At 44.7% G+C, this 72,089-nt stretch overlaps 2 protein-coding genes across 6 annotated transcripts in view; both read left to right on the top strand.

The window, feature by feature from the left end:
- LOC144132909 (32 kDa beta-galactoside-binding lectin-like) overlaps positions 1-7,267 on the top strand; it is a 10,511-nt gene extending 3,244 nt beyond the window's left edge. Inside the window, exons 1-4 of one of the 5 annotated variants that reach the window (XM_077665643.1) lie at positions 1-160; positions 225-394; positions 456-648; positions 5,188-7,267. The exon at positions 1-160 is cut by the window's left edge and continues 11 nt beyond it. In XM_077665643.1, the coding sequence (XP_077521769.1) occupies positions 2-160; positions 225-394; positions 456-648; positions 5,188-5,304 (639 nt within the window). In that variant the 5' untranslated portion in view covers position 1 and the 3' untranslated portion in view covers positions 5,305-7,267. Of the gene's footprint in view, positions 161-198; positions 395-455; positions 649-5,187 lie in introns of all 5 variants that reach the window. The other 4 variants (XM_077665644.1, XM_077665645.1, XM_077665647.1 and 1 more) reach the window with 4 other exon arrangements.
- A 17,951-nt stretch (positions 7,268-25,218) lies between these two features.
- Positions 25,219-64,417, top strand: Cwc25 (CWC25 spliceosome associated protein homolog). The gene is made up of 9 exons (XM_077665651.1): positions 25,219-25,429; positions 25,530-25,702; positions 25,795-25,937; positions 26,001-26,094; positions 31,845-31,914; positions 46,057-46,455; positions 52,626-52,729; positions 58,656-58,814; positions 64,267-64,417. Exons 1-9 carry the CDS (start codon positions 25,412-25,414, stop codon positions 64,379-64,381), a joined length of 1,275 nt encoding a protein of 424 aa, XP_077521777.1. The 5' UTR covers positions 25,219-25,411; the 3' UTR covers positions 64,382-64,417.
- Positions 64,418-72,089: the final 7,672 nt, after the last annotated feature.

Here is a 72,089-nt window from a genome sequence, read left to right as displayed (position 1 = left end):
TATGACGCGCATAGCCTCACGATTGATAGCTTCAAAGGAGTCCCACTGTCTGATGGTACCCGGTAAACATGGACGCATTGAAACAAAGGCGACACCCGTGACCTATTGTGTACTGTATCACATCCGCTTTCAATCTGCGTCGTGTGGTGTGTCACTCAAGGTATGTCGTAATCATTGGGGCTCCTCTGCTATCGGCAGGTTGTACAGATGAGGCGTAATTTCAGACTGCGCCTAACCCTGCCGTTATATCTGAACCGATGAGGATTGCTGAAAGCACGTTCCAGACCTCCGGGGCTCTTGTCTTGGTGCAGTCAGCGCTGGACGTCACCCTGGAGACGCTCTGCTCGGGCACGACCATCGACCTGGCGGGCCGAGTCGGGGGAAGCACCAATAGGTGAGTGGGCCTGCAGGCCACCGCTGCAGTACGTTTATGCCCCATCACTGCTTCTGCGCAGGTTCTGCATCAACCTGGTGGCTGAGACGGGTGACATAGCCATCCACATAAATCCGCTCTTCGATGAGGGGTGTGTGGTCTTCAACTCTTACCGCGGCGGCTATTGGGAGCACGAGGAGCGCGTAGTCCGAATGCCTGTGCAGCGGGGGAGACACTTCGAGACCAGGATACGCGTCGATGACGCAGGTTACCAGGTATACGTGCGCTGCTCTGGTACTGAACTCTGGAAAGCGTGCACTGCGACGTTGATTGCAGTGTTTTAATTGGTTCGGGCCTGTTTATCTCGATCTAACATGCGCGTTCAGGACAAAGCAGAATAGTTGATAGTATCATATTGTCCTGTTGATTGACAGAGCAGCCCAGCAACTTTTGCTTGTGACAACATTTCTAATCCCCATTGTTCCTTACTTTACGAATGAGCCGGTTGAACCAGCTACCTTGGACACCCAAGGCATACCTAATCAAGTTTGCTTATTTCAGTATTTCAGAAGGCATTTCTCGAGCTGCTACGCTCTAGCAGTGCATCCTTCTGAGGGTTAGCGCGTAGCCAGAGGTAAAGACACCAAACTTAGTACGTCTTTCAAACATATCTGCATTGGGCGCATAAGTTTTACCGCAATAGGCTGCCGTTCTGCAGGAACACGGGCATTCTCGTCGCCAGCTTTGTCAGAGGAAAAGCAGGAGGATTATATTACAAACCACGTAGGTCATGTGATCTTGTGACATCATCACAACCACTACCAGAACTTTTGGGCAAGCGCTTCAACTTCCCTTGGCAGCGAGCACGTGGTGCATGACTTTGGGCAATCAAAAATAGCGCCCTGACCTCATCCGTGACGTAAGAAACAATTACCGAGTGGCTCAAACTAAAACGCTCTAGGGCGCTAGGCTTAGTGGCTGTGGCTGCGCTGTGCCCCGACTTTCTGGCAATGCTGCCTCAGCGTGGCAGTGGTAGTTAAATTAATGATGGGGCGCGAGAGATTGTTCGGGAAGTGCAACCTGCAGGTCTCACAAGCCCCACTGGTGGCTGTGTTAGAAACAGCCACCTGTCGTGGCAGTGGAGCATCGCGTAACCGCTATACACGGCTGCTCCAGGAGTGTTATATACGAGGGCTTCCCAGCGATCTATGAGTGTAAAGTCGATAATGAACAATTCCCCATGTATGGGCATGCAGGCAGAACATAGGCGACATAGGAGGAGTACTTTCACGGGAAGGATCTGTAATTCTATCGCATTGCAAGAGGAGGTTGAGCGTTATGTGATGGTGAAAGAAAGAAGAGTGTCCGTGTCTGCAAAGTGGTACGTAAGGAGGACCCTAGGCGCAGGTGAAGGACCCGTTAAAGGGACACTGAGGAGAAATTGAAGTTGGCTTGATCGATAGAATACCAGCTCCTGATCACAAAACGCCACTCTTACTGAAAACAAAGCTCTTGTAAGGTAGAGAAAAGCAAGAACTAAAATACAGGTATCTCGCAAGATGATGATGATAACAACTTTAATATTCCACCAGATAAGGAGGCCCCCTACTCCCCGACCCCGGCACGCAGGCCTAGAGGACGGGGGCGGGAACCTCCGCGATCACAAGCAGGCAAAGAGGCCTTGACTCTTCGCGGCTTCTGTCGCCAGGCGGATGGCTTGTTGCTGTTGAGCAGAGACCTCGCTCCGCAGCAGGGCTTCCCAGGCTTCTCTACAATTTATGTTTGCTTTAGCCTCTGAGGAGCTAGCGCATTCCCAGATTATGTGGTCGAGGGTCCCTCTCTCCCCACAGTGCTTGCACTTATCGTTTTTTCTATCACTATAGTCTGAATATGATAAGCCCAGACCGGGTTTACGAAGTTCCCAGCTTGAAGGCGCCGCCATGCGACTGCTTCCCTATTGTTTAGATTTTTGTCCGGTGGTGGCACCAGTCTCCTGCATAACCTATAATTTTCAACAATCTCCGTGTAATTTTGCAGACGCTCGTCCATATTCCGGCAGTCGGGCGGCTCCACAGCCACCCGGAAGTAGAGAGCTCGGGCTAACTCGTGGGCCACCTCTTTGCCAGGAACGGAGGCGTGTGCGGTGGTCCAAATTAGACTGATTTTTCTGTTGAGGCGTTGAGGCGTTCTTCTGTTGAGATTGGGACCTCGTCCTGCTAGAGGGATTAGAAGGACGAGGTCTAAATCTCGCAAGTACAAGCGTGGTGACATCATAGGACAAGAGACGCCACCTTGGAGGAATTTTCGTTACTCCTTTGGGTCACGAATCTGTGAGGCTGACAAAGGAAGGTTGCGCGGTTCAATATTGAAGTAAGATTTGTTTTAAAACCAATAGTGCACTTTTATCACACAAGGAAGACAGACAAAATACAATCTGAATGTTGGAAGCAAAGAAAACCGATGCTTGGCGGCGGCCAGGAGAGTTTCGATTTGTTATGGCGCTTCGCGTCTGTGAGCTTTGCGTGTCGCGTGGTTTTGTTTTTGACGCGCCTCGATTTACAAGCGCCGAACAGCAGAGGAACTCCAAATGCCGCTTCAAGTGCTAGTTAACCTTTGAAGGAGCCTGTTAAGGCTGGTCACGATCGATGAAAAGCTATGATGGCACGATGGTCGGTGATCGTACAAGGCAGTACTTGTGTCTTCGCACGCTCGCCCGGCGAAACATTCCCGGCTGGGCCAGTCGACTTCAAACTACTTAACGGAGATCGTTTATTAGGAACGGGAGACAAGGTACAAGGCAGTTAAGAAAAATTGCTGATGATCTAGCTTTGTTAGGCCAGGATATACGTAGCGAAAGCGCGGAGGCTTCTGCATCAGAAGAGTGCATTCAGTAGATGTGCCTTTATTCATCGTTTACTTTTGGGCCGTCATGGCGGAGTGGCAGCGTCTCCGCCTCATACGCGAAAGGCCCGGGTTCGATTCCGAGCCTCGGCACAGGTTTTTTTTTTATTCAGTGAGTGGGCGGGGGGTTTCAGTGGCTCCCATAGATGCCGCCACCGAATACGTTGGTTAGCGGTTAAGCGTAGGCTCTGTTAAGACGCGTTTATACTCCGGCGTAACGCGCGCGCGCTGCACGGCGACGTCATGTCGGCCAAAGCGAGACCCTCTATACTCCAACTGCGCTTGACCGCCGACGCGTTCGGCGGCTTCGGCGCACTCTGACCGCACTGGCGGAGACTTGGAGCATGTGCGCCAGCCGCCGCCGGCTCGGCCAGACCGATTCGGCTCCGCGGCGAGGTGCGCGTTGTGACGTCATTCAATAGCTTCGGCAGTTGGGCGGAGTTGTTTTAGCTCTCGGCTAAATCAATCCCTTCACAGCACATACCTGAAGGTACATGCAAGTGGGCGAGAGAGCCCGATCCAGTGGACCCCGTACCACCGGAAACCCGCGGAAGCCTTTGAAACGTCGTGCGTCGGCTTTACTTTCAAGCCGCCAACTTTAAACGCGAGAGCCCTTGAGCATTCATCCGTTTTTTATAGCAAAAAATAAATAACCCGGCCCTTACAACCGTGGGAGACCTCGACGCCGCCTGCTGCACCGTGCAACCGCACCGTTCAAGGAATCACAGTCCGTTGGCCCCAAAGCCTCGGCCAGCCTCCGATAGGCGCGATGTGCCGACCTTGTCCTGGCCCCTCGCGACTCCCCGCTCTGGGGTTATGATATTTAATTTGCAACGACTGCTCACGGCGGAAGGGGGAAATGACCCGCCGGCGCCTAACCTAACCGTGCTCCCACAAAAGCATCGCACGCTCTCTGGGGCTGAGGTCGCTGAAATGCAGGCCGGAGTTTTTGCGAGAACTACATCGTCGGGTTCGGGAACGGGATCCATCGCAACGCTGGCAAGACGCCTGTGCAAACGTAAACGAAGCGACGGTAGCGACCCCCGATAGATGCCTTCAACGTGCGGCGGCGGTAGCTTTCATTTCGGCTGCTGCGCTAGACCACACCGCGAGCGGCCAGAAATCATGGAGTCGGAGTTTACATCACATTTCACGTCACTCCGTCCTATGACGTCATAAGAGTGCGCCGTGACGTCATAAGAGTTTTCGAGTTTGGATCGGAGCGGCGGGAAAACTTTTTCACCTTCGAATCCAAATTTCTTTGAAATAAACGCATCTTTCGCTCCCGGAAAAGCGGCAACAAAGCCATGAAATGCCGAACTGTCAGATTTTGATTTAAAAAAATCGATAATTCTCCGCACTGTCCCTTTAACACTATCGCGCCATAGCTTTAAGGCAGAGGTTTACTGTTCTTTAAAGTTTTCATTGGGCAGAATCTATAATGGGACCACCCTTTAATACTGTTATTCTCCTTGAGAACAGCTAGCTTTTCAAGTAGTGTAAGATTACAAATTTTATACCTTTTTCACACACCCCTTTATCTCGCGCTGTCGTGCGCACTTCCGAGCTTCTCCTACCTGCACTACCCCTATGTCCGAGACGGCAGTGCATATCAAGTCCCCACTGAAATTATGATCACCGCCACCACCTAAGTTGAAACGCTTATCGCCGACATAAGCATAAACTTTCTCATTAAGCGTCGAGATCGACTGGTGTTCGTGTGAAAAAAAAAACTTGTAATATGCTCTTCCTCAACAGCACATGGCTTTTCTATGTAGTAACCAGTTCCACTACCCACAGGATGTGCTGCTGGAAAACAGCTTTATTAAGATGGTTGGTTATAGGCTTTGGATGCTCTGCAAGCTTCACTGCTGAAACTGTTTTACCAACAAGGTCGGGCGTGTGCTTTGCAGGTGGCTTTCGACAACAAAGATTTTACTTTCTTCAAGCACCGGATGAACTGCTCATTGGTAAAGCGGCTCGTGGTGGAAGGCAGCGTCACGATTCGACGGTTCGACCTGCAGAAGTAGGCACTGTGATCCGCGCTGGAAAGGAATCCAGGTTTCCTAGCTCTTCGTACCATAATGTGAACACTGTTTGCCTGCTTTGCATTCGGCCTGTCCTATGACTGACACACAGAAAACCAGAGAGGTATATATGCTGCTTTGAGGAAAGAGAAAAAGAAAGGTTTGTTTGCGTGTACTGGAAGCTGAGAATAAAAAAAAAAATGCCCCACCAGAGAGCGCCACATCCACGACCTTAATAACTCATGTAGAAAGATCTGTTCGCAGCAATAGAACGTGGTCTGACCTGTAGCTAGGACAGTTGATCACAAAACTTACCCGCCTGATCTGCAACATTACAACTTGTACAGACGCTGGTCTATTCGGGAGTAGGCTTCAGTGGAAAATGAGGAGGATGACCCACCGAGAAGCACTGCTTCATGTATCAAGGTTACATAAAAAAAAAAAAACTTTCCCCGTGTCTCATTTTGATCTTGAAAGCTGCTTGCAAGAAGCAGGATTTTTTTTACACATTTTATTAATGAAAACGGCCATGAAAACCGAAAGGAGAGCCACGCTTATCGCTGAATGTTTTGATGCCTTTCCTAGGCGCAGTAACCCCTGTGGTTTCGGGCCCTGTTATAGTAATAACGTGAACATGCATTTCGACTGAAAGACATATGATACTTCATTTCCAACGTTTACTAAGCCGTGTTCCTCACAAGCCTTTGGATCTATGTGACACTACGTGCAGCAGCATACTGTCTGTGCTGTGTTCCTCACAAATGAATTATGTCATGCCTGCGTGGTGCGATCTCAACAACATAAATTATTAGTACTGCATGATTTGCTCCGTTGTCGATTGAAATTCAACAGGAACCCCATTGTTTGTCTCGTGCATTATGAAACAAACCAATACACCGAAACAGCTTGTATTTGTCTATTTCTCTATTACGATTGTGTATTTATGTCTATATGTATATTAAGCAGACTATGACATCAAGACTGCCAGAATCGAGACCCTCGTAGCTATTGAGCAGATTAGATACGTGACGGAAGCCAAGTGACCGAAAGCTATAGGAACATAGGGGATATTTTTTTATATGGAATTTGTGGTGCGCATGAATGGGAGATTGATAGGCTAGTTATTTTAGAAGCAACCAGATGCCGTCGGTGGAATCCGAACCTACGACCACCGAATTTCGCGTCCGGTGTTCTACGAACTGAACGACAGACGTGGGGAGCGCTGGTGAAGAGTTCCAACGTTAGGTCACACTACACATAAATACCCCCGAAAGCAGAACATTGACAGCCGTCGCCGCAGCTTAGTTGAGCTCTGGACGCGAAATTTGGAGATCGTGGGTTCGGATCACCAAGCACCCTCGGACTGAGGACCGGGGGTTTGTTCATGGAAGGTTGTGGCCAAGTACTACACCAGGGTGGCCAAATCCTGCTCTGGTGAGGGAGTGCGTTGTCGGTTCTGGTCACCGAGATCAGGCCGCACCCCAGGCCTGGTTATGCAATTCCATCGACACGCGGAGTTTATTTTTCAAGCCTGGTTGAAATTTGCGTGTACTGGGATTCGAACTCCGGTCCTATTGCACGCTAGGCGGATGCTCTACTTCTGCGCCATCAATCCTCCAGCCTGGACAAGGCCACTACAAAGATGAACGATTACAAGAAACCGTGGAAGGGATTCAGCGTAATGAAGCAGGAAGGCGTTAAAAATTCCTTCAGGGCCACCCGGTGATTTCGATTTCATATTTAGGAGTACTAAAAAAAACCTCACTAATTATGAATTACAGCCTGCTACTACTCGTTTTAGTTTAATCATAAAAGGCGGACTGGAAGACAAGATCAAATTCAGTGGCTATCTGCGGCTTGCTGCGCAAAATTTTTTAGAGCGAAAGCTCTTCTTCGCGACGAAAGCTGCAAAAGCCAGGCCATCGCTGAAGTCTTGACCTTAAATGAATGAACAAAAAAAAAACACTGCCGTGACTTGGATTCGAACCCGCGGCTGCACGAACAGGTCAGCTACGCCAGCCACTTCACGAGAGCACTACTCTATCACCGCAATTTTTTTTTGTCTTTATTGCCTGTTTCGACAGTTTACAACAGATCATAAACATGTTCCGCGCTACATTCTCAAACATCAAGAGCGGAGATGCTTTCACTCACGTGAGAAAATCAAAACAGTTTCAAGGAACACAACTCTCCCATCAACTCGATAACTTCATCTCCAAAACATAGCTTCTTGTACACTTCACGCAGCTTAAATATGTTTTCTTTGAAGTAATCTTGGACAGACCGCGCATATTCATCTCAGTGTCGCACAGCCATCCTGCTTCGCCAAATGCTGTGCAGGCCAAGAAGGAAAATTACATCGTATTTATAAAGATCCGGCTCAACGTCCAGTAACCGTATCCCATACGTCGGATCAAAGGTAAGTCTTTCTTTATTCTACGCCGGAGCACGTCCCGAAAGAGCAGCGCATCCCAGCAATCAATAAAAACGTGTTCTATTGACTCTGGTTTGTGACATAACAAGCAGTCAGCACCCCATGGTAAAAACAATTCCTTCTCCTCCATACGATGTTTTAACCGGCAACGTACCATGTGCAGTGTGCAACTTGTGCAATCGCCGCAGTCGATCACGCCTCGTGTTAAATTTACTGCAACACTCTCACGCTGTGAATTGCAGATCGTCGTCTTTATCATCAACTTCCATATGCGGCGCGAACAAATCAGATCAGCTTAGCCTCGATCAGAGCTTATCCTAACATCGTCGCCAGACGTGCCAACGACCCAGCAAAGCAAAACCATCAGCCCGTCAGGTTAAACACATGCTTTAGCACGCCCACTTTGTTTAAACAAAACTTCCCCATTTAACACCCCACCATTTTTTCTCGTGTTGACGTGCTCAACGGTTTTGCACGCTTCAGGTTTAAGATGACTCCAAAATTTGGAAGGATCGCTCCTGAAAAACAGCGGTAATGATGATATACTATATGAATAAAACGGCTGACTATAGTTGGACACAACTCAAGAACGCAGTGGCTTTTCAACGTCAGACGACACCATTCCAGCCAATGGCGTCGGCCGATTCTCATGGCCCTGCTAGTGTGAAAATGCAGGGAGCGGCGCCACAATGGAGAGAAGGGCCTATCCCCGACCATGGAGGAAAGGGACTCATCTACCGCTTTCATCTACCACTCCCTGTTTTGTTGCGCTAGCAGGGTCACGAGAATCGGCCGACGCCATTGGCTGGAGAGGGGTGGGGGTATGGGGGGTCCTTTTAGGGGCAAAAAAGCTGGGTTCTTAACAACTATAGCGCGAAGTGTTTACGCAAGCATATGAATAAGTTGTGACGTACATATAATTATTCGTCGACGGCCTTCTAAGCCTTTTTATTGCGCTCAATCAGTGAATTATTTCATGGGCAATTCATGGATTATTACGGCACAAATTAGTAGTTTTACCCGGAATAGTGTGTGATGCAAAAATGGCGAGCAAATTTAAATTTACTCTTCATATCATTAGCACCATTCTCAGAAAAGATATCTAACGTCATTTCTATAGGTACCCCAGAACTGACTCATTGCTAGGACTGTCAGAATTTTTACCAGTCCACGTGTATGTTTCAATGCGACGCATTTATAGTCTCGTCTTGCAAAAACCACCCGGTCTCTAGGTAACGAAATTCCCTGTTTGGTCATTTGGGAGATGACATCATCAGGGTCACGTGAACCCACCGAAACCGATCAGAGAGCCCCGCCAAATTTGAAATTCTCAAAATTTGGCACTCGGTGAGAGCAGTTTTAAACTTGAAATTCCGAATGACACCCAAAATTTAGCAGGTGGGCTACCTCCAAAAATTTTCCACTTGGCCCACTCACATATTTGGCACTCAGGGCGGTCACCAGAAATTTGGCAGGTTTAGGTGGCCCACCCCAAAAATTCGGCAGTTGGCCCAAGGCGAAAATTTGGCTTGTAGCCCAGCTCCAAAGTTTGTTATTTGGCCCAACTCCGACAATATGGCAGTTGGGCCACGTATGAAAATAACAGTGCTCTTGGAACGAAGTGCACCTGCGATTCAGCTAGATGTGCGGCCATATGAATGAACATAAGCAAGGAATCGTGAGATAAGTATAGTTTCGAAAGTAAAAAAAAATGTACTCAAATTGATGTTTGATTGTAATTCTGCCTTTTACTGGTGCATGTGTTCCTCGGGACTCGTTCCCGGTATGTTAGATTCAGTGACCTATATTTATTGCCATGTTTATTGCGATGAAGCAATTGACAATCGTACTTAAGGAGTGATTTCACGTACACTAAAACAGCCCAGCTTGCCATCCATGTCTCATTGTAGAGTCAACAGCAATAATCATAATCGGCTGAACCATTTCCTAGTATTATCGCAATTAGTAAGGACATCAAGCACTGTGCCGCTTACGTTGTCTCAGAACTTGTCTCAGTACCAATTGCACAGGCTAACGCAAATCCCCTCCTCAGTTTGAATAACGATGCAGAGCAGCTGTGTTTATTCATTTTTTTATCAGCTAGGCCCTTGAAAAGATAAGCGTTATCAGTTCTGACATTTCTTGACGCGGCGTCAAGCATCGATACCCGCACGTCAATGTCCGATACGCGGGGGCAGTCCTCAGGGGAGGACTTGCATGTAATTCTCGGAGGGAATGATTCAGACAATGATGATGATTATGTATTTTTATGGCGCAAGGGCATCTATGGCCAAAGGGCGCCATGGCACAAGGTATTTTGATTACTCAAGGTGGGGTCAGAGACACATTTCCCAGGCATTTCACACTAAAGAAGCCGAGCACCAGACCAGGGGAAAGCTTGTACCCATTATATCACCGGGAAGCACTGGGTATCAGATAGAGGGAGAGGAGAAGCATGCATATTTGAACCTGTTTCGGAGAAAAAAGCAATGGTGTTCACTGTTTTCAGAGCGTTAACCCTCCTTATACTGTTCATGAGTTTCGCTTTATCGAGATCTCCGGCGCCCTCCGCAGCGCACGTTGCAAGGAAGACGATGAACATGAAGCGCCTACAGCAGCGTATCTTCGAAATCGCCGATCTTCCGCGCGCGAATCTCCAGCTTGAGCTGTCCGCACCCGTTCGTGGTCTCTGCCAGATCTGCCTTATAGCTGCTCCGTGTGCTTGTGGTCTCTTCGTCATCAGAAAATCGCCCCTTCAAATAGAAAAAAAAATTGAGGTCACTGCGGTAACCCGCATTGGAGGAATGCGAAAGCACTGACGCCTCCTCGTTTCTCTCGGCCCCTCTTTGCTTCACTTGTCCCTTCCCCTCACATTTACTCGATTAAGCACTGATGTAATTTCATCCAATTTCCCAATTACCAATATTAATAGTCTTGCTTAATCACGTTCCATCAGTTGACCATTTTGAGTTTTCAAATTTGGCGCCACGCGTTGGCCCCGCTCACACTTCCGATTTTTCAAATTTGGCGCCACATGTTGCCCAAGCTCCGCCCACATTTTGGACATTTTTGGCTCTAATTAATTACCTATCAACTTATCAACGTCATTCTTTTTTCGACATCATTCCCTTTCGATTACAACCATTCGTTTGGCGCTATCATCTGTCAAATGGAACAAATACTTCGCCAGTCTTCGCGAATACACCCAGTTATTACGGTCGTCTAAAAGAAAATTCTACAATCATGATCTCCTAGACATAATGCGCTCTAACCCAAAGAAATTCTGGAATCTGATAACGCCCAACAAAAACAGCTCATACAACATTTCTTTGAGAAGACAAGATGGCACACACGTTCCGCTTTCAGAACGCTCTGATACTATGAATTCCTACTTCACCTCAGTCTTCACCCACGAACCACCGGACAACAGGACTACTTTACCGCAACTTAATTTTGATTCAATGCCACCTGTTACCATCACATCTGAGGGAATTTCTAAGCTCATCGAAAATCTCAAGCCGTCTACTTCCCCAGGACCCGACAACATACCTGCCAAAATCCTCAAAGGAACCAAAGAATTGTCTAGCCAAATCCTACAGCTCATTTTCGACCAATCCCTAAAGACCGGCCAAATTCCGGACGATTGGAAAACAAGCAAAGTTGTGCCCGTTTTTAAGACCGGTGACCGCTCTGACCCCTCGAATTATCGTCCTATTTCATTAACATGCATCTCGTGTAAACTCTTTGAGCATATACTGTACTCCAATATTGCAGATCACCTCGATAAAAACTCTTTTTTCTTTCCCAAACAGCATGGTTTCAGGGCAGGCTTCTCATGTGAAACACAACTCTTCGAATTCACAACTGATCTTCATCTAAGTCTAGATTCTTTATTTCAAACAGACGCCATTTACCTAGATTTCTCTAAAGCATTTGATCGCGTTCCTCACCAACGTCTCATCTGTAAACTCGCATGCCTGTCACTCGACCCTCTAGTCTTTTCCTGGATTCGCTGCTTCTTGACTAATCGCTCGCAGTTCACCGTCATCGCTAATCACGTATCTGCAACTACCGTAGTTATCTCCGGTGTACCCCAGGGTTCCGTCCTTGCTCCGCTGCTCTTCCTAATCTTCATCAACGACCTGCCATCTGGAATCTCGTCATCTGTCCGTCTTTTTGCGGATGATTGCGTCATTTATCGCCGCATATCTGATAACACTGACCAGGAATTATTACAGGACGACCTAAATAAAATACAGAAATGGTGCTCCGACTGGCTCATGCAGCTTAATATTTCGAAATGTAAATGCATGCACATATCACGCAAACGTTCCATTACTAATTTCCAGTACTCCCTGAACTCTGTGGCGCTGTCAGTAACGAATTCTTACAGGTACCTTGGCGTCGAAATAACGAACAAATTAACATGGTCAGATCACATTATCAAACTTTGCGCAAGCACTTCCAGAGCTCTTGGCTTTATCCGAAGATCACTATCAATGTCCCCTGCACCAATCAGACAACAAGCATACGAAACATTCATTCGCGCTAAAATGGAATATGCCTCAGCAATATGGAACCCTCACCAGGTCTACTTAATACAACTGCTCGAAGCTATCCAGAATCGGGCAGCGCGCTTCATAACGTCGCAGTATTCGTCTCGACACAGCGTTACCAACCTAAAATCGTCTCTCGGCCTTGAACCATTAGCATTCCGCAGAACAGTATCAATTCTTTGTCTCTTCCACAAACTATACTTTAACTTCCCCGCACTACGCCAGACTTTGTTATCCACTCCCTTACGCTCATCTCGCCGATTATTCAACTCCCTCAGCATTCAGCGGTTGCATGGTTCATCCAACGCTTTCAACAAATCTTTCCTTCCCATCGCCATAGAGGAATGGAACTATCTTCCTGAAACCGTTGTCATCGAAACTAATCCCACCAGATTTAGGCAGCTAATAACAGACCACTTGATCCAACTATAGCTACTTCCCTCGCGATGCTCTGCGTGCAATTTGAACTGCTTGTGTTATTGTGACCCCCCCCCCCCCCCCCCCAACAGTTTTCCCACTTATTTAATTTCCGTACTTTTTAATGTGTAATTTATATACTACTGCTTTGCCATGTATATTCTGTTCTATTTGAATCACCTGACGCTAATTTCACGTCAAACTTGTTATTCTTGTTATTCTTGTTATGCTTTTTTATGCTTACATGCCTTTGTGTGACCGTTTCACATCACTGTCTTCCCCCCCCCCCCCCCCTTATGTAATGTCCCTGACGGGATCTTTAAGGGTTCAATAAATGATGATGATGATGATGATGAAATGATGATGATGATGACAACTGCTGCGGACACGTTTTCCGGACACGACCTTGTCGACATAGCCTCGTAAAGCTTTCGCTTCAATACGGTTGTCATGTCCTCAGCTCTTCTAAGCTCGTTCCTCAGTTCTAGCGCCGTCGACGCCGTTAGCAGCACGGACTTTGACATCTAGCCAATATGCTGCGCGCCACTTAACCCGCGGCGTGTTTGTTTTGATGGGAGCGCCTGCAGTGTTGGCTCGCTCGGTGAAGTGAGAAGCGCGCCTGCGCTCGGCTACGGCAGTGTATGTATGGTAAGGAAGCGAAAAAATTCTGCATGGCGACGTATGCATGGGTCGCCATGAAGAATTTTTTTTTCGCGCTCAGTAACGAATTCAATGGATAAATGAGTTTCTTGTTTTATTTTTCCGTTTCTCTCAAGGCCATACCGGAGCCTCAAAGACGGGTTGGGACACCGCTGACGTCAGGCAAGGTATACAAAAACTGCTATATAATGACTGCTTCGCCCGTTATTATTCCCCCTATTTTTTACGCCAGTCTGCATCAAGGGCCGGCAGGGCAACCAACAAAGGAATCAGAAAACTACATCACAGACTTTTCGTACGTCCGTCTTTGCCACCAGGCGGCTGATGAAACCGAAAAGCTGGAAATAAATACTCGGAATACTGTGCTCTTGCGGATAGCAAGGAAGAAAAATCCGTTTTCATTTAACTATTCCATTAATGGCGTTTCAGTTAACGAAGTGCCAAGGTATAAGTATCTTGGTACTGTAATAAACTCGCATCTAAAATGGAATGACCCTATAGACCACATTAAATCGTCAGCTTTACGTAAACTTTGTTTTCTTCATTATAAACTTAGGGGCGCACCTAGCAGCTGCAAGCTATTAGCCTACAATACGCTTATAAGACCAAAACTCGAATATGCCTCCATCGTTTGGGCCCCCATGCAAAAAAAAAGACAAAAGAGAATTAGAAAAAATACACAGACGCGCAGTACGCTTTATATTTAATAGGTACAATAGAGCTGGTTCCCCATCTTCATTAATGGCAGCAAATGATATTAAAACACTCCACGTCAGACGCAAGATAGCCCGCCTATCCTTCCTTCGCCAACTAATTCATGGAAAACTAGGCACTTCTCCAGTCCCCTATAGGGGACTGCACATATATGTGCAGTTTTCAGAAATGCGTACAACTCGTCGTCATCATAATCACACTTTAGCACCATATTTCGCGCATATACTAACGTTTTAAATTTTCTTTTTTTCCGCGAACGATTGACAAATGCAACGCCGTACATCTACGAGCGATATCGGATGTTGATTTTGGCAAGGCACCCTGTGAGCTATTTTAGATATATGTGCATTAGACAATATTATTGTTCACATGTCTTTTACGATGTAGCTCCTCTTGTATTGAGCGAATGTATTTTTCTGCCCTCCCTGCCTGGACTCAAATGAGGAACTGCAGTATTGTGGAAATAAAATAAGTAAACAAAATTGGAGGGAAAAAGCTGAACCTGTCTTTTTCACACCATGGGGCGTCTTCAGCGGAGCGTGCGAAAATATCTGCTAGCCAAAAAAATCGCTGAAAACAATAGCAGGTGGGGGACGCAGGTGCGATCCACTTCATCAGGCACCTAGAGACAGAAACTGAGTATGGGAAGTGGCAGGTGCGTGGTTTACAGCTTCCGACATCTGTCGCCTGCACCTGTCGCCAGCGTAAACTGCGCAATATAGGCGGATATAACAAGTATGCGGTGAAGCTCCACGCACACTGATGACCACCGCTCAGAATACCTTTGCAACAAGAAAATAGATCGTAGACAGTTACAGCTTATCTTGTTACCTTATACCCGTGTTACACGGGCGTTTTCAACGACAGTTCAGTTAACCGCCAGTTGAGGATTTCAACTGCCGTTGAACTCAACTGGAATCGCCAGCTGTTACACGAGCACTTCGCGTTCAGTTCAGTTAGCACTCTAACGATATGTCCTCGCGTCTAGAGCGAAGTTTAAATAAGAAAAAAAGCAGTGTGTGCATTTTTCTTGTTGTAAATGATCGTAGTGTATATATTACTATAGTGACAATTATTTTTGTGTACTTTTTGCTTTGCGGTAGAAATTTGCGGGTTTGAAGCACACTGAGCCAGGACAATCCAGTAAGAGGGCACGTTTTTCGGTCTGTAGGTCGCCATCTTGTCAGTTGGCCGTTCAACTGGGATCCCCTATCTCAGTCGAACTCAACTGCCGTTGAGATTTCAACGGCAGTTAGCACTGCCGTGTAACACCGCTAATACCCGTGTTACACGGGCGTTTTCAACGACAGTTCAGTTAACCGCCAGTTGAGGATTTCAACTGCCGTTGAACTCAACTGGATTCGCCAGCTGTTACACGAGCACTTCGCGTTCATTTCAGTTAGCACTCTAACCACATGTCCTCGCGTCTAGAGCGAAGTTTAAATAAGAAAAAAAGCAGTGTGTGCATTTTTTTTGTTGTAAATGATCGTAGTGTATATATTCTTTACTATAGTGACAATTATTTTTGTGTACTTTTTGCTTTGCGGTAGAAATTTGCGGGTTTGAAGCACACTGAGCCAAGACAATCCAGTAAGAGGGCACGTTTTTCGGTCTGTAGGTCGCCATCTTGTCAGTTGGCCGTTCAACTGGGATCCCCGATCTCAGTCGATCAACTGAACTGCCGTTGAAAACGCCCGTGTAACAGGGGTATTAAAGATCAGTGCATCATAACGTGAAATTAAGTGCTCAATAATTTTGATGACTCTCGCGTGTTTCATACAGTCATGCATTTAAAAGCTGATTTCGTTTACTCTTGTGACTGGTAACAAGACTTGGTCACAGACTGGTCTGCGGTTTAATACAACACACCGCAGACCATGGCCCACTGTTGCCAACTGCGGTTATATAAAGCTGCACCTATGGTTTAATATAATAATAATTTTCAACCTTTGAAGCTGGGGAGAAGGCGCTCCTTCGCGAATCGGCGATGTGACAAAGGCAGATTACGAATTAATTACTGATCTGAAGCCGATTCCACGAGGCGATCCGTGTTTAATAATGTCTTGCACATCGTCCCAAAGAAATAATCTATTATAGTTGGGGCCCTTAATTTATTAGCACAATAAAAAAAAAGACTTGAACATTTGTGATTTGTTAACGTGCACTGACATCGCACAGACCAAATGTGTTTTTATATTTCGCTTGTGTCGAAATGAAGATTGGTTTGCATTGCGTAACGAAAACACAAGCATGCACATACACATCCACAGACAAAAAATAAGCACACTAAAGAAAAAAACGTATTTGTTTTCTCTCTCTCAGAGCTTGTTTATGTACAGATGGATGGAAGATAGCAGCGTCCTTTTTGAACCAGGGTGGTGGCAATTGCCAGCATGCTTGGGTTTTTAATTTTTTTTTGTTTGTTGTAAATTGTTGTTAAAATTCTCCATTTTTTTAAATACGTCTTCCCACACTTCTAACCTTATGTCACCTTTCTGCTTTTGAGATCAATCTTTCAACCGCTTTTTGCTAACTTCCACCGCAGATTTATTTACATGAATATTGTTATCTCTTAACCCTAGAACCTCTGGAAGAGTGACTGTGCCTGCATCGAGATGGATACCATCACAATTGAGTTTTAGGTGTTCAATTGTTTTAAAAGGGTATGTCTGGCGCCGTCTAGGGACGCTTCCTGGCTACAGCCAGTGTCATCGTTAGATTCGGCATGGCCGCACTGTATTCAGCTGCCAAAGTGGTCGGTTGCCGGCAGCAGCAACCCAAGACCCAGACTGACACGCTACCTGCACACTCTACGCCTGCACGTTGACGAGAGGCGGTAGCAAAACCGAATCTGGAAAGCCGGGAGATGGATAAGAGTCCGGCTGATGCGAACGCCGTCTGCAAGAGGGCGTTCCCGTTTGGTTAGAATATCGTCGCCTGCTAGAGTGACATCGGTCGCAGCAGACGCCAAACGTTTTGCCCTTCATGCACACTCTAGGCACTCCTGAATAAGCATTAAAATTCTGTTGAAACTGCAGCGTGAATGACGGAAACTAAATATACATTCAGTTTTGTTACGTAAGTTAACAAGAGACTAGCCCCCGCGCCAGCATGAGATGTATTCAAGACCAGACACGATTAGTTTTCACCTACGCGACACAAGAGGCCGCGGCAATTTCCTCGTTGGCGTGCCGAAACCCCTCTCGCAACGGCGCCTCTCCTCCTCCTGTACCCTCCTCGCCCTCTTTTTTTCTTTCCCTGTATTTTTGACTTCCCAGTTTGACTGCATGCCCACCAAGACAGGAGTGGACTCTTTTACCCGACGTCAGCGCTCCTAAGAGGGTTACAGGGTTTCAAGAAGTTCGTCGATATCATGTTCAAAGACTGAACGCATCTTCAAAGGCCACTGACACATGCTTGCTGTACCACTAGTGTGAATATAAAAATCGCGGGTTTGCCTGTCCTGACTTGTGAGAACAAGGATAGCGGCAACGGGGAAGCACTACTGCATATTATATGCATGGAGTTCATCAAACCGTTGCTAACAAACCATGCACCTGACATAACAGACAATTAAGAATTAACGCAGTTGCGAAGATGTACAACAGGAAACCTCTTTCCCGAAAATTCTTGAAACTGCAGTACGAAACAATTTCCGCCTCCTTCATCGCACCGACGCATGCGATTTTTCTTGTAAGTGCGCATGTGTCTGTGCCTTCCAGCGCAGTTTTTTTTTTAATATTCAGAAGTCGCTCGTCATATGTCATATTGATGCTCGATCTCCCCTTGTTCCAGTTGTCAACCCACGTACTTGTCATTTGGAGAAAAATATTTATCTGAAAAACTCTCTGTGACCGCCAATTCTTGGCCATTCCCCTTATGTGGGCATGTGCCATTGTATGATCAGGGTAACAACAATTAACAATCCGGCCTGCATTGTTACTCCCAAATTCATTGTTTGCGTGTGCATCACACAGGGAACCTAGTGAGCTGTGTTTCTTGCGAAAGGAACAGAGATGAGGGGTTTATTTGAAATTTGTCAGCGTTATTCCAGGAGGTACCGTACGCTCGGCGAAAGCTCGTCGGAAAAGTGACCAGGAATAGCGCAGGCTGGTCCTTCCAAGACCTGCTTCACCCGATCGAAACATCTCTCGCAATGCTCCGCAGCAAGATTGTAACAGAGGCGCGCTTCGGACAGTTCCAAGAACATTAGATACGCGAGATTTGTCCCCTGCGGGCCAACGACTCCCCAGGCAGGTTACCGCGACGTCTCCGGCTTCCATCCATTGAGCGCCATATGCAGTCTTCCTTTGCCACGGGTCGAGAGCTCAGGTAATTCCGGACTTCCTCATGTCCTTATTCTATCTCATGAATTATTTTCCCTTTTTGCTTGTCCGAAGTAGTCGATTTCTTCCCATTGGCAACAATACAATACAACCATATACATCATGCAGAGTAAATATTTATTTTGCGACATTTCTAGCCACTTCAAGCACTTGTTGCAGTATGGATGTTTCGAACATGTTTCTTTTGTTGTAAACCGTCCAAAAGTTACTGGTTATGCAGCAGACAAAAGGTCCTAACGCCACGATAGAATGGCGTGCACAGCACGCTTTATAGATTCCGAAATCGAAACTGATGATCCCCTTTGAGTATTATGTGGAAGTCAGCTCAGACTTCTTAAGCATTTGCTGCACTCTGAGACATTCAAAAACTTGTTTTTTATCATTAGCAAAATAAAAGTTGCTCAAAACCCGCAAAAATGATGAAACAGCATATCATCGGGCGCCGTGCCTCACAGTCTCCCAGCCATTGAAACTGAAAATTGGAAGTATGGATGGGTGGATGGATGGATAAGGCTGAACCCTTTAAATCGGGCGGTGGCTCAAGCCACCTAGCCATGACCTATGAAATTTTACTCCTGTCTTGCTTTTAGCTACCAATCAGATAACCTTCGCTTGGTTACTTCTAAACTCTTAAAATCCACTTTCCCTTCACTATCCCTAAACCCCAATGCCTTGGGTAAGTCAGCCCCGCTGCTTTCCACTGTAGGGTGAAGCCCTTTACAGAAAAGTATCAAGTGTTCAGCCGTTTCCCCCTCCTCTCCGCAAGCACCACACAACGTGTCTATCTCTCGGTACCTGACTCAGTTCTCACATCTAAGTTCGCAAAACTCCCGTCCTGGCCTCAAACAACAAAGAGCTTCCCCTACAGTTATCACAGATATTTTCTTTCGCAATTTCCTGTCTTCTACCCCCTGATTTGGTGTATTGCCATGTGCTCCCAAAGCTAGCCTCCCTACGCCGCATTGTTTAATTTCTAACCTTGCTTGAACATCTGGTCTCATGCACAGGACCGCATTGCCGAAAGTCAGACTAGGAACCACCATCCATTTCCAGATCCCTCTTATGACTTCATACCTATTGTAATTCCACAGTGCCCTATTTTTCTTGACAGCTGCATTCCTACTAGCTTTATTCATTACATATTTTTTATGCTACTCAGCACCGTTCTTTATCCACACGCCAAGATACTTGTACTCATCCACTACTTCAAGCGTGAACCCATGTATTCTATGTTCGCCGCCCTCATCATTAGCTATCATGACTGCAAATTTTTCCTTACTAAATTTGAAACCTAATCTATCTCCCTCTGCACCACATATGTCTATCCACTTCTGTAAATCTTCATTGTTGCCAGCAGTGATGCCAACTCAGGTCAACGTTTCATCCCTAAAATGAACCCCCAAAAATCTCTAGATTGAAGAAAAATCCCTAGCTTTTAGTTCTTTACTTGTTAATGTGGCGATTACAGCTTTAACAAAGTCTCAACGCAGTTCACGCTTTATTCCATGTCTTGTACATTTTATCAGAGATAAATAAATGTGTGTTAGCCGCAACTGTAGCTTTTTTCTTATTTTTTTGTAGGGTTACCATGCATAGAAGGTCCACAGAAGGCACCACCAGATAAAGGGGGAGTCAGCAACGACGCTCTCCTGACTCCCACTCTTATCTGAAGTAAAATTCGAGCAAATGACTCCTGTTTCACCGCACCGCCTTTTGAGCTGCTCCTTCAGCAGGCTCATCTTTACGCGCAAAGAACCCTTGCAGCCCTTTGTAAATAGAATGGAGTTGATCCCAAGTTGAAAGAGCTGGCATTGTCTGCTAAGCCCCCTTAACGCATCAAGGTATTTTGTTCAGACAACATTAACAGTCTTTTTAAGATGCAGACAGAAAGACGAACACGTTTGACTTCGTGAAAGTCCCCTTCTCGCCTCAAACAGAACACTCAGAAGCGGTGAAATGGCGTACCTCACCGCCCAGTACTTTATTTATCAAAGTTTCAATCAAAGATCGTCAAACAGTATAGTTGGAGCGACTAAGAAATGACATCACGAGAACTTGACATCCTCAAAAATGTAGTCTTGCTAGCAGTGATAGCAGTGATTCAGACGTAGAGTTGGTAATTACAAAAGCAGAAAATGGTTCCTTAAAACTGAGAATATATATGTTGTTTTGGAATTTAGCAGCACGTTGAAACGAAGCTGTCTAGCAAACGTGCAGAATGCTTTTCTTTAAAAAAACAAGCTGCACAGATCGAAGCACTTTCTTCAATAACATAAAAACACGTACGATGCAAATGATACTGTATTCAGAAGTAACGTAATTAAACGCGCGTGCAGTGTCGATGCTGACGCTTTAAGATACATCTTTCTTAACTCTCTAGAATTATTATATGGCACACGAACAAGGGATTAGACGCGCACACAATCTTAAAGTCTTAATCATCGTACATTTGTTCATACTCTTCAAATGAGAAGGAGTGATCTTGAACTTGTAACAGCAGCTGTCCATCAAGGCTCTTTTTGCGTGCAGCAAACCGCACAACGCTTCTGTTGACAATCTGTTTCTCTGCTTTGTTTTCAGCAAGTAGACTTGCGAAAACACGCGTTCGACAGCGGTGCTGGAGTATGGCAGGCACAAAAGGTTCTTCATAAAACTTGACAGCAGGGGGTACTCTTGTGCACCGTCTCCTTTTTTCATTTGAGACACTTTGTGCCAGAACTGGCTCGCAGTCAAGTCAGCGTAGTCGCTCAGCTCCATGTTGCGGAGAAGTCGCCATTCCCTGTCCAGTTCATTCACTTCGTTTTCTTTCACTATCAGAGGAAAGGAGACCGCGAGCGACGCGATTGATGGCACTGTCTTTCCCAGGACAACTTTCGGCTCTATGACTCGAAGGTTTTACATCTGTTCACTTTTAGGGGGAACCGCAGGTAGATCTGATGAGCTGCTTCAATAAAAAACTCTAAACAGCGCAGCCGAAAGTTGTGAACCTGATTATCGTTTAAGCCGCGCGTGTTACCGGCTAGTGCGGCAGTTGGCGTTGTTCCGAGGTAAATTTCTTCCAATGGCAGGTACTTGGCTGGGTCTTTGTACCGGACATCGGACAATTAACGCTGTGGCCTCCAAGCAATCCCGCTTGATGTAGCATTCAAGTATGCATTTCAGCATGGCCGAAACTTTTTCATGGAACAAGTGGATTCTGGTTTCTTCCGACTGCATTTCCTTATTTAGGTTAGTGAAAAAAGGCAGGACATACTCAAGGAACTCGAGGTAGAGTTTCGTTGACGCGTCAATCAGTTTTTCCAGAATGGCTTCTGCCGCAAGCAGGCGGTCGTCAGCGGCGGCTTTTTTGAAAAACAAAACCAGGGCAGACATCTGCTCAAGCAACAAATAAAACTCTCAGGAACTTAGACGCAACGCCGATCGCGGCGGTTACAGACCTTATGAACAAATACTGGCATGCAGGCAACATACCACCAGAGTGGAAACACGCGAAAATCACTTTTATTCCTAAAGCGGGTAAGAAACTCAGCACTGAGAATCTATGCCCAATTTCATTAACATCATGCCTAGGCAAACTCATGGAGCATGTCATCCTCAATAGGCTCCAAAACTATGCGGAGGACATGAACCTCCTACCTGAAACAATGTTAGGATTCAGGGCCCAACTATCTACCCAGGACATTCTCTTGCAGCTTAATAAGGACATAATTGAAGCTGACGAGGGAACAGGAACGAAAGCAATATTGGGTTTAGACCTTGTTAAAGCTTTCGACAACGTCACCCACAAAGCCATCTTGACAAACTTGTCAGAAATCAACCCCGGAGAAAGGACGTACAACTACATCCGATCCTTCCTCACTAACAGAACAGCAGTGATAACGGTCAGAACAATAGAGTCTGCCCCAATCAAACTAGGAAGTAAAGGAACGCCACAGGGCTCCGTCCTGTCCCCTTTCCTTTTTAACCTCTCCCTCATCAAAATTCCCCCAAACTGGCACAAATACCAGACCTACATCACACGTTCTATGCAGATGACATCACACGTTCTATGCAGATGACATCACACTTTGGGTAACCAAAGGATGCGAAGGCTACATAGAAGACACACTCCAAGCAGCAGTGGACATCATAGAGGCATGCGCATGGGATTCCGGCCTCACTTGTTCTGAGCAAAAATCTGAACTCTTCGTGATCCGTCGTAAACAAAGAGGTAGGCGTACCATGACATCCCCCCCGCAAATAAACGTCTATGTTAATGGACGATCTGTCAAAGAGGTACAGACCATGAGAATACTGGGGTTGTATTTACAAACAAATGGAAAAAATACTGACACACTCACTAAGCTAAAACGCACGGTAGAAGCGACGGCGCGATTACTCCGCCGCATAGCTAACCGCAGACAAGTGGTGAGGGAAAGAGATTTATGCCGCCTAGTGCAGGCCTTTGCGCTGAGCAGGATACTCTATGCCACCCCTTATCTGAAATTTTCGAAAGCAGAAAAGGACAAATTGGATAGCATGATACGGCAGGCCTATAAGGCTGCGTTAGGACTCCCACTAAATGCCTCAACCGAAAGGCTTATGAGGTTAGGAATACATAACACCTACAATGAACTGAAAGAAGCCCATTTAATGGCTCAAACAGCGCGATTAGCCAATTCCAGAACTGGCAGGAGTATTCTTACCAGGCTCGGAATTAACTTTCAACCTACGAATAACGATGCTAAAGTAGACCTACCCCGCGCCTATAGGACGGCCCTACTAATCAAACCACTCCCCAAAAACATGCACCCCTTACACCATGAGGGTAGAAGACAAGCACGAGCCAAAGCCTTACATAAGAAATACAGACAGTGCGCTGCAACACTTTATGTAGATGCGGCAGAATACAAAAATACCAATGCCTTTGCAGTTGTGGTTGTGAACGAGAATGGTGACCACATCGTCTCGGCGACAATCAAAACGAAATCCTCTGAAACGGCAGAAGAGGCGGCTATAGCCCTCGCCCTAGCACATACCCAAGGGAGCATCATCCTCAGCGATTCCAAAATGGGTATCAATAATTTCGCTAAAGGGCGAATTACAAACACCTCCCTTAGAATCCTTAACGCAACCAAATTCTCACCAAATTATTCCGAATTGATATGGGTCCCAGCCCATTCGGGGAATCCGGGGAACGAGGCAGCCCACAATAAAGCCCGAGGTTTCGTCGACCGGGCAGTGGATGAGTCTGGCTCCCTGAATTTCACGAAGGACTCAATGATCACATATCATGATCTCACCAATCATTTTAAACTAGAGAGGAGAATTTTCCCCCCTCCAGACAAAAGACTTACTAAAGAACAAGAGGTTACGTGGCGTCGTCTACAGACGAGATCGATACGCACCCCATCACTCCTCGCGCACATTTATCCAGATCTTTACAACCCAAACTGCAAACACTGTGGCCAACGTGCTACCTACGATCACATCCTGTGGGACTGTAAAATAGAGCCACCTCCGGGTGATCTAGTTACAGCTCCTTCTCTCGAGCGGTGGGAGACCGTGCTGGCTAGCTCTGACCCCAGAACGCAAGTTTTGGCGGTGGAGTGGGCTGACAAAGTCGTCGAGGGCTATGTACTCTCGACCACTTAACGCGACCTCTTGCCAAGCTCTTCCCGGCGAATAAAATGTTTTACAATCAATCTGCTCAAGTAAGCGTGTCACAATTCAACTTGTAGAGACAGCCACCTTGTTTGGCTTGGGTGCAACAGCTTGTGTGGTTTCACCTCTGCAAGCTTCTGGAAATCTTGGAAGGCAGATGTCTGCTTCGGCGACAAAAAGTAGTTGAAAACATCGCGTGCCAGATCCTCAACTCCTCTCGGAAGTGTTTTACATGCATACGAGGCGCACAGATATGGAACGAATGACAAACGCACTTCATAATGAAGAGGCCTGGAATTTCTGTCTGACTAGCAGCGACGCGACGGAATGATGTGCACCCATCATCACGTTCGCTCCGTCGGCCGCAAAACCAATCAAATTTTTGTCGTACGGAATTTTCGCAGCACGGAACACTGCCTTCAGGTTAGTGTAGAGAGAGCTGGCAGTCGCATCACTGAGTGGTACTAAGTCCAAAAACGCATCCATTATGCCGCCGTCGACGTTCATTACTCGGGCGACGAGGGCGGTCGATTTCGGATTTTCCCTTTTTGTAATCGGATATGCATGCTTTGCAGGAAAAGAACAAGGGCCCTTTTTTACTGGCTGACAACCAACCTCTGTACTTTGGATCCGCCTCCCATTTTGTCAAATATTTTTGGTCGTATATGCTTTCGCTTTCTTTTTGCTTGGCTCACCTTCCTCAAAGTCTCCCGGTCCAGAAGTTGCCATCTGACATGCAGTACGTTTGAACGGATAAGGTACGCGGTGAGTGTAAACGTAGCGCGTTGATCCAGACAATACAAGTCAAAACTCAACTTTTTTCTTTCGTAGAGCAGCAGTCACTCGTAGCGCCAGTGATGACACGCACGATTGAACAGTTTGAAAGTCATATGGTTTCGTTTCTCCTCTCTGTGCAGCAGCCGATTATTTCACGTTGCAGAACTGCTGTCGCCATCTATCGGCTTAGCACAACACCAAAAATAGAGGAGCAATAACTAGGATTTTTCAGTTTTTTCTTTTCGAAAGGCAGTATAATCAGATACAAATTATAAGGCCTCAAAATCCTTGGATTTCACAAAAAGACGCTAAATCCCTAAAGCAAAGAGAAAATTTCTAGATCTAGGGATAAATCTCTAGGGTTGGCATCACTGTCAGCATCATCCGCGTATTCGACGGCAGCGTCGCGCGCGGACAGCCGCTTTTTTTTTTTGCTTCAGCGCCTCCTATCGAAACCCGCTTCGCTCTTGCCACTACAAATCCTTCTTGGACGCTGAAGAAGGGGCGCTTGAACGAGGTGTACTTTTGTGGTCTGAACCCGGGTCTGCCTCACCCGAATCGCCATGGGTGGCGGCGATCTGGTAAGCTGCATCTCTGGGTCACTCCGCGTCATTATTTCTCACCATTTGTGCTTGAGAAACCCTCAAATCGCATGATGCTTGGATTCTTTTTATGCAATAGAACTTGAAAAAGTCATGGCATCCATCGACGCTGCGCAATATCGAAAAAGTATGGAAGGCAGAACAGATGCGCGATCAAGAGAAGGCAAAAATCGAGCAGTTGCAGAAAGAACTTCAAGAAGAGCGGAACAAGCAGGAGATGCGACAGTATGCCGAGAAGAAAGGTGTTGTCAAGTACGTGCACCTGTCGCATTCGCGGCTGCTGCTTGGATATGTGCTGTTGTGTTTTAAAGCAGATCATGGCTTGGTCTCTGTTTGCACCCTAGGAAGAGGCAGGAGCGGGTCGACTGGATGTACCAGGGAGTCGCGGGTCTGGTGGACAGAGAACAGTACCTGCTTGGTCGCAAAGTTGACAAGAACTTTGAGATCGCGAAGAAAGAAGAGGAGGGTGTGGAGGACAAGAACGAAGGTAAGGTTGACTATGAGACCCGCTTGCAGTGCGTCTAGACTCGCCTTTTGTTTTATTTTTCAGATCTGCAGCCTGGTGCAATTTTCACTATGGCTCCTACGAATGCTGTTGTGGACCTGGAAAACAAGATACGAGAGGACCCTTTATTTACCATCAAGTGCGTTGCTTTCTGAATGTATTTGTTAAGAAACAAACAATACTTTTTCGGTGCTGTCCTTTTCTGCTGCTGCCATGCTACCATTCGTTGATGGTCTCATCCATCTTCACATTGTCGCACCAATAACCATTAAGCGATGAGCATGCCCTTATAAATTAATGGGTCTCTGTCAGTCTACAGGCTTTAAGGGGCAAACAACAGACCAAAATGTGTTTGGCGCAAAGCCTCATAGCACAGTAAAGACATCTGAGTGGTTACTTGTCTATACTCCATGTAAGTCGTTTGCATTGGTTTTCTATCCCAATTAATCGAAGAAAGGTAAAGGGTATGGGAATTGACCCTGTCGCTATTGCTTTGGCTCATGAAAGCCCAAAAATACATCATTTCCATGCATATGCTGCACATGAGTGCTTGTTGAGATGTGTTTGGAGTGTCGTTGCACACCTTGAAACATGATGCTGCCTTCTCTACTATAACTGCGTGATGGAATTTGCTGTCATTGCTCTTTCCGAAATAATTTGCCAGCCCAAGAAGAAGGATATCACTTATTAGGATGCATTCAATTTATGTTGTTTTCGAATTGCCAAACACAGTAAGAGTAAATAATTTCTTAAAACAGTGGCATGTATTCTGTTTAGCCTTGCCAGATGATGTGTTTGTGTTATATACAGCAAATTACTGATTCTGGTTTTCATAAATAGTTATGCGGTGGACAGAAGAAAAACTTCGGACAATTCATATTCACTGCATATGACTTGCAACGCGTCTGGAGCGTACCAGCAGAGAATTCTTCTTTGTAGTAATATAAGCAGCCCTTATACAGAGCACCCAAATTGCACAAACATTTGTTCTTTGCATCTAGGGCAAAGTTACAATTTCCAGCAGCTCTGCTTCAAGAACTCAGCTCTTGCTGCTGCTCATATTGAGCGCGATAATAAATAGTTCGTTAAATTTTTACAGGTGTGTGTCAGAGAAAAATATTTAGACTGGGTTTTTCTTGGCACACTGCGACGGCCCAAAGAATGCATGCTTTGGGCTCTTTTCTTTTTTAAAACTAGCTAAGCTGAGCAGGGACTATTATGATCTTTAATTTGTATTGCCCGTTATCTTTGCTATCTGTTAGGAGTGTGCGACTATTGAAATTTTTTGGTTTATGGGGGTTTAACGTCCCAGAGTGACTCAGGCTGTCAGGGATGCCGTAGTGAAGGGCTCCGGAAATTTTGGCCACCTGGGGTTCTTGTACGTGCATTGACATCGCAAGTACATGGCCCTCACAGGCGAAATTTGACTGCCGTGGCCGGGATCGAACCCGCGTCTTTCGGGCCAGCATCAGAGCGCTATAACCACTGAGGCTTTGCGGCGGTTATTGAAGCTTTTTTTATACCAATTGAATCCGAATACGAAGAAAATGCCTTCGAACATCGAATTGAATATCTGTTCATTGAGGAAAAAATTTTTGAAAAAGAGAAATAAGAAAATGTGCATTATTGCTTTCAAAATATAGTGTATTGCCTTTGCAACCGATGTAAACAAAACTAGACTGACTCAACACTATACAAAAAAAAACTTGACACGCACAGAAATATACACTGTTTGATTGAATGACATAGCAGTATGCAGCCTGTATTGTGGTCATGGAAAATGAGTAAAATGAAATCCCTGAATTGACATGATTGGCAGCTAAAAATAACATAATGGCTAGTTAAACAACATTAATTTCAACTTTAAAGGACCAGTAGACATGCCTGAATTACCTGAAGGTCAAGTTAAGAAATGCCCCACTCGCGGAAAAATAAAACTTCCGAAAATATAGTGAAGGCTTGTGAGGAGAGGCTCCTTCACACAAACAGCAAAAAGCCCGTGATGAGCGTGCAGTTTAATGTGCAGGAAGAACGACGCAGGCGTAAGTGAGGGGAAAGCCCATTGGCATCAGAACGGCAAGACTGCTTCTGAAAACAAAATGAAGTGACCAGCAATGCGGCAGTCAGCGTCCAAATGCAGTGTTCTAGAAGGATTTGTAGTGGCAAGAGTGAAGCGGTTTTTCGAGGGAGATGCTGAAGCAAAAAAATGCGGCTGGCCGCGCAGCACTGCTGTCGAATACTGGAGAAGAGCTAGCTGTCTGCGTTTGCTGTGTCGCCGATATTGAGCAAGTTTGAGTTTTGTTAGAGTGAGGTGGACTAGCTGGGGTAAGAAAATACGTGGGGAAGCACCAAAGTGTGCCCAAAATACAACAAAACGCAGAGCAAATACAAAGTTGGCCACAAACTCGGCCTGAGTAAGGCACCTTGGAAAAGTATTGTAAGGCCATCTGGAGGCAGAAGTGCAGTGCAGGGCAAGCTAGGCAGCTAGCGAAGAAGTGAACCTGTGGAGAAAGGGATGAACGAACAGGAACGAAAGGGAGGATTACTGTAGAGCAGTGGGAAAAGGAAGCAGAAAAAGTACAACAAAATAAAGTGGCTATTTTAAGCGAGAAGACCTACCTCCTATAGCCACCAGGTTTTCGGGAAGAAACGACATTTCCATTTCTGCAAGAATGATAGAGGGAATGCTGACGTAGTAGTCTCTAGGGGAAGTAATCTGAAAGGTTTCAATTGTATTTTGGGTATAACGTTTGGTACCTTTCATGATGATAGAGCAGTTTTCAAAGAATGGCAGACATCTGCAGTCTCTGCAGTGAACAACATCAAGACGTCCGTCGACTGTTCTCTTCATACTGAGTGCCAGTGCAATGTAGGAACAGCGGGAGGAGGTAGCAGTTTTTCTGCCTATATATGTGAACATAAGAGCTCATATTTTTATTAGCTGAAAGGTAATCATCTATGAACAGTAAAAAAATTAGCATCTTATAATCGTAAATGAATTTATTTTCACTAGTGGATATGTTAATGTCCAACTGAAATTGTGCCAAGCAATGATTGCTAAAAGCAGGCGCTTATGAGGTCCAGATTAGTGGTATGAACCTGCTCTAGAGTACTGGAAGAGCCAGCAGTGGTGTGGGATGGGCCTTTAACCATTTAAGTGAGCTTGAACAAAGTATCAAGGAATGCCTGACATGCTGTGGAAAATGTCATACTATCGGGTGATGTACATGAATGAATGTATTACCTTTATTTGGAGAGTGTAGTGGGCATCGTCCCTCCAGCTGATGCCCCTAGTCCAGGGCGCTATAAATGGCGGTGACTGCCTTCATCCATTCCACCAGCCGTTAGATGTCCAAGTGTAGTTAAAATCTTTTAGTAACATTAAAGATGACTCTGAATGCATGGCGTTAATAGTACCACACAAATCATTAATGAAACGAATCTGAACACTCATGAATTTATATTGCACGGAAACAAATAAAGGAAGAATTTGGTCAAGGGAATTGCAATACTTTAATGATCAGGTGTGAAGTGAAACGATTTAAGTGTCGGGAAGCGAACAATCAAAGGCATATCGGGAAGATATGTCACTTGACCTTCTTTAAAAAAAAAGAAAGCCTCAGCAGAACCGAGGTGGGCAGTTGCCTTTTTTCAAGTGAAGCGAACTTGCAGCCACAAGTTGTGAATGATTGTTTAACCATACAGCCTCCGATTTCCCTCTGAAAGGCTAAAGATAGAGGATTGATTCGTTTATGCTTCCGCACTGGCATCCAAGCAGTGGTGAATTAAATATACAGGATACTTATGTGATAACACCAAAATCCGGTCGGCTCCTCATGGGAAGAGTGCCGCATCTGCCACTGCAAGACCTTCTATAGCACTGTAGTCGGAAAGTAGCCCACAGCTGGTTCTGGACGGCTCACAAATGCACGGCCAACAGCCTCCGTCACTACGGGCTAAGGGCGAAGCTCAGAAACTAAGAGGCCAGGGTATTTTTTGGCCTAGCCACATGGGCCCTCCTGTCATCATCATGCTTGTCATTACACATATGTCAGAGGTGCGCCTGTTGCAGTTCACCATGAAATAGGCGAGATTTTTACCTGATTGCTTGTCTTGCCAGTTATACCTTGACTCGGCCTCCCTTCGGGAGCTCCATGCGAAATTCCGCAAATAGGCTTTCCTGCCTAGCATAGTTGACCAAAACGGGATGGTGGAGCTTACGTTAGAGGAGTTGTGAAGGTGACGGAACAAGCGGCATCGGTGTAGGCAAAAGTAGATAACACATTATGGAAAGATCAAACAGGAAACTGATTTTTCGTGTTCTGATTGTTCGAAGCAAGTGTTCGGCCATCTCATGCTCGTAACATGGTATGTGGCTATTTCGCATGCGATCTAATCCTAACAGTGTCCAGATGTGATCGGACCATGCAGTAAACCATGGGGAAGAAAGCGAATTGGATGTTTGTGTACTGGTTTACTGACATTTAATCTCGGATTATCCGCCCAGCTATTGTGGTTTTGCAATGGTTGGATGTATGAAAGTAAGCACAGTATTCTGTCGCTGCAGAATACTCAGAAATTCTCGAATATTAAATTCTCGAATTGAGTATGAACAGAATACTAACATATTCGATCTGTAATCAAAATTTTTAATATTTGTACACCCCTACTATTTTATGAATTCTGCACACCTTCAAGAGTGTTTGCTATAACCTAGAAATTTGATTGTAATTGGTATGGGATATCTTTCCCAGCATTAAAATGAACTTCAGTCTGTGATGTTTCTGATCAGTACACCTTGTGAGCTCTGTGAAATTATTATGCTTGCATTGTTGGTAATGGAAACAGTGCAGGTCGTTTAGCATATGCAGGCATCACATAATTATGCTGTACTTCGAAGCACCCTCGTGCCAAGTTCACATTGCATTAAAGGGACTATGCAATAAATTAATTGAGATTACGTAAAACACACGAGAGATAGGCATTTCATCACTCGTCACCCCAACGCAAGAATTTTTAAGCTAGCATCAATGACAACGTAGATATAGACGATTAAAAATTACGCTGCTCTTCTCCCCCCTCAACTTGTACACGCGGGGCACCAGACAAAAAATAAAGAAAACATCTCTCGGACTGGGCCCCACCCATGAATATGTCATCCGCTGACGTGCCTTTTGCAACTTCTAGTTGTCACTGCTAGCACCCTAGCAGCAGCGTCGGTGGCGTGATTGCGGCGCATGTTGGGTTTCTTTGAGTGTCGTCTGTTGTAGTTAGCAGTAATGGACCCAGACCTTGAGGCGCAACTGCTTGCTCTTACGGCCACGATGGGCATCGAGCCCTATGCGTTCACGCCGTACCGGCTGAACGCCAGCGATGACAGTAGCGACTCGGCGAGCCACTGCGAGTGGCTCCGGAACTCCCGACGGAAGGAGGCGGCAGAGGAAAATTGAAACCATATGCGCAAATGCAATGCCCTGGCTCGCGCTTGCCCGAGAGGCTCGCGCGGCGGCACGAGCAGACGATTTTCACGGCTACTGGAAGTGTGCCCGTGACTTTGTGGCTGACGTGGCTCCAGCGAATGACAGCGTGTGGTGGCCTGGTGACGTCATGGGTATAGTGACGTCTTTTTTCATGATTTTAGTTTCAAAATCGGTCACTACGAGCATACCAATTGGCCTGCGAATTTTATAAAACACGGTTTTTAAAAATTGATAATAAATTGCCAGCTCAGTTCCGAAGACTCATACTTGGTGTGAATGCTTCTTAGCATCATTTCTAAACATTGAAAACATTTACAAGCAACTTTTTATTCATTGCATAGTCCCTTTAATAAGGACCACAGTCCAGGAAAGCATTAAACAGTCGGAATGCATATGTACTGTTATGCAGGAAACAAGAAATGAAGACCAAGAAAACCTTGCTGAGTAATCCTGTCAAGATGAAGCATCTAAGAGACATGGTAAGTGTGTTTATACTGCCTCCAGTCCCTGTTCAGTTCTACATTGTGTCCACCAAAAGTCATTTATCCACCTCGGTTTGAATGAGTTCTGGTTATCAGTAATGGAAACTGCAGCTTTGAAGAGAAGTTTGAGGCTCCCTGCTACATAGTGTCACTGAAAAACTTTTTATTCACACCTGTGTGGCTCATTGTTTGGTACATATCATTTTATGGGTTTACAGTCACGTGTGTACGTGTTTTCTTGCCTTTGTCCCTTTTTCTTTCGCGCAGTTTAATCATGAACGAGAAGCACCAACTAGCCCGCCAAAAAACCCTTCTTGAATCAAAGGAGACGTGCCGAAGCTTTTTTTTTTCCTACTGCAGCTGTTTATACTATAATTATGTAGCAGTACGATGACTTGGGACATGGCAGTGTTTCAAATCATCATTGCTTTTATTGGTTTAATTTAGAGAGAGACGCAGCTGCTTTTGTGTTCATGAATAATAATAAGCATAGTGTCATGCACATGCATGCCTTTGTGGCATCAATGTATCCAGTGATGACTTGGCCATTTGTAAGGCAGCTTAAAGGGGCTGTGAAACATTGCTTGAAGAAATGCCGGCTGTACCTCAGATGAATTCTTTGTCACACAGATGCTGACTCAAAAAGAATGACAGGAATTGGCTCATGGGAACGGGAGTTAATCAATGAAGAAATTTCAAAATGCAAGCAAACAAAATGCTGCCCTCAACTCGTTTCGCGCAGTTTCCCATTCCCATTTCACTCTCCCAATGACTTAGGGGGACCAATCAAAACAGCCTATTTGAGCACGTCGCGGAAGTTTGCACTCAATGGTTGCCTGTTCTCTGTGTGGAATTACAGGGGGACAAAGCCTTCTGCGCCCCCCGCCCCCCCCTACATTCCCACTCCATGGATGCAGCGTTCCCGCTCGCTAACCGCGGAGGGGTTCGTGCTTGAGGGAAACAAAGGAAGGGGACGGCAAAGCGTTAACACTCATATGCTATTTATTACACTTGCAAATAATACACAGAGCGGGCCAGCTAGCTACAAAACATCAATGAGGCATTCCTCGGAAATAGAAGGCTTGAAGAAGGACTTCCGACTTACCGGCTGTGGCAGGAGCATGACTTCGGAAGTATCGGCATCGAACGTTTGTATGCGCGGACAATGGCGGCCAGGTTTACCGGTGCGCACCGCATTCTTAGGGCAAAGCCATCCCTGAGCATTTGCTGGGGAAGGTGATGAGAGCGCGCGTTTGCTGCACTCGCTTCGCTGCCTGGAACCAGAAGTCCAGCGGCAAGGCACAACGGAACCCCGTGCGCCTGCTGCTGAAGGTAACGAGAGCGTGCGTGTGCAACTGCTCGTGACGCTGGCCGGATCCCGAAGAGACTCTTTCTGGTTCCGCAGAATTCCGCGTAACCTATGAGGGGGCGCTCCCGTCACTCTTTCCGCTTCCCCCATGAGGGAGACTTCCCTCCTCACCCAACCGGTGCTGTCCTGACGTCCAACGAAGATGGGCCAAGTCGAAATGGGGGCGAAACAGGTTCTCCACATCTGTAACTCGTTCTTGCCAAGGCTGGCAGCGCCGTTTGCATGGTTACAGCAACCATGTGAACGTCCAGCTGATCCAGCGATTCTTCATTGTCACGCCGACGGCGCTGTAGGGAACACTGATAACTGACGTTCCCTGACTTATGGATCCGAACTGGATCTGAACTCGAGTGCGAGATACTGCGACGGTGTGACGGCCTGCACAAGATATCAGACACATTTAGCATAGCGCGTACCGCTCCTGCTTACCGCCTACCATGGCCCGTCGCTCCTAGCGCGCTAATTGGTCACGGCGAGCAAGGAGCATGCGCTATTGATGGGAACGTGGCGCCATCTGGCACCACTGCCCAGTGATCCTCCACAAGCTGACGATTCGCACTGCTAAATGTGAAACGAACGGCTTTTTTCTTTGCATCCATCCTTGGGACCGAAATGAACGTTTGTAGAGTGCAATGGCTCGATCAGATCCATTTCACAAAGCCGTTCTCAGATACATAGAGAGTAGCCATAAGTGTTGTGTGCTAGGTCGTAGGATGTTTACAGAGAAACGCAAAGTTCTTCGATGCAAAAAGTAGCCAGAGCCTCTGGTGGTGTATTTTTGTTTTACTTGCTTTACAGCGCTTTTATCTAAGGCAAACAAGTTGGTTTATTTGATGTAATATAAAATGCAAAAACCTGACAAAACGTATCTCTATTTGTTAACACAATTTGCAGTATATTTACTGTTTGTCCAATCATCGAGTTCCCACCCAATGATGTCATATCCTTTGCTAAAACCCGCCACTGTGTGGTGACATCGTCAGTGCCATGAATTTGTTTTTGCGAGCTAATTAAAATATTAAAAACTGGAGTATACGCGGTACGACCGATGCTAATAGCATCACTATAGCTTGTCTTATGCAACCAAGAGGCAAAACAATGCATTGATTATGTGTTTCAGGGCTCCTTTAAGTCCGTTTGTGAAAATCTCACACGCAACAAGGCCGAGGGCGAACCTGGCTGTGAGGCGCGATCTGCCTGACCCCTTCAGGCCAAGAGCCATGTAATTGTGCAGGATTGGTGGCAAGATTTTTCTGCATTGATGTAGCATTTTATCTCAATTCGAAGACATTGTGATCGATGCATATACAGCTTGGGCGATATGTAGTGGTACTGACGAACGTGCTCCAGCGCAGCATGATGTGTCACTTCGCGCAATTTAATTTAGGAACCATAACATCTTTTATTGTCTGCTATGAAATAGAGCGCAGATTTCTCTGTTTAAGGCCTGGAGGGTAGGGGCATAGGGAAGGACAAAAAGCGTTGAAAACACATTAGCGTGTCTCCACTGGCATCTGTCCCGCTAGACTAAAGGCGGTTTCACATGCAAGCAACTAGTGGCGCTGCGAGGCAAAAAATTTTCTTCTTGTTGGAACCGCGTCGTACTGCCCACTGGAGCCACTGCAGCTGCTCAAAACAGTTTTTGCGCTCGGCAGCAGAAATGCTCGCAAGACAGGACAATGAGGGGCTCGCATGGAGGATTTTTTCCTGCTCTCTGTTGCATATGTGTATCGCCCATCACTTTCACGTACACGGAAAATTTTCAGCGCTTGTGTAGTACGTTCGCAATGAAGATCGCATCTGCGTGGTGCGTTCTCACACACGGGCTTCTGGCCTTTGCATCTTTTCCTAACAACTGAGCACCGCGTCGTATTGCGTTCGATCTATCCGAAACTCAGTGTCATAGCCGTAATGCACGTTTTACTCATTTTGTGCATTTTACATCTCATTCGTACTAGGTCAGTGTTTGTTATAAATAGGCATAACCACATGGAGTTGCTATGTTTGCAATTCTCATTCGCTCCAGTTGTGCAACATGGTGAACCTTGCGCTCTGTCATTTATAAAAAAAAATGAAGTGCTATACATCGTGCAGGGTGAGTGCAATGCTTCACAAGGATACGGAGGCGATAAGTCTATTTGCTTTCGACTGAGGAAAGCACGAGTGCAAAAGAAAACATGCCAGAACTAGCTGGCATTACTCAATAACAGGAGAGTTTAATGTAGAGGAGATTTAGTCACACATTTATGCACACATCACCACATTCGAGCTACTACACCTGCGAGTTATGCAGTGTATGTGCTCTTCAATTAAAAAGTGTGTGGCATACTTCGCAAAAGTGACTCTGCATAAAACACAGTTGAAGACATCTGAGATGCGACTTTGTGCCAATACTGACAAACTTATTGGTGTAGCATGTCTTCACATCACACTCTTTACGGCATTGTTTGCCAACCAAAGAGATTTGGAAACTAACAATTACAGCCTCCAGAGTGCTTCTAAATTGATGTTTTATTTCTCCAAAATGCTCCAGATTAGAAAAATTGGTGCTCGAAACTGCTCCTAAACTGACTTTTATTTATTTATTTATTTAGTACATACTGTTGGCCTCACTTTGAGGCCGTAACAGGATCGGGTTTACATACATATGAAAAAGTGTGAAAGAAAAAAGAAAGAAACAGCAGAGAAGGAACTTTTTCACTTTACACAAAGGTACACGTAAAACGCACATGGTGACACTGCTGTTAATAATTTTCAAGATGGTTTGTTAGCTTCGATACAAATGCTTCAAGGGACATCTGATTCACAATTTCTGGAGGCAACATATTCCACTCATGAATCGCATCTGGGAAAAATGAAGATTTGAATGTATCACTACGGTATCTGTATTCGGATAGGTGTTTTTCATGTTTTGTTCTTGTGACACGTGTGTTAGGCTCAAGCTGATATCTAGTCTTTTCTAGTTTTGTGCGATCGTTCAAAAGGAGGAACAGAAACTTAAGCCGCAGCAGTCTGGCTCGTGTGTGGATTGTAGAGAGGCCGGCTTTTTGCAGAAGCAGTGTGGGCGATTCATGACGACTGTATTTGTTGAAAATAAATAACAGCTTTTCTCTGGACATTTTCTAATCTATCAATATATTGTTTATTGTAGGGCAGCCAAGTAATAATACTGTATTCTAGCACAGAACGAACAAGTGAAATGTATGCCAAAAGTTTTGTTTCCGGTGAAGCAAGTCGAAGGGAACGTCTTATCATGTAAAGAGCAGAATGCGCCTTTGTGGTAATGTGTGTCACGTGCTCGTTCCATCGTAGGTCCGAGGCAATAATAACGCCAAGATACTTGAACTGCTCTACCTTTGTGAGTGTCTTCTGTTCGATTTCATAATTGTAATTTAATGGCTGTTTCTTTCTAGTGACTGTCATGCAGACAGTTTTTTCCAGGTTGAGGGCCATCTGCCAGTTTTCACACCATATCAATACAGAGTGCAGTGAGTTGTTTAGGGCAATTTGGTCGGCAGGGCTAATGATTTCTTTGTAGAAGACGCAGTCATCCGCGAACATGCGTACTGTTGCATCGATATTCTTGCTCAAATCATTAATAAAAAGAAGGAAAAGAAGTGGTGCAAGCACTGACCCCTGTGGCACGCCAGAGAATACTTCCGCCAAGCCCGACTCGCTGTTTTCAAAGAAGACAAACTGGTGACGACCATTTAAATAGGCTTTTAACCAATTAGTTATTGTACTATTATCAAGGAAGCGAACTAGCTTATAGTGAAGCTTAGGATGAGATACCCGGTCGAAGGCTTTTGACAAATAAAGGAAAATCATATCTGTTTGCCCCCTTTATCAATTGTCATAGCTAAGTCATGGACCGTTTCTAGTAATTGTGTTGTCGTAGACAAACCTTTTCAGAAGCCATGTTGATTGGGAATAATTAATTTGTGGTCTTCAACAAACGTTGTAATGTGCTTCAAAATTAAATGTTCTAGGATTTTACAGACCGTAGGTGTAAGAGAAATAGGACGGTAGTTGGAAACATTGGCTGGGTCTCCTGATTTATGTATCGGGATTACCTTAGCTTTTGTCCACATTTCTGGTAGTTCTGCAGTTTCTATTGATTTCTTATATAAAACTTGCAGGTATTTCGAAATCCATTCAGCGTAACGTTTCAGGAATGCATTCGGTATATTGTCTGGACCTGTCGATTTCTTCGTGTCAATACTGAGAAGTAAGGCAAATATTCCTTCTTCAGTTATTGTTATTTCCTCGAGTGTATTGTTTTTGCCATTAATCTGGGGTTCTATTGCATGGATGGTGCCATCATTAAGTGTAAACACAGATTTAAAGTAATTGTTAAAGGAAGTAGCTGTGATTCGTTCTCCGTTCAGATAGGGTTTACTTTTTCTAGTCTTTGAGGTTCATGTACCGCCAGAATTTATGAGGAGCGGTCTTGATAAAATTAGTTAATGTGACGTTCATATATTCCTGCTTGGCCGCTTTCACAGCTTGTTTTAGTGCCTGTGAATGGCTGCGGATTTTCACAGCGTAACTTTCCCCAGCTTCAAAGCGCTCCAAATTAGATTTTATCAGTAGCATCACTTTGGGTGGCTTTAGGAAGTCGCATGCAGTTTGTGCGCTTTACGTTGCTGCTGCAAGCTGGTCTCGCTGAAGACTAACAGTGTTTACTGCAGTGGTAAAAATTGCACAATGAACAGATAACATAGCTTGAATGTCTTTTTATTGACATCTTGCACTTGAACTGAATTTTTTTTCCTAAAAAAAGGAAATGCGATATTTGTGAAATTGCAAAATACACAGAACCTTCACGTTGTCTAGGGTAAGAATGAAAAAAGAAAATACGACGATTTAGCATGCATACATATCCAAAAATTTGCATTAGCTTTCCTGGCTGACGTGATAATGAATGCACAAAAATGAGCACTAACATAGTTTGCTTGCAAATCATGTTGCACTTGTTGGGATCGGACTGTCATGGTACTTTGGTTGATACTAAATTGAATGACATTGATACACATTCTTATTGTTCACATTCCGTAACAGCAAAACTTTCCGGAAAAACAGAGCAAAATGTATGAATTTTCAATAACTCACCTGCTTTTGGGTGTTTAATGCAAGTAAGCGGGGGCATTTACTTGAGTACCACACACATTCTGCACAATACAAGTATGAATGTGTGTTGATGCATCGCATCTGAGGTGTTAAATTTAACTCACACAGTGCAGCTCACAATTCTAGTACATCGTTTCAGGTGTACTGAGTTTATGGAATACATGCGCAGTCGTTCTGTGCACACTAAGTGCACGCAGTTAAATACCATATGTACTTGTGTAATTTGCGCACCCCTAATTTATCTCCCGGGTTTTTATTTTTACTCGCAATTTATACATTCCCTGCTGTGGCAGACTATCAGCGTGCAGGCGGGTGCGTGCAAGGCAGGCTTGGGAAGACAGGCATGACCGCATCGCCATGTGCAGCTACGAAAGGTGTCAGTGGCGAGGGTATGAATTGCGTGCTGTTTACTTGGCCAGACAAACAGTTGTGAGAGCAACTGCTGGCATGTGTCGGAATCTGAAACCGTTTGCGGTTCTAGTCAGTTGGGCTGCATGCGAGGGTGCCGGTTTATCTCCATTTTCCGTGATTGTACCATTGCACACTTATTACTCTGAGCTGCGCCATCCTGTGCGGAGCTACGTAATGTGGGGTGGGGTGGGTGGGTGTAAATGTCCTTTATTTTGAATCAGCTTTTTCCTGGCCGGTGAGGCGTGTGACTTGGGGGGTCAACGTATATATTGCGCGTTATTACCTTGTAGAGCCTTTTTTATGATGTGTTTGAGAACTATCTGTAATTTGCGCACCTCCTTTTTGAAGCCTTAATTTAAAGAAAAAAGTGTGCAACTTGCACGATTAAATTCAATAAGTGCTCAGTCTACCTTAAAGTCGTAGTTAAAGGTGTCTTGAAATGATTTCGATGGGCATATTCTAGTGCAACAGATCTGTAGAGGTGGTCTTTGCGGGTCATCATCATCATCAGCCTTACTCCACCCACTGCAGGGCAAAGGCCTCTCCCATGTCTCTCCAATTAACCCTGTCCTTTGCCAGCTGCATCCACCCTTTGCCTGCTAACTTCTTAATCTCATCCGCCCACCTAACCTTCTGCCGGCCCCTGCTACGCTTGCTTCTGTTGGAATCCTCTCCGTTGCCTTTAAGAACCAGCGGTTATCTTGCCTTCGCATTACGCGCCCTGCCCAAGCCCATTTCTTGCTCTTGATTTAGACTAGGATGTCATTATTACGTGTTTGTTCCCTCACCCACTCTGCCCGCTTCCGGTCTCTTAACGTTACTCCTATCATTTTTTTTTCCATGGCTCGCTGCGTTGTCCTTAACTTAAGCTGAACTCTTTTCGTTAGCCTCCACGTTTCTGCCGCGTAGGTGAGTACCGGTAAGATGCAGCTGTCGTACACTTTTCTGTTGAGGGAAATTGGTAAACTGCCACTCATGATCTGAGAGATCCTGCCATATGTGCTCCACCCCATTCTTATCCTTCTAGTTATCTCCCTCTCATGATCCAGATCAGCTGTCACTACCTGCCCTAAGTAGACGTATTCCTTTACAACTTCCAGGCTCGCTGCCAATTGTGAAATCTTGTTCCCTTGCTAGACTGTTGAACATTACCTTAGTTTTCTGCATGTTAATTTTTAGACCCATCATTCTGCTCTGCCTGTCTGACTCATTGATCATGATTTGCAGTCCCTGAGTGACTCAGCAAGGCAATGTCATCAGCGAATCGGAGATTATTTAGGTATTCTCCATTTACTCTTATTCCAAACTGTTCCCAATTCATGGCTCGGAATACCTTCTGTAAACAGGCGGTGAATAGCATTGGCGAGATCGTGTCTCCTTGCCTGACGCCCTTCCTTATTGGAATTTTATTGCTGACTTTATGGAGGACTATAATAGCTGTGCAGTTGCTATATATATCTTCCAGTATTTTGACATAGGGCTCTTCTACCCCCTGGTTACGCAATGCCCGTAGGACTGCTGAGGTTTCTACTGAGTTGAATGCTTTCTCGCAATCAATGAAGGCTATATATAGGGGTTGGTTATATTCTGCGCATTTCTCTATCACCTGATTGATAGTGTGAATATTATCTATTGTGGAATATCCTTTACGAAAGCCTGCCTGATCATTTGGTTGATTAAAGTCTAAGGTTGCCCTGGCTCTATTAGCGATTACCTTTGTAAATACTATGTAGGCAACGGATAGTAAGCTGATCGGTCTGTAATTTTTGAAGTCCTTGGCGTCTCCCTTATTATGAATAATGTTTGCATTCTTCCAAGCTTCTGGTACAGTCGAGGTCATAAGGCATTGCGTATACAGGGTGGCTAGTTTTTCTAGCACGATGTCCCCATCATCCTTCAACGGGTCTGCTGTTACGTGATCCTCCCCAGCTGCTTTTCCCCTTTCCATTGCTCCTAAGGCTTTCTTTACTTCCTCTCTCGTTACTGCCGGGATGACGCATTGCTGTGCACTACTGTCTTTCTTATTAACGCTCTGATTACATTGGCTACTGTACAGATTTGTGTAGAACTTGTTGGCTACGTTAACTATCTTATCCATATTGCCCTAATGACATAGCCCTGCTTGTCTCTTAACGCATACATCTGGTTTTTACCTATGCCTAGTTTCCTCTTCACTGCTTTTAGGCTACCTTCGTTCTTTAGAGCATGCTCGATTCTCTCCATATTAAACTTCCTTATATTGGCTACCTTGCGCTTATTTATTAACTTTGATAACTCTGTCAGTTCAATTCTGTCGGTAGGGTTAGACGCCCTCATGCTTTGGCGCTTCTTAATCAGATCTTTCGTCACCTGAGATAGCTTTCCGGTATCCTGTTGAACTGTCCTACCGCCTACTTCTACTGCGCACTCCGTAATGATGGCTGTCAGATTATCGTTCATTGTATGAACATCAAGATCGTCTTCCTCGGTTAAAGACGAATATCTGTTTTGCAGCGATATCCTGAATTCCTGTACTTTCCCCCTTATTGCTAAATCGTTAACGGACTTCCTCTTCACTAGCTTCTTCTGTTCCCTCTTCAAGTCTAAGCTAATTCGAGACCTTACCATTCTGTGGTCACTACAACGCACCTTTCTGAGGACGGCCACATCCTGAACGATGCCAGGTTTAGCGCATAGTATGAAGTCGATTTCATTTTTAGTCTCACCATTGGGGCTCTTCCAGGTCGACTTCCTGTTTTCTCGTTTGCGGAAGAAGGTATTCATGATCCGTAAATTATTTCTATCTGCAAATTCGACTAATAACTCTCCCCTGCTATTTCTAGAGCCTATCCCATAGTCACCTACCGCGTGGTCGTCAGCCTGCTTCTTGCCCAACTTCGCATTGAAGTCGCCCATCAGTACAGTGTACTGTGATTTTTCTATCTGCAAATTCGACTAATAACTCTCCCCTGCGATTTCTAGAGCCTATCCCATAGTCACCTACCGCGGGGTCGTCAGCCTGCTTCTTGCCCACCTTCGCATTGAAGTCGCCCATCAGTACAGTGTACTGTGATTTTACTTTGTTCATTGCCGATTCTACGTCCTTATAGAAACTTTCAACGGTCTGGTCATCATGGCTGGATGTGGGCGCGTAGGCCTGCACCACTTTCAGCTTGTGCGCGTAGGCCTGCACCACTTTCAGCTTGTACCTCCTATTCAGCCTAATTACTAAAGCTGCTAGCCTCTCGTTGATACTGTAGAACTCCTCTACGTTGCCATCTATATCCTGATTAATAGGGAATCCCACACCTAGTTCTCCTCTATCCGCTAATCCGCGATAGCACAGTATGTGTGCGTCCTTTAGTACTGTATACGCCTCACCTGTCCTCCTAACTTCGCTAAGCCCTATCACATCCCATTTAATTCCCGCTAGTTCCTCGAACAGCACTGCTAGGCTAGCCTCACTAGATAAAGTTCTAGCGTTAAATGTTGCCAGGTTCAGATTCCAATTGCGGCCTGTCCGGAGCCAGAAATTCTTAGCACCCTCCGCTGCGTCACAGGTCTGGCCATCGCCGTGGTCAGTTGCTCCGCAGCTGCTGGGGACTGAGGGCCGAGGGTAATTGGTTTGTTCATAGAAGGTTATTCGAGTCAAATTTGAAAGCTCTGTGTGGACCGTGCAATTTAAAAATAATTTTTAAAAATCGCTGCGAGTTACTGCGACACACAGTGGGCAGAAGAGCCAGCCATCAAGCTCGCCTCATCTGCCCAATGACGTCATCGGGGTAGGGGACGCACGGTGAGGTGTGTTGCCCTAATCAGGCGATTTTTAAAAATGATTTCTAAATTGCAGGGTCCACGCAGAGCTTTCAAATTTGACTCAAATACCCACAAAAGACCACCTTTACAAATCTGCTGCACTAGAGTATACTTATCAAAATCGTTTCAGGGTCCCTTTAATTGCAAAAATTGTTTAGTATATTTATGTAAGCACATGAAAAATGAAAACAAACAACTATCATGCTACATCCTCACTGCTCATGCTGACATATGAGACACCAATAAAATTTGGTTAACATATAGTTGCATAGTGGGTTCTGCTGATGCGTTGGCTTCTTTGCAGACACCAAACGCAATGACTGCTTTGTCAACAGGAGTAATTAAATCATAGATCATTATTCACAATGCTAAAATGACCAATGGTGTCCAAGAAGGCGTAGGGAGGTAGCGGTACTCGTTGCATCTGCGCCGGTCTCATTGCACTCTTCGCCATTTCAAAGGTCGCGAACGCAAAACCAAACACCACTGTAGCTGGCACTGCACCGAGATCAGCAACACTTGAAGGAACACTACGCCAAAGTGATAGTTGCCGCAAGGCCGGTGAGATCACCAAAGGCAATGCGGACAACGCAACTCTCGAGTGGTAAATTGAGAAGGGAAAAGACGCTCTTTTCATCCAAGTGTAAGGAAGAAGAGGAGGCCCAGGCAACAAAAGACCCGTTGAGACCATGGTAGTGCAGATGCGGCCTTCCGCAACGGCTGGTTGCTCGATGCAGGGGTGTGATTCCGGGTTGCATTTGTGCCACTACACTCGCATTAGCACCACATGCGTAAACTAGAGAATGCCTTTTGCTGAAAGTGTTGGAATAGACCGGTGCAGTAACCAGTCATGGGGTGTGGGGAGGTAGCGGCAGCAGTGGTGTATGGTGTGGGGTCATGTACACCAACGACAAAGCTGTGATTACAGCGAATGTGCTAATGACAGATGGGGATTACAGCTATGCGTCGCTTTCCTAGTGGGCAGCTTCTTACCCACTCCTGTCTTGTGTTCGAACACAGCTGCTAAGGGAGACTCGGTACACTAACAGAGGCTCAGTGCGTTGTACGGCAAGAATCCGTCTGCTTTTCTTTTGTCGATGTAAGGCATTGTTCTTTTCTAAAATTGCAGACGAGATAAGAACTGGGCATTAGGCTGTGATGAATAAGTTGTTTTGATGTTTTAAGTCACATGGTTTCGCAAACACTAAGCACGCACGCTGAGGCCATCAGGTGTGTGTGCAGAGAGTAGTCTCTTAGATTTGAGGACAAGCCAAACATAAACGTGACATAAACTGTCATAAACATTGTATCCTTAAAGGAACACAGAGGACAACTGTATCAATTTTTTTTTTTAGCAAAATCTGATAGCTTTCATTTTGAAGCTTTGTTGATGCTTATGCATTTGTTGCTAGATTTGAATTTGAAGTTGAAAAACTTTCTCCTGCTACTCTGATTCAAACTCGGGGCTCTCTGATGACAAAATAACTGAAATGTAATGTAAACAGGCATTGCGGAATCAGGGTGTAGAAGAGCCTTATGTGGAAATACTAGAAGATATATATAAGAACTGCACAGCTACCATAGTCCTCCATAAAGTCAACAATAAAATTCCAATAAGAAAAGATGTCAACATCTGGAAGCAAGTGTGTCACCTTAGCTGCGCTACAGTCAAACAAGCCACTGGAGGACGACTGCATACCATCCGAAGACCAGCGGACTTAGAGTACTTGAACAAGATCGTAATGACATGGTTGCCATGTATGTTGATGCCAAACACAAGACTTGGGACGTCATTCTGCCTTACATTGTCCTCGCCTACAACACCGCAGTGATGCCTTTTAGGCTTGTCCATGGCAGCCATGCCCATCATCACTGAAGGAGATAACCTCGATGCCGCCGCCTACCTACAGCGCACTGAAGAAGCATGACTCCTCGCCTGGCATCACATTAAAGACCAACAGTGCATTGACACCTGACGTTACAACCTGCGTCGATGCCATGTGGAATACAAGCCAGGTGACCATGTATGGGTGTGGATACCCGTTTGCCACCATGGATGGAGTGAAAAAGCTTCTGCACTGTTACTTCGGCCCATACAAGATTATTCGTCAACTTGGAGAGTTTGACTATGAAGTGCACCCCCGACAGAGCGACAGCACCACAACGGCGTTGCGCATGCCCAGAAGTTGTATATGTAATGCCTTTAACGTTGTGTTATGCCTGCTAATCGACACTGTTTACATTTTCAGTGATTTTTTTTGGGCTCTTGGTGTTTATTTTTCCCCACATTTTTTTTTGTTGTCGTGAATCACGGGGTCGATGCTTCTTTAATAGGGGTTAATGATGCAAAGCTTGGTAATGGTTGTTTGATCATTCTTCAAAGCTGTTTGCACGCGTCTTTATCGCTTTGTTTTTGATGCAAGACGCGACCAGATTTATCTCGAATGACCGCACCCAGGCGGAACCGATTCTATGTTCCGGACTGTCGTGGTTACTTTGCAAGTTGTATCTCGAAAGTTTGTTGTCAGCTTTTAATTGAGCACGGCCAAAAGCAGAGGGCATTCTATTTCACTGCCGAGCACACGTGTTATCACCACCATTGAGTCATTCAGTCCTTTCTGGGTGTAGCTCCTCCTAATAAACAGCTTCTTTTGGAAGCCCCTTTTTGCTGTCTTCTTGACTCCCAGACTTCTGTCACCACGACGTGAAATATTGGACATCTCATTCACTAGTATCTAACAACCGCTGTGCGAAGTGGTTATGTAACAGTCTGATGTGAATAAAATGGGCAGTGACAGGTGCTGAAACATGGAATTGCTGGAAGATTGTGGCGTGAGCTATGCCAAAGCATAGTATTCATTTGAAATGATGAATCTGCTTGTCATTTCACTATATTTGGGTAATTTTCTAAAAAAATGAACTTTGATGAATGGCACTCCTAAATTGGATTTGAAAGGAATGAATGGCTAACATATCCAGATTTGATGGGAATTGGGCTTTGAAAGCAAGCGCAACTTTGTTGCATTACAGCTTAGGAGCGTGTTGCCCGGAGAAGTGCCCCTTGATACCAAGGTGCCACTGCTTCACTGATGAGGGGTGTGGCTGATGTCCACATTTATTTTATTGCACATTGTTCATTCAGGCTGCTTCGCAAGGTTAATATGTTGCATTGTAAGATTAAACGAGGCCCATGTGTTACATGGTGTAGAAAGAATTATTCAACAGACTTGCATTAAGGCTGCTGTTAATGTCGTGTTGGAGGCACCCTCCACCAAAAATGCAGCCAGATGTCAAGCCTTACCACGGGCTCAGTAGCAGCGCAGCACTGCAGTCGTTATTGAGACACTGTAGTGGGTGAGCGGCTGTAAAGTGCAGTGTGGGCCCTGCTGTTTTCAAATGCTCGAAGTGAAACTGCCCATTCCTTTTCCATGCAGATTGAGCAGTCTATCAGAAAGTCAAAAAAGGCCTACAAGAAGAAGAAAAAGGAGCGCAAAAAGAAGAGGTTCCCCAGTGCATCCAGCAGCGGCAGCACTTCCACCGAAGATGACCAACGGCACTCCAGGGTGAAGTCGGAGAGAGACAGGCAGGCATCCAGGTCAAAAAGCAGCAGCAGCTCGGCCCATGTGCACCCCAGGAAAGCTCGGAGGCGGCATGACTCATCTCCAGACACCCACGGTCATCACAGGAGACAGACACACCTCAAGCGCCCTATCAAGAGCAGCTCCGAGACATGCAGCACAAGTGGTGAAAACAGGGAAAGCCATCAGCCTGTCAGACTTGGCTTGGATGGTGATGAGGACCACCATGACAAAAGACCCAAGTTTGGTCTTGTTGTGAGTAAACTTGTTCGCGTCTTTCCACCATTGACGGTCATATAGTCTAAGCTGCACAACATGAAACTGTTTGTTATAAAGAAGGAAAATGGAGTGGATTCACTCCTTAGAAAAACATACACAGGGTTCTGCATCTTCCCACTTTATTTCTGGGCAGGCTTAGAGTGTGCTTGTCAAATTTGAGGATTATCCAGGTTTTCATTTGGGGGTTGTATTTATTTTGTTACAAGGTACTAGTAACAGTTTTCTCATGCACAAACATGGAGTGCCGCTAAAAAGTATTATTAAAGGGGCTGACAGAACAAAAATCTCCGGTGTGGCATGCTGCAGCTCGTCTGTGCGTTCTCCAGCAGGCAACACACCGAACGTGGGGCCTTGGATGCGGAGCGCAGCGTTTGAAAACATGCTGAAATGCTCAGGCGGATTCGGGCACGGCACGAGCAGCACGGACGCGCACACTGCTGACTGCTTGCCTTATTTTCTGAAGGTATTGCAGCCTTCCTTGCAACAAACCTAGCATCTTGTGGTGCTTTGCATTAAATGCTCGCCGTGAAAAATGTAGGCGCTGAAACTAGCTGTTCACTTTCACTGATAGTTCGAATTGGTGTGGGCTGTAACAGAAGCTACTCTGGACTACATTGAACAGTGGTCCTAATATTTTGTCCTCAATATATTGGTCTATAGTGTGAATGGCGGCGCTTGTAATCATGCAAAACACAGGCTGTAAAATTGCCGACAGGGAACTTCGTAGCATGTGCCACACGTGCTGGGAATGCGTGCTGTAGCTAGTGCAAAGCGCAATGGAGGTGACACGTGGGGTGGACAGAACCCAGACAAACTAACAGAGCCAAACTGTGGCGGAGGGTGCCATTGGGCGGCAGTTTTAAAACAGAGGTGGCAAGGTTGCAGGCGGCATGGAAACTAGAGGGTAGGAAAGTAAAAAAAGAGAACAGAGATAAGAAGTGAAATGGAGGGAAAACAAATGAGGAAGAAAAGACCAGGAAAAAAACCAGAAAAGAAATAACAGAAAACAAAACATTCACAGCAACGAGAGCACTGAACAACTATGAATTGTCGGACACGTCGGACATTATGAATGATTGCGGGGAGAAAAGGTGTCATAGTGGCAATATTCCCTCTCAGTGGCTATAAACGAGGGGACAGTCATGCAGTTGTTTTTGCGTGAAGTTCTTACGAAGGATTCAGGAATTTCTTCGTCAGTTGGTTGCAGCTTTGATGAATTAGCGTGGTTATGTTAAACATTTCCCAAATTCCAGGTTCTAGTTGACTTTAATTCATTTACAGTAAAAGCTTGTTAATTCGAACTTCAAGGAACCAGAAAAAAACGTTCGAATTGTGAGAAAGTTCTAGTTATCGAATGATTTTGAAAAAAAAAACTGTCAAGAACTGCTTGCATCACGGCAGATTTATTTTAAAAAGTGGAAGACTGGGAAATGGTTGCAATGATTTTAAGTTGAGAACAGCAGGGCAGTGACTATTTTTCCCCTTTCCATCAGTGCTTTATTGTGTGCATATGTTGGGGGCATCGAAGCAGAACTGTTCCAAAATCCTATGCGCCTCCCGCATCCTTCACAGTGTGATGCGGTGGAGCTCCACTTCTACCGCATCACAGCCATCATAAGTGGCACTGTTGTGTGCGAGGAGACTGATAAGTGTGCAGTCTCGGCCATAGCCTACTTTGAGGATTTGAATGAAGAAACAGCGCGATGAAACACGGACACACAAAGAAACGACACACACGCGAGTCCATGTGGCCGTGTTTCATCGCGCTGTTTCTTCGTTTAAATGCATTACCAACTAGCCTGGAACCTTGCTCTTTTGAGGATTTCTTTCAGCACATTGTAATGAGGAATGGAACCACGCGGATGGAAGGAAACTGCTCAGCGATGCCCAAGCAGCAAGAAAAAAAGATAAAAGTGAAACTACTCGTTGTCATGCCTGCCGTCGCGTGCATGTCAGATGTGCATGACCAACTCTGCAGCTTGGAATGCAAGTTTTGTGGGGCTGCTTCGACCATCTCTTGCCGTGCCGGTCTTATCTAGACGTGGCCTCCCATTTGAATTAACTGGTACGAGTCCTGTTCTGTACCGATTAGCAAAGCTTTAAAGGGATTGCTTTTCATCAATTAAATTTGTTGCATTGGAAAACTGATTTCTGAAAGGTTTTTTGTAGCCATTCAACTATCATAACTTCGGATAATATGGACCTTTTTTTCAGTCCTTTAAGGTCCCAGTTAATGTGGTTTTACTATATTGGGAAACCAATGGCGCGGATCCAAGATGCTATGCTACGTCGCCATTCACATCAAAATGGTGATCACTTGGTGTAGACGTCACGGTTTGAGCTTAAATTTAATTTTCCCAGCAATAAATGATATGTCAGCGTACCCAAAAAGAACCATGGAATGGATTTTTTACAAAACTTGCATGGAATTGTCCTCAGTGTATGTCGTGTTTTTTTCTTTCAGAAGTGTTTGTGTCATGTTTACTATAGTGCACTGTCTCTGCATTGTGCTGTTCAACAAAAAGCAACATTCCTTTCAGATTGGTGACGAAGCGCTTTTAGATTTTACTTGTAGATTGATGACACCGCAGTGTTTTGCATATCTTGGTTGAAAGGTAACCATGGTCCAAAGGAGCACCGTGCCATAATAGCTTTAAGTGTAAAAACTCAAATGGACACTGCACTGCATGAAAGCGTTCTGCTGTAGGGTAGCTGGGTCTGTCTGTATTAGATTTTAGTTGATAACTTTTTGTGGCATGCAACCACTATTGCACTCGCTGATATGGTTTCCAGCATCGGGATACATAAAAACGAGTGCATGCACTGATTTATAAATTCGCGGTGGAAGTTTTCTAGAGTGTTTGTAGCAAAACTGTTGCAGAATCGAGCACCTTGAACGTGTAGTTTTCTGCTGCGCCAAAAAAAAACTGGGTCCTTAAACTCAGTTGTCGTTCCTTTTAAACAACTATCAGCTGAAGAATTTTGTGGCTTTCTACAACTGAAGAAATCGGCAATCCAATCAATGAGTTGAGAGTTATTGAGAATCACTTTTAGTTTGCATAACAATTTAGAGTGAAGGACCGTGTCAAAAGCTTTCGAGAAATCGGTGAATATGGCATCGATTTGGTTGCCGGCATCTATGCTGAGAAGAATGTAATGTGCAAATTCGGTTAACTGAGTCACTGTACTAAACCCGTTACGAAACCCGTGTTGAGCCCTTGACAAAAGATTAGTTGCTTGAAGAAATTCCATAATGTGTTTATAAGTAATATGCTGTAGGATCTTACATGAATGTGCAGTTAGATAGATCGGCCTATAGTTAGAAAGAAGTTGTTTGTTGCCAGATTTATAGAGCGGGAGTACATTGGTGAGTTTCCATGAGGAAGGGACAATGCCAGTAGAAAGACATCTTTGAAAATTAATTGAGAGATATCAAGATGACCAAAGGGAATAACATGCAAGGAAGGTGTTTGGGATACAGTGAGTCAAGGCACAAGATAAGGTATAAAATGCCCTGAGTGCTAACCGTGATATCAGAGATAGAAGGATCATGATTGGGAAGACTGAAAGATGGAATCATGTTATTATCACGTGCAAAGACAGAATGAAAGTAAGCATTAAATGCATCAGATATTTGAGCAGGGTTAGTGACAATTTCTTCATTAATAATGAATGAGGTGGATGAAGTGTCTGAGGGTAGAACAGAGCGCCAAAATTTACGGTTGTTATCTCTTAATAGCCCTTGGAGCTGAACGCAGAAATAGACATTTTTAGCAGCGTGCATTTTATTACGAAGTTCATTTTTCGCAGCTTGAAATCAAGCGACAGCATCAGGGTTATTGTTACGTGTCATGCGCCTCAGCCGAGACATACGACGTGACGTCTGCAAAACATCGCGATCAATCCAAGGGAGAGTAGGATTTCTTTTCTTCGTTTTTACGGGAACAAATAGTTTAATGTACAGTCTAACAATCTTTTCAAAATATAACAAGGTCTTTAATGTCGCCGTCACGGCTGAGTGCGCAGAAGGAGTCGAAGCACTCGGCCAGTTTGTCGATTACGGAGTTGTCGTCAGCATGATGGACATCCAGAAATGACGTGAAGGTGTACTGTTGGTTACTAGAGAAGCGGGACAGAGTAAGGAGAACTGCTTAAATACCATCGACAACCGTACATTGAAAGCCGGTAACTATTGAGTGAGTCCAAGACAGAGCGAAAGATCTATCAACTCTTTTGCTAAAGAAGCATCACGGTCGGAATAGCACATCGATGGCCAGTGAACACCAGGCACGTTGAAATCACCCATGAAGATGATGTTTGGAACTGAAAGGCTGTGTATAAACTGGCCAACAGACTGCAAAACATCAACAGAGGTTCCGGGGGGTCGGTAAAAAGCGCCGATAATAAGTCTCTTTTTCTAAATAAAGCTTGCACCAAATTGACTCACTGTTGCAAGGAGCAGGTAGTATAGAAAATCTAAGATACGAGCGAAGAAGTAAAGCTACACTACCGCCTTTCCCCTCATGCCTGTTGGCACGGATAGCAAGGTAACCAGGTGGGGTAAATTCAGAGTCATATAATATGTCAGGGTGTAGCCAGGTTTCGGTGATGCCAATAACGTGAGGGTCATGGGAGGACACAAGTGCGAAAAGATCGGGGAGTTTGTTTGAAATGCTTCTAGCGTTAAGATTTAAGACAACGAGACTGGTTGGAGAGCTAGGTAACGTCAACGGGCAACGAAGGAAGCTCAGTAGAGTCGGTAGCTTCATGGCAGGGTAATGAAGGAAGCTCAGAAGATTCGGACACATCGTGATGGGGGTCCCGTTTCAAGCTACTCAAGGCTTCATCCCATGTGTACCTGACACCATCAGTGAAAGCGTGGCTGTACCAAAGCTTCACCTTTGAACCACCGTCACGAAGCGAGGAAGATGTATTCCATATTTTCTTACGAAGGGCTCGGACATTCGCAGAGAAATCCTCAGCCATGTAAAAGTATTCCCCATTGAGTTTCGATAGGTTCTTCATGACAAGAATCTTCTCACTGAAATCAAGTGTCCTTAGTATGACAGGACGTGTACGTCCGTCACTGGTTCTGCCGATGCAGTGACAACGCTCAATGCGCGGACATTCTATGCAAGTAGTTGCGAGATCTGAGAAAGCATGTTTGCCATCTCCAGAGTGGAAGACGACTCGGTATTGGAACACGTTAGCCGCTTCCCACTAAGCTGTTTAGACGAGTTAGCTTAGAGTAATCGTTTAGGGAGGCCTGGATTTTGTTCACTTGCTCTGTAGAAGGCGAGAGAAGCAAAATAAAGCATTTGAACAGAAGCTAACAAAACTCTGTGGGCAGGAAAACAGCAGCAAGCAACAATCATCAGATCGAATGCAGTAGGCATTCTTGAGGTAACATACCTGCACGAAGAACATGCAACAGTTAGGCATCTTGTAAAGGCTGCTGCCAACCTGCCCAAGTTGCCTTGAAATTTTTATTCTACACTACAACTCCACTTCTCAGTCCTGGTACAAGTACTTTCCACCGACTCTGTGGCATTCTGATCCCTCAAACCTGTGCTTGCACAAAAAGGTCTGTTCATGGATTAGCCCTGGGAGTGGTGTGAACCCATCAGGCCTTTGCTGCATGAGGCAGAGTGAACGAATCACTGCCCCGTCAGTGCAACGGATGGGTTCAAGAGAAAAGTCTAGGACCAGGACGGGGGAAATCTTGTACCCTTGAGAAAACCAGTGGGCACCCGGCAGCACTAGGATACCTGAAGGCCACACATTGTTTTTAAACCTGTTCTTTCTCCCTTTCTCGCTGAACTAGTTGCAGGATGTCATGCATTGAGGTGTTCCCAACAAAACTTGCCCAAAACTCATTGGTGTTTCCAGGCCAAATTCTCCACAAAGATCGGCAGTTACCGAAAAATATCCAAGAATGCAGAATCGTGAACGTATGTTAAACAAAAATTACAGAAAAAGTGGGAATGCTTTTATTCCAAAATTTATGTTGTGACCTTGTAACCGAGTGATGAATGTGTATTGAAATCGTTGCAGTAATTGGTAAGCAGTTAGAGTATAGAGTAGAGGCATGCTGGATTTCTATGCAGTGGATGTCAACAGCTTTTTGATGACCTTTTTGGCCATAGATTCGAGGTGACCAGAGCTGGAAGAAAGAGCAGCAGCCAGCCCCATTGAAAGCGCAACGGAAAAAGCAAGAGCAGGTCAAAGAAGGAGTCACCCACAGACGCAGGTTTGTTTTCCTCTTTAACCCTGAATGTTGAACCCTGTGGTTATGGAAGCTGCGTACTGCTCAATCTTGTGCAGCAAATATACTGTTGCAACAGCCCAGACACATGCCGAGTGTAAAGTCATAGAGCTGTCTGCCAAGCGCCTGGAAATAAAACATGTAGCTCGGAGAAGATAAACACAGATAGAAAGTACACATACACATCTCTGACTTCCAATTAGGTGTCATTACAGGTAAGATCTGATTCTTATACCAGCCATGTTACCTGCAGACCCATATCAGCTATGGCTGCAGCATCAACCTTGCTGCGGAAGCGGCTCCAGTTGGTGATGGAGTAAGTGCGCCTAGCACGCACTTTCTTGGCAGTGATCTGCTGAGGTGTTTGTCATGTGCCGTTTTCGAACACTGTCACCCTGAGTAGGCAGTAAGCTTTATGCTTCTGTGCCGTTTACTCACAAACACCCATTTCTTGGTTTCATCATCATCTGCTGCCTTACTGTGCCCACTTCAGGACAAAAACCTTTCCAATTAACCTGGTCCTGTGCTTCACGTTATCTCCACAAATTTCCTAATCTCATCTACCCACTGGACCGACGCTTGCCTTCTCTTGGAATCCATTCCGTCATTGGTTTACCAAGTGGGTTCCTTAAAGTCTCGTATATATTCCAGTCATTCCAGCAGGTTAATAGCTGCTCTTCGATGCCGCTTGGCATTATACACAGCCTTACTAAAGTTCTGATAAATGGCAGAGTGGGCTTTTTTTCGAAGGAAACGAACAAATCGGATGGCAAAGCCACGCTTTTTGTCACATAGCAACGCAGCAAGTTTTTCACTTGAGTACATCAAGGAATTGTGTAGCGATATTGACTCGAAAAAGAAAAAGAATACAACATAGTGCTAATGAGAAATGCACAGACAAAAACTAAATATGTAGGCAGCTAAACAGAAAGCAACTAAGCAGTATGTAGCCCCTGAATTTCACTGTTCTAACACAGCTGAGAACTTCAACCAGTTCACTGGTGCAGGTTCATTTTGTGTTCTTTAACTTTTTTGCTTGGTCAGCGCCTTACTTCCGCATGAAATTTTCATCCTGCGGGAAGTTTCCCACTGTTAAATAGCAGTGCCAGGGAACACTATTTTTCTGTCTTTTTTCTCTGCCCACACTAATATATGTTAAATAGCAGTAGAAAAACCTCGGCAGTAACAAGGCAGCAGTGCACAGAAAAAAAATTATGAGGGCGCTGGAGGACATTCACCACTTTGCGCTTATGTCGCAACAGTGATAACTACATAGTGTGATTTGTGAAGCCATTTATTCAGATAATTTGAAGACTTCTGTAGTTCTTCCACTTTACAAACATGACTGCTATGATCCAGGCTTTTGCATTCGATCTCAGTTCTTGGCATCTCTGACACAGGGGTGGAAAAATTCTGAGCCTGTTTGGGGAGAATCGAAATCGCATCTCAGTAGCTGCATGCGTCCAGATAAAGTAGTTAAAGGGATACTGCATTAAATTGCGACTTTCTGTAAAATCGCCGAAATTGGATTCAGAAGGTGCGATTATCTAAAGTTTCAGTCTTTATTTCATGTATTTTCACGCAGGTGGTGTTATTTTGTAGGTTTTGTGCGCATGCGCCAGTTGCGGCCTGCCAGGCAGGAGACATGCGTGACATTGCGTGTCTCGTGGCAGCCTGCTCCCGTCGCATCGTGCTGGCATCGGTTCAACTGTCACGCCTGGAAGTTCAGAGTTGGTGGCATGGAAACATAAAAAAGATCGACAGTTACAGCCTAGAAAGTTGCAGTGGGAGTGACGACTATATCATTCAGATATGAAAATGATCATGGACAAGAGATATGGCTACAACCCTGCTGCCTCGTAGAATGGCGACGAGTAAAATGGGCCTGGTGGATGACATTCCACTCAGGTGCGCGCCCCGCAGTGGTAGCTGTGCGTATTATAATCCAATTTGATATGACCCAGACAAGTTTTCATGAATTAGGTATTAAAACTTTTTCTTTGCCGAAGGTAAATCAAGGCATCACTTTCATTCATTGCTTTAGCCACACAAAATGAGCAGCCGCAGTGCCGCGATAAGGTAGAGGGGGGTTGAAATAGGACTTTAAAAGCGCGAACAGCGGAGCGAGTGCTCAACATATAAAACCAGCCAACTTAATTGCATCTGCATAGCAAAAAAGCATTCAGCACACAGTTTAAGAAGTTTACGGGCATACGGTGGGTGCAGCTGGCAAAAGACAGGGTTAAGTGGAGAGACATGGGAGAGGCCTTTGCTCTGCAGTGGGTGTAATGAGGCCGATGGTTATGGTGATGATCAAAACATGAGTTGGATACCCTGCGGCTCTGAGACGAAGGATCTGTTCACTGAAGCTAGCAGCCATAAGCTCAGGAATAGGTTTACAAAGCACATTTTTCAAGCATAACCCTACAGTGCCCCTCTTTACCACTTTGGAATGCACCGAGCCGACTGGAAGCAGTGGCTTGATAGCACGTGGCTCATACTTGTAGTAGATGTATGCATTGAAAAGCAAAAGCCTGATGTCCAGAAATCGAATATTGTCGTCAAAAGGCATCTCGAGTGTTAATTCTACAGGCGACAAGCCTGCGCGTAAAAAGGTTAGTGTGTTAGTAGTTAGTACTAGCTACTAACTTTCTTGATACTTGATACATGGTAACTTTCTTAATAGTTTTCATAATATCTAGTACTAGCTACTGGCTTTAATACCTGCTACAAATAATACCACTAGGAGCAATTTAATTCAAAGGCTTGTTTTGTGGACTCTCTCAACAGTTCTTAGGTTGATGTGCCTGATTAAAAGCGCGTCTTTTTCAGGCTGGTTTTCATTTCTGTCCAAGCGCCAGTGTTGATGTGCTGGAATTTATGCCACAAAAGTCTCATGTAGAGGAACCCAAAGATAAAATTTTATTTAATTATGGGAGAAGGAGGACGACACGGACAGAGGCGCTGAATTTTCAACTTTGAAAGTCAGCGCTTCTGTCCGTGTCGTCCTCCTTCTATCCTGCCCACCTACTTGCTGCTTCGTGTTTCCAGTTTTCCCTTTTGCACTACCATCAGCAATATTATCGTTCAACCTAGGGCAAAATTATTTTTAGTAGGATATTTGTGCTACACCACAGCACATGCTTCAGCGCCAGTTCACTTGTGTGTCCGCGGTCACAGGTGTTGAAATATTGGCTGTCTTCACTCGTGCCTGCCACAGCTTTGCATTGGCATGGCATGCTGAGGAAATTGCTGTTCTCGGCAGCTGCTCAACTTTTGCGTAGCTGTGGGCAACAGCATTGACAGAAAACATCGCTGAATGCGTCAGACCTCCTTGATCCATCTTTCTGATAAGTGCATAGGGCTTCTCTACGCTGATTGTTATTTCTCAGTCGACAAATACGTCGGGCAGTCTGGGAATTTCGATGGCACTGCGCCTTGATGAAGGCGAGGATATGGCAAAGGAGCCGTGACTGTTCTCCTTGAAGATTCGTCCAGGTATGAAGTTTCCTTCAGGATATCCTCTGAACAGAAATGTGCCTCGCAAAGCTAAGGAAAAATGTCACCCCTCATGAGTGATTGCTCTCTCCAATGCACCATAAATGCAAATTTATGAAGCGGAAGTTTTCCGAAAACAGCATTTTTCTTAACTCTTTCTTTTATCACATGCAAAAACTAGATTTAGTGGCATAGGTCAGTATAGTATAAAAATATAATTTTAAAATGTAACAATAAATGAATAAACAATTTTTTTTCATTGCAGGATATCAAAATACACACCTTCCTAGGTGTACAAAAGAAGGATGTCAAGATGTTACTTAATGGATATAGTTGTCAGGCAATATCCATTAATCTATTACAGTTCATTACATCCATTATTATCCATTTTAATCCCTGTTATCAAGGAATTGAACTCTTGGCGAAATGGAATCACGAGTTACCACCGTTTTTGAAATGGAGCCGGCTCGGAACAAAGACACCATGCTAGACATGATCGCACCAATGACGTTTTTTTACAAAAAAAGCCTGCCCCACACGTCATGAAATTGGTCGATTTCAATCTTGTTAAGAACACAGTTAACCACGACGCTTATTTCACAGAATATAATATTACTCAGGAATATGCGATTACTTACCCTAGAGTTCTGCGTAGGAAAGAAGTCCTGTCGTGGTATTGCACGAATTCATTTCTTGGACAATTTGCCTTCTTGTGGGAACCTGAACACGTGGGCTCTGCCATGTAGTTTTCGCAGCAGCGGGATACACAACCCTTGTTTGGCATAGCGTCGTTACAGCAATTCCATTGCTATAGCGACCCGTCGTAAGGACCTTTCATAAGTCACAGTAGGCACACAAAATCCCGCAACAGGTCAAGCACAACAGCAGCAAGTGGGCTTTGCTACGACAAAAAAAAAAGACCTTAAATACTGACAAAAAAAAGTTCGGTGGATGCCGCCTTTCATTCAGCAGACATAATGCTGTCTCAGTCTATCCTGGCATTTAGCAAACGAAATGAGTACTCAAGATGGCCATATGGTTCGGGCGCGGATGAATATGGCTCCCCCTCTTGCCTGCCCTGCAACAAAAGCTGTCAAACATGTCAACAACCCACCCCTCTCTCAGCCACCTCCAGATGACGCGTTTCATGTGATCAGTAGGAGCGCTTTGGCCTTCAAGTATAGGGGGTATTGGTCTCTGAGTAAAGGTGAGAGAAGGGATGGCTCCCTTCAACCAACTTCTGCTCCCTGAAGAGGCGAAATGGGGGCGTCCCCGGGAGGAAGTGTGGTTGCTTCAGCCGCCAGTTTGGTGCCTAACAAAATGAGGGGGTGCTTTGCTTGCTGCTGACTCGCGCAGCTGCCCAAGAAATTCCATGGGCTGAAAAAGTCAGAGGAGAGCGATGCCCCCCCCCCCTCCTGGGAGGAGGGTGAGGTTGTGTAGCCTTGATTCTAGCTGATGGTATCTCATGCCAAGCTCAAAGCGCTATGCAGCAAGTACTTTCAGGATGATGTTGCTGATGAAGGGTGCAACTGCGCGAAGGGGTTAGGACAACATGAAGGAACATGTGTGCTCACGCAGTTACAGCCTTCATCAGTATGAACCAACTGGCCCAGCAAATCTTGTTGCAATGATGTAAAAATTGCTCATATTTTATCACAACACCTGTGGTACCATTTATTTGTGGCATTGCAGTGTCGCCATAAAGAGGGGGAAGAGTGATAGAGAACAAGAGGAAAACAATACAGGTGAATTGTTAACATGTGTATGCAAGAACACTGGATAACTATGGGTCGCTTTATCTTTTGCTAAGGTTAAACTGAACAAAGAATGCTTTGCAGAAAGAAAACGTAAAATGAGGCATTTGTTAGAAATTAAATATTTCAAAGGACCAAATGTATAGCAAAAGAACATTTGAAGTATAAAAAAAATTATCACTTTCTCATATTTCATCAGGATATACAGAGCTTTAGTAAGAGTTATTGATCAGTTTGGTCTCATCCTGCCCACCGCTGGTCCTGGTTAGCTTAGCTGGCAGAGTGACTGCTCTGGACAGGTGGTGGTCCCGCGTTTGATCCCCTGACAGGGACTAGTTTTTCAACTACGAAGTTACTGTGAAAGCTGTACAGCTTTTGTGCCTTTAAAGCTGCACTTGGGTGTATGGTTATGAGTAATTACTCCCACATAACTGGGTGCACAGCAACAATTCATTGCTTCATAGTAACATAGCAACTGTATAACAATGTAATGTAAATTATAAAACATGATGGTCTATCAAAAATGCAACAGAGCTTGCTCTGTTGTGGATACACACCAAGTGCACAGCCTTTTTTCAAGCTCTTGTGGCTTTTGCTCCAGCAAGCCCTTCAGGGTGCATGTGTGTGGTACTTTTATTTTTGTTACCGTTATTCACCAGGCCCCTGAGTGAAGAAGAGAAAGCTGCAGCTCGCAAAGAGATGATGGAGAATGCCCACTGGCGTGATGAGCAGCGCAAGACCTTTGTCAACCATTATAGCAAGAGTGAAGCAGTTGAAGAGAAGAAGCACTACAAAAGGACTGGGGAAGGATTTATCAGGTAATGTGTGCCATGCTATTCCCTAAAAACACATCCCATGCCAGAAGTCGTTTTTTAATGTGAGAGCATTATTTGGCTTGTTGTGCGAAAACCCTGCTGTAGCTAGAAAGGCATGGCAGGCACACATGGCAGAAACACCTCACAGGAGTGATGCCATCACCCCTTCTGGAGGGGCGGAGTGTCATCAGCCCCGCCCAGGCAAGAGAGGGAAACACTCCTCCTCGCACCACAGAATGTGACTCTCCCCCTCCAAGAATTGACTTCCTCGATGAATGGAAACAGGTTTGGGGGCACCTACCCTCCTCCTTGGGGTCCCTATACAATGCCCCTTCACCTCTGCCTCATTGCACTGGGCGAGATGCCGCTGTCCTGCTTGACTTGATATGGTTCATGTAAACAGTGGCATGTCACCTCTATATGCTAGGAAATATGATGCGTTACTGTCGTATTCATATAAATGCTAGAAATTACACAAAAGGGAAAGGCCCTGCCACCGCTGTCATTTGGCTTTTAGCGAGGTTGTGGCGCTATGGAGTCAGCGCCGTCAGAGTTGAATCACTCAGGTCTACATCATCAGGCGAGACAGCAAAGCATGGCCGGAGGTGACAGTTCATTGCCGACGACAAGGTGACCATTGCAACGCAGCGAAACGTGTGAAGCAAGCTGCTGCAGCAAAATGCAACTTGGCTTAGCCTATCGATTCAGCTTACTGAACGCTGCTACGCAGGCACGTCCAATAGCCTTGAGTCAGCGAAGGAGCACAGAACTCTCGAGACTTCAAGGGCCTTTTAGTGATGGCAGCGTGCACTCCCTGACGTGGGGTGCTTGCAGCTACGCAAGTGATGCTGTACGATCGCTGAAAAATTATGGAATTATGGAAAATTATGGATAAGAAGGCAGGTTAGGCGACAAAACACTCCAGCGAGTGAGGGTCATTTCAAGAATAATTATAATTACTGTAAAGAATCAACATTTTGGTTTTAACCATTTCAAGTTAAGCTTGTAGGCTGATTGCCTGCATGCCTGCAAATTATTGGTGGGAACAGTGGTGCCACCATAGCCTGGTGTGAGATGGTGGAATCTTTTAATGGCGATCGAGTTTTTTGTGTGACAGCAGCACAGCTCCTTCGAGTTCGATCTCAGAGGGGAATCTCCCAAGTCCTTCAACTCAATAACTCATGTGCCCATGTGACAGGGCTTATTCTTGAGTCTTTAATGGGACTGTGAAACAGTTGCTAGTAATAGTGTCCAATATGTAGATCGAATGCTTTTGAGCGTTCAGACGAAATATGAGTCCTTGTAATGGAGCCAGCGATTTATTATGCATTTTTAAAATTCGCGAGCCGATTGATGTGCACTAGTGACGGTTTTTGGAACTATTTTTCAAAGTAGTAGACATCATTACTATGGTGATATCATGGTGAGCGACAGGGTGCCCGGCGCTGCCATATGCTGCTATTATGATTTCACGGCTTGGTCTCAACACGGCTGGTGTAGAAGTGTATTATTTGGCTCAGAGAGTTCACAACAACACAATGTAGTACAGTAGAACCCCGCTGTTATGTTCCTCACTGCTGCGTTTTCCCGGCTGTTACGTCGTTTTCGTCCGGTCCCGGCATAGCTCCCATAGGATCCAATGTATTGGGTACCCCGCTGTTACGTTGTAGCTGTGAAAACGTTCCCGCATGATACGTCGCAACCTGGCACCCCGAACCCGGCCGGGCAACGCGCGCCAACCGCCATTTTGACGCCTTTATCTTTGTTGCAACCGAGCGCCATTTCCGGGTTTGTTCGGTCTGTTCTAGACTTAGTACCATAGCTGCAATGCGCATTTCACTATTTTCACTTGCGGCATCCACTTGATTCGTAGCAGGTCAATGTTCGTTTTAAATTAGCGCAACTGCATGGAGTTGCTGCGTTCGCTCTTCATTTCAGTTGTGCGAAATGGCGACCCCAGTGCTCTGCCGTTCATAAAAAAAAAATCCGCTATACATCGGGCAGCTTTAGTGCAGGCTTGGCGCCCAATCCGGGCAGAATTGTCAAAGATGATGCCTGGCCAGCACTGGAACTGATAAAGATTCCTTGCTCCCAAGGGTATGGAGGTGAGTGAGGCAGGCAAAAGCATGCCAGAAAATGTGAAAGAATTGGCCAACATAAAAAGGTTTTTAAAGGGGCTCTCAATAAACTTGCAGTATGCCTGGATGTTAAAGGACGCCACTTCACAAATATCGTCCAGCAAGAATTTTTTAATGCGTTTTGTGGAAGCTAAGTTATTTTAGTCAAAATTTAAATTTCCTTATCTTCGCGCCTTTCTCTCTCCTCCTCTGCTGGCTGCGGATGCGTGCAGGAATTCCCTAGGAGGGGTTGGAGTTGGCATGGTGAACCAATGATACCCAGTCCACTGCTGAAGTAACGAATGCTACATGATGCGTCGCGCGTGGAGTCTGGCGAAAGCCCAGCACTGGTGGTCGCCGCGAAATGCGGAAGCGACAGTTTTTAGAAATGCATTGTAAATTATCAGCTTCCTTTTGACGTCTTGTACACAGCATGAACGCTCGCTGGCCTGTACTCTACATAATGCAAGCATTTTATAGCCAACTTCACCCTTTTCAGGGACATTCAACAGAGCCTTTTTATGCTTTGTGAGCATGTACTCTTCAAGCAAACATTGTGTGGCATATTTTGTCAAAGTGTCTCCTCTTGAATTATAGAGCGCAAAACTTAGAATTGACCTGTCAGGTGCTGGACGCCCCACTCCAGCTGTAGTACACATTGTGTTGTGCACATGTGTATTCTTTCTTGATTATAGACATCACATGTGCCCGACCTGTATGTATATATTATACTGTAAATAGAATACTTGTATATAGTACCCCTCCCCCTATGCTTTCTGCTTGTCCCCTCAGCTCTTTCATTTCATTTCTCCAGTCTGCCTTCTATCCCTTTATTTCCGCTGCCCCAGCTCAGGTGCTTCTGTAGCAATGGCAGATGCCGGGGCTAGCAAAAATCTTTTCCCTCATTTTATTATTTTTAGAAATAAACCACCACTACTGTTGTCAGGTGCGACTGTTTGCTAATCATGACAAACTTTTCATCGCACCTTTTAAAGAGTGTAGACACCAAATTTTTGCTTGTGTGTTTTCTTCTTTCAAGTGATGCTTTTAGACTTCAGTAAACGCACCGTGGTATTCGCCTACAACCGCTAAATAATTTATAATCGAACTTCTTGATGCTGTTTCGGTTCCAGTTTCATCAGCCGGAAATGATGGCTGTGACATGTAGTTGGCGTTTAACGTGAGCCATGAAAAAAAACGGCTATATAATTGTTGATACATCGTTTCTTGTCATTCCAAATCTTGGAACAGGCTGGCTGAAAGTGTGTGAATTAAAACTATGTGTCAGTGATTGTTTTTTTTCAGTGCCTCACATCACAGCTATTGTTCAGTTGATGAAACCAAAAAAGCATGAGAGAAGTAATTAAATCATGAATTATTTAGTGACCATAGCCAAATACCACATGGTGAACCATGTATGCCTTATGCATCAGTTGAAAGAAAACATGCAGCTAAAATTAGGTGTCTATGCTCTTTTAATCACACTCAGCATTGTTTGCCAACCTAAGCAAGTTCGAAACAAAAGCAGCATGCACCAGTGTGCTTCCAATACCTCTGTCAGGCTAGCAAATTTAATGTCATTTGGTCTCTTTTAGGTTACACAGTAAAAAAGTAGTCACTAAAGAATGATAGCTATGATGATCAGTGAAAAAAAATATACAATTAAGGGACATCAGTGTACATGTAATGTGTTTGAAATTGTTGCGTAGTATATTTTAAGAGTGGGTGCGAACATTTTTGTGCAATATTATAGGCTTCGAATATTATTTCTGGCCATGCTGCAGCACTTTAACCTTCAAAATCAAAGCCAAGTATAAAGTCAACCACAAATAAATGTAAACAAACAAAGTGGCTGGTACGGAAGAGTGTGGAAATGACATCCAAAAGGTGAAGCACTCAGTTATAGCTTTGAGTACTTCTGAGTTAAACGTACACGGAACGCCAACCAACAATAAACACTCAATCCAGAGTGATCAACGGTCGCGGGCTGGGCCTTGTTCCAGTTACTGCCTGATTAGCTGAGGCGATAGTAGTTTCTCACTTCTGTATGATTGGCATATCCGTATAAATGACCAATGTATTATATATACTTGCTATTAGATGGTGTGACAGTGTTCTGCCAATTAATGACATTATATTTGCTATTGACAGGTATAAATCAAATAGTTTCACATAAGAATTAACATTTTTCTTAGTGGAGTAAAAAATTTGTTTGTTGCGTTGCTTGTTTCTACTGCATATCTGGTGTCCAGTGTACACATTCTGTTCGAGATTGAATGCGAATGACTTCCCCAAAATCATTAGATGGGGTATGTCATTAGAATATAGTGAGATTAAATGTTCCTGTGTAGCAGCCAATTAATGACATATTTGCTATTGACAGGTATAAATCAATGTTCCTCTGCTCCAAATTGCAATTTACCAGCAGCATCAAACCCACAACCTTGGATTCAGTAGCCAACTCTACTGAACTGCCGTCATGGGCCGATAATTCTATAAGTCACTGAGGTTACTGTAGCTGGCAGAGTCAGAATGCCTGTAGTTGTTATACTTCAATACTATACTACTGTTTTAAAGAGACTAACAACTGACCAAAAAGTGCTAAAACATTCTTGGAAATGAAGAGATCCTACTGCATATTAGCAGAATCATACATTTTCGATACAGGTGAAATGAGTATTTACAATTTTAATTTGGCATGGCAAATTGTTAAAACAACCTGAAGTAGCAATTACTGTGAAACCTTACCATGATTGGTATATCCGTATAAATGACTCATGCATTATATATAGTTGCTTTGAGTAGTTGCTATTAGATGGTGTGACAGTGTCTTGCATCTGTTGGTCACAATGGTAGCATGGTTCATTAAAACTGACATTGAGAAGGCTGTCAGTGTTCCATAATGGTTAATCAAATGCATGTAAACGTTACTAGTGTCCACTTACTGCCTGATCAGCTGAGGCCATAGTAGTTTCTCACTTCTGTTGGCATGAAGTTGTATCACTGCATCCGCTTATGATAGGTTCCCATGTCAGAATATATAAAAATGAGCACGCAGGCTTATACAAAAATTGTCAGTAAAAATCAATTTTGAACAAGACCACTCTGTGGAATCGGGGCAGCTTGATTACTAAGGTTGCCGTTGCCCACATTGGGTACATAAAGTTCAGTTGGTCTCTTTTTAGATGGTTCAACAAAGGGTGCATAGGGTTTCTCACCCCTTATGCAATGAACACAGAGCACTTTTATGTGCACAATTTAATTGTCTTCCACAACGTAGTCTTAAGTGCTGCATGGTGCAGAATCTGAGTTGATCATGCATGGTTGTCCCATTTCAGGCCTATGCTGGCAGAGGCTGCAGACTCTGGGAGCGTGGAAAAGCGCATCAAGCAAAAAATGTACACTGTGCAAAGGTCAAGTGGTGCCATGGACAGCCATTTTGCTAGGAAATAAATTTCTCAAGCAGCGCAGTATAAACTGCCTTCTCCAGCGGTGCTCTGTGTGAAGATCATGAAAACTGCTGCAGTGCAGTTTTCACCCTGCAAGCAAAAGAGCAGTGCAAAGGAATTTAGACTAAATTGCCACATGGCTGCAGTAAGGTTTTCCTGCCTGCCCTTGTTTTAGCTGGATGTCACATAGCATCCAAATATCTTGCTTTGTGAGGGACTAATCCCCTGGTTATGACACATGGCATGCTCAATGTCTGTGACATATGCAGCTCGCTACAAAATGCTCAAAAAGGGCTGACAGTTGCAAAGGAGCATATGACAAAGCTTGGTCAACATACTTGTCGAAGAGTGTTGTGTCACTAGTGATAAGAAGAGACTGCAGCAGCTTTTGGACCCCCAACTCTTGCAACTTGGACTGTCTTTCCCGAGCACCTGCATCGGAAGAACATGTCGCAGTACTATTTGTTAAGGCATTTGAATTTTAATATTCCATTCAAGCAAATTGAAAATTTACACAAATCCTACTGTAGCACAATCTACACTGACGGTGGAATTATATTTGTGAGCACTGTATACAGGAATTACACAGAGCACTTTTACTGCAAGAGGACATAATACAGGATGTTGCACCTAAGCCTTTACACAATTCTTAAATATAGGCTTTCTGAGTGAGAAGAGTGTTTTTTTCGGCCACAGCTAAGAATTAACTAGCAGGCTGGTTAACTAATACTGAATAATTAACTATCACTGTTAGGCTCCTTAATAATTGTTTGATGTGTAGCCCACTGTAAATAATATCCATATCAGTTTTTAGAATTTCGAAAATGCAGTTACCAACAGCACTGTGGCCCAACAAGTTTTGCCTATGTCGCGCCAAAATACATGCACTTTCGAGACGCTTGCAGACAAAGCAACCTCTCGAGTGCACATAACTCGTCAAAATAGCCAAAGTTTGCTTGGGCACAGTGCCAAGTGTAACCCCGCTTTCGAAATTTTAAAAATGATGGGCTACATGTCTCTCAATAATTAAGGAACCTAACAGTAATGGTGGAAATGTTAGTGTACTACGCCGCTGACAACACTACCAAAAAAAGCGCTCTTCTAACTCAAAAAGCTGATTTTTAAAAATTGTCTAAAGTCTTAGGTCAAATGTCCTGTATACACAGTTTTGTTGTTTACAAACATGGGTGCTAATGGTGATACTAGTGTCAAAGCACTTGTGGAATAAATGGCGCGGTGTATGAAAAGGTCTGCGCTGGTGCAGACGTGTGTGGCGCTGGTTTTAATAAGGCAGCGTGGCATGCGAAGCGTTCCATGCAGCGTTTGATAAGGCACCGGAGCAGGTTATGCGCCCCCAGCTTTCGATGCTACTCTTCTTCCCTAGGGTAACTGCTTGCTCGAAAAATGTGCCCTCTTCAAACAGGAGGTCGTGTTGGGCTAAATTGCAGAGTTGCCATAACAAAAACGTTCAACAAAACCGTGTATAAGAGGGAAGAAAACATCGCACAAAAGAACTGAAGACCATTTTCTCATGGGCAGCGCCACACTGGAGAAGTAGTGACATCTGCATGCTGCGCTGTGTACTTGTGTTCCTTTCAGCGTTTCATTCCTAAATGGCAGCTTTCAACGAGAACAATGATCTGACATGGTTCTTGCAGCTGCGCCAATCCTTGTGTGCTATCGCTGGCACAGCAAGCCAAATCTATGTTGGACAAGCAACATATGCTCAGTGTAAAGAAACAATGCAGCTGGGAAAGCAAGATGTTGCTTGGCATGTTGAAAGGGCAGAAATGGCGAACTGGTCATACTCTGCCAGCTTTGAATCTGGCACACTGGACGTACATGCGAAAAACATAAGGCTGTAAGAAGTGTTTTTTCAAAACTGGGTCGAATATTTTTACCAATATTCACTACTTGCATGAGTATTTGTAGAAAACAGCAGCAAAGCACTAGTGGAAGTGTTGCTTTATGGTGCCATAGCATAGGCAGTTATAGCTATAGCTATAAAAAGACGTGGCACATCTCCATTCGGTGGTACACAGTCAGTATACAGGGCGTCCCAGCTAACTTTAGCCAGTGTTTAGAAATATTCTTTGGCACTTGAGACGAGGAAACAGGTAAACACAGCCCTGTGTTGATTCCTTTTCTCTTGTCCTGTCCTTGTTTGTACTCGCGCTGTTCAATAAAGGATGCTTAACCAACTAGCCCACCAAAACGTTCTAGCACAATTAGTTTAGATTAATTAACCAACTTTGCAAGCAACGAAGATGGGCGAAAAATTTGAATGAGAAAGTGTTAGAACAGCCCGAGTGAAGTTCCTAACTTTCCATCTATTATGTATTAGCCTTTTCTGGCTCGCTGCAGATGCCTGCGAAATATAAAGAAATATCACGTTTATGGTTTATGGGGGTTTAACGTCCCAAAGTAACTCGGGCTATAAGGGATGCCGTAGAGGAGGTCTGACATGCCTGCTTGCGTACCGCGATTGCACTGCTCTCAAACGTTCAGCATAGAAATGAACACATCTTTAGCCCGGTGTGCTACCACTTAAAAGGTGGCAGGGCAGCGATGCAGGCTCTGGCTGTGCGATTTACGGGAGTGCAAGCGATAAGGGATGTGTCTGCTGCATACCGCTGCATACCGCTGGTGTAAATCACACAGCCAGCTGCTGTGTCGCTGCCCCGTCACCTTTTTGTTAGTTTCTGTTTGTTTCTACATGGAACTTTTGAGAGCAGTGCAATCGCAGCACGCAAGCGGGCATGTCACATAATATTTTTTTGTATTTCGTGGGCATCTGCAGCGAGAGAAAAACTAATGCGTAGTAGATGGAAAGTTAGAACCTGTTCAATTGGACTGTTCTACAACTTTCTCATTGGAATTTTTTGCTTATCTTTGTTGCTTGCAAAGCTGGTTAATTAATCTAGACTAATTATGCAATTAAGCACAATACAAAAAATAGTGTGAATTACTCTATACAATAAATTGCGCTAGAACGTCTTGGCGGGTTAATTGATTAGGCATCCTATATCGAACAGCACGAGCACAGACAAGCAAAAGAGATGGAGAAACAGGTGAACACAGCAATGAGTTCATCTGTTTTCTCGTCTCTTGTGCTTGCTGTATTCATGCTGTTTGATACAGGACCTATACAACACTCAGCAACAAGCATTTGGTCGCATTGTCTTCGAGTGCCGCGGCATATTTTTAGGCCCTGGCTAAAGTTAGCTGGGGCACTCTGTAGACGTCGTGCATATAGGGAAATTACCATTTGCTACCGATAACGACTGCGAACAAACTAGCACCACATCTTGGCAGGTGAGAGTGGCGAGAGCTACATATGAGCCATCTGACATCGGGTGTCAAGACATTTGCTAAATCCGCCCGAGCCTTGCCGCATCACCCTATCCTAAAGGCCACTTATGAGCGTTGTGAATGCTGCTGCATGAACATATGGTGTTGTGGCACTGAACCCTCCATTCCGTGCAAGTTCAAACTGATGGAGGCAGCATGCTGTGTGGCGTCAAAAGTGTGCCCTATTTTTGTCACGGTCATAGAAGAAAACTGAGGCATACTTCATGCCCACTTTTTTAAGCTTATTCAATAACTGGAGAATATATGTGATTTGTTTCGAATCATTTTGAACAAGCCCAATTTGATTTGTTAAGTGAATTGAGTAGGAGGATATTCAAAAATTTAGAATATTTGCACACCCCCTAGAAAAATGCTCCCTACATTTATCATCATCAGCCTGACTACACTCACTGCAGGGAAAGGCCTGTCCCATATTCTGCCAATTAACCCAGTCCTGTGCCAGCTGTGGCCTCCTTATCCTCGCACACTTTCTTATCTGATCTGCCTACCTAACTTTCTGCCGCCCCCTGCTACACTTCCCTTCCTTTGGAATCCAATCTTTTAACGTTAATGACCATCGGTCATCCTGCCTTCAGATTATATGCCCTGCCCAAGCCCATTTCTTCCTCTTGATTTCGGCTGGGATGTCATTAACCCGCGTTTGTTCCCTCACCCACTCTGCCCTTTTCCTCTGGCGTAATGTTCAACCTATTATTATCCTTTCCATAGCTCGCTGTGCTGTCCTCAATTTAAATTGAACTCTTTTTGTTAGCCTCCTAGTTTCTGCCCCATAGGTGAGTGCCGGTAAGATACAGCTGTTCTATACTTCTCTCTTGAGAGATATTGGTAAAGTGCCATTAATGCGCCTGTCAAATGTGCTTCACCCCATTCTTATTCAAGTTATTTCACTTTTGTGATCTGGATCTGCGGTCACTACCTGCCCTAAGTAGACTTATTTCCTTACCACTTCTAGTGCCTCGCTACAAATTGTGAACTACTGTTCCCATGCTAGACTGTCAAACATTACATTGGTTTTCTGCATGTTAATTTTTAGACCCACGGTTCTGCTCGCCTTGTCTGTCTAACTCATTGATCATGCCTTTCAATTCATCCCCTGAGTGACTCAGCAAGGCAATGTCATCAGTGAATCGCAGATTACTAAGGTATTCTCCATTAACTCTTATCCCCAACTGTTTCCATTCCAGGCCTCTGAATACCTCCTGTAAATAAGCAGTGAATAGCATTGAAGAGATCCAGTCTCCCTGCCTAACACCGTTCCTTATTGGTATCTTGATTTCTTTTACGGAGGCAATGTTATCAGTGAATCGCAGATTACTAAGGTATTCTCCATTAACTCTTATCCCCAACTGTTTCCATTCCAGGCCTCTGAATACCTCCTGTAAATAAGCAGTGAATAGCATTGAAGAGATCCAGTCTCCCTGCCTAACACCGTTCCTTATTGGTATCTTGATTTCTTTTACGGAGGCAATGTTATCAGTGAATCGCAGATTACTAAGGTATTCTCCATTAACTTTTATCCCGAATTGTTCCCAATACAGGCCTCTGAACACCTCCTGTAGACAAAGCGGTGAATAGCATTCAAGATATCCTGTCTCCCTGCCTAACACTTCCTTATTGGTATCTTATTACTTTCTTTGTGGAGGACTATGATGGCTGTGAAGCCACTACAGATATCTTCCAGTATTGTTACATATGGCTGTTCTGTACACTGATTTTGCAAGGCCTGCATGACTGTTGAGGTTTCTACTGAGTTGAATGCTTTCTCGTAATCTATTAAGACTGTATACAACACACCTGTTACTTATCGGTCCGGGTTATAAAATATCCTCCTGCTCAAACTACTGACCTGTTTGGGTTCAAACACCGATCACAAGGTAGTTGATGGTGGTCTACATTTTTTTTATAAGTAATTTAGCATAGCAACTTGCCTGGATTTTCTGAAATCAATGAAAAACCTGGGTTGACGGAGGCAGATTTTTTTGTTGAGGTGGGTGGAACAGTAGATTTGAGAGTCTGCGCCATCTGGCAAACTGCGAGGCAACCAATGTCCTGGCTTGTACCGGGTGTGGGTCTCGCAGTTCACCAGATGGCGCAGCCTGTCAAATCAGCTGCTCCGCTCATCTCAACAAAAATTCTGCCTCTGCCGACTGCAGTTTTTCGCTGATTCCAGTTAATTCAGGCAAGTTTCGAAGTTAAATTACTCATCTAAAAATGTAGACCATCACACTATACCTTGTGGTCGGTGTTTTAGCCCAAATTAGCCAGTAGTTTGAGCAGGAGAATTTTTTAAAACCCGGACCAATATATACAGACCATGCTATTGTATAGGGGTTGGTTAAATTCTGTGCATTTAGCTATGACCAGAATTAATAATGTGAATATGGTTCTTGGGTAGCCTTTTGAAAGCTTGCTTGGCCATTTGGTTGTTTGCAGTCTAAGGTTTTCCCGATTCTGTTTGCGATTACCTTTGTCAGTACCTTGCCCATAATTTTTCAAGTCCTTGATGTCCCCTCGAACAGGTGAAAAAAAAAAAAGCAAAGTGGAGTGCCGCGACACCGCACAACAAGATCAGCATCGGTTTCTTTACATCCGACTGCTGGCCCGTTATGCTGAGCTGTCATTTTGCAAGTGAATAATTGTTTATGAACTGGCTAATGTGGTCTAAAATTTTAAAATCAAATTGGAAAGATATTTTTCTTTATTTCAAGTTTTTTTTTGTGTTTTTGTTTCAAACTATGGTCAGTGAGAGGTTTTTCGCAATGGCCCTTGAGATTCCAATGGTCATTCGCAAACTTCCATTGAGTTGATGTCCATTGACTCAGTGGGCACTGAAACTGCCCGTGTGACAGGGGTATTACACTTATTAACTTTGATAGCTTGACCAATTCTATTCTGTCTGTTGGGTTCAGAGGTTTTCATGCTTTGACACTTCTTAATTTGATCTTCCATCTCCTGATAGAGCTTACAGATCCTGTCTAACTGCCATACTGCCTACTTCTACTGCACACTGTGTAAAGAAATCTCCGAGATTATCGTTCACTGCTTGAATACTAAGGTCGTCTTCCTCTGTTAGAGCCAAATATCTGTTCTACAGTGAGATCCTGAATTATTCACTTTTCCTCTCACCACTGACCCAATGATAGGCTTCCTTCTTACTAGTTTCTTCCGTTCTCTGTACAAGTCTGGGTTAATTCAAGACCCCACCATCCTATGGTCACTGCATCGAACTTTGCCAAGGACCTCCACATCATACAATACCAGGGTGAGTGCACAATATGAAGTTACTTCAAAGTTATTTCATTTTTAGTCCTCCCATTCGGGCTCTTTCATGTCCACTTCAGATTCTCCGTTTGTGCAAGAAGATGTTCATGATCCACAAACTATTTCTCTCCGCGAACTCTACCAATAACTCCACCCTGCTATTGCTGGAACCTATGCCACAGTCACCCACTGCCTGGTCTCCCGCCTGCTTCTTGCCTACCCTGGCACTGAAGTCGCCTATCAGTACAGCAAACTGTTTTCACTTTACTCGCTGCCGATTCCATGTCTTCATAGAAACCTTCCACTATCTGGTCATCGTGGCTAGATGAAAGCGCGTAAGCCTGTGCCACCTTCAATTTGTACCTCTTTTATGCTTAATTACGATAACTGACACCCTCTTGGTAATGCTATAGAATTTCACTATGTCGTCAGCTACATCCTTATTGACCAGGAACCCCACACCTAGTTCTCGTCTGTCAGCTAAACTACAACAGCATAGTATGTGCCCTCCGTTTAGCGTTGTATACACTTCATTTTTCTGCCAAACCTCACTAAGCCCTATGACATCGCATTTAGTACCTCAGTTCCTCAAACACCACTGCTAGAATAGCTTCATTCGTATCCATTGTTTACTCTTTTAACCAAGTTGGTGCTCATAATGTGCCATTCTGCTCATTCTCACTGTAAATGGAACATATTTTCCTGGTCCCTTGAGGTTCCGTTTAATGAGAGTCCACTGCATACATTTTAGTTTCTTGCTTTGGTCTATATACGTCTCAGCGTGGTGTTCATATCGTTTTGTCGTCTACCTTGTTCATTCCTTCCTCTTTTACCGTGAACGCGGGTGCACCATCTTAACAGAAAGCTGCTTGTGCATTTTCGTGCCCTCCAACACATATATTTCATGCATACCGTGACAACAGGAAGCGAAAAGTAAGGCAAAAATACCCAGCGAGGCAGGGCCATCATGTACAAATCCGATGTACATAGCGCCTCCCTCTAAAAATGCAGCGGAAATAAACTTCGATAGCTAACGCTTGTTGACCAAACCGGTGAGAGAAACCAAAGCTGGCGCGGCT

The sequence above is a fragment of the Amblyomma americanum genome, chromosome 5 (genome assembly GCF_052857255.1).
Source record: "Amblyomma americanum isolate KBUSLIRL-KWMA chromosome 5, ASM5285725v1, whole genome shotgun sequence".
NCBI classification, from domain to species: Eukaryota; Metazoa; Arthropoda; class Arachnida; order Ixodida; family Ixodidae; genus Amblyomma; species Amblyomma americanum.
This window is presented reverse-complemented; position numbering and strand designations above follow the sequence as displayed.

What these genes read in the sequence shown, in the direction of transcription:
- Cwc25 (XM_077665651.1), top strand. An exon ending in GAGAAGAAAGGTGTTGTCAA is followed by an intron (nt 25,703 to 25,794) that starts GTACGTGCACCT and finishes TTTGCACCCTAG; the next exon opens with GAAGAGGCAGGAGCGGGTCG. An exon ending in GACCCTTTATTTACCATCAA is followed by an intron (nt 26,095 to 31,844) that starts GTGCGTTGCTTT and finishes ACTGTTATGCAG; the next exon opens with GAAACAAGAAATGAAGACCA.